Genomic DNA, 72089 nt, shown 5'->3' with positions numbered 1-72089 from the left:
CCGAATCTTATATACCCTCCACCATGGATCGCATTTGTCGAGTTCTTTTCCCGGCATCTCTTCTTAGGCAAAAAAAAAGGATATAAGAAAAGATTTGCTTTGCTATTAGAGCGAGACCTGGAGACCTGTGTAAAATGTCAGCCAATTCGAACAAGAATTGCGCTCTTTGTGAGCTCAAAAAGTAAAATAGAGAGATCGATTTATATGGGAGCTGTATCGGGCTATGGACCGATTCAGACCATAATAAACACGAATGTTGATGGTCATGAGAGGATCCGTCGTACAAAATTTCAGGCAAATCGGATAATAATTGTGACCTCTAGAGGTTCAAGAAGTCAAGACCCCAGATCGGTTTATATGGCAGCTATATCAGATTATGAACCGACTTGTACTTTATTTGACACAGTTGTTGAAAGTAACAATAAAAACCGTCTTGCGAAATTTCTGCCAAATCGGATAAGAATTGCGCCCTCTAGAGGTTCAAGAAGACAAGACCCCAGATCGGTTTATATGACAGCTATATCAGGTTATGAACCGATTTAAACCATATTTGGCACAGTTGTTGGATATCATAACAAAATACTACGTGCCAAATTTCATTCCAATCGGATAAGAATTGCGCCCTCTAGAGGTTCAAGAAGTCAAGACCCAAGATAGGTTTATATGACAGCTATATCAGGTTATGAACCGATTTGAACCATACTTGGCACAGTTGTTGGATATCATAACAAAACACGTCGTACAAAATTTCATCATAATTGGATAAGAATTGCGCACTCTAGAGGCTCAAGAAGTCAAGACCCCAGATCGGTTTATATGACAGCTATATCAGGTTATGAACCGATTTGAACCATACTTGGCACAGTTGTTGGATATCATAACAAAACACGTCGTACAAAATTTCATCCCAATCGGATAAGAATTGCGCATTCTAGAGGCTCAAGAAGTCAAGACCCAAGATCGGTTTATATGGCAGCTATATCAAAACATGGACTGATATGGCCCATTTACAATACCAAACGACCTACACTAATAAAAAGTATTTGTGCAAAATTTCAAGCGGCTAGCTTTACTCCTTCGGAAGTTAGCCTTCTTTCGACAGACAGACAGACAGACGGACGGACAGACTGGCGGACATGGCTAGATCGACATAAAATTTCACGACGATCAAGAATATATATACTTTATGGGGTCTCAGACGAATATTTCGAGTAGTTACAATCAGAATGACGAAATTAGTATACCCCCCATCTTATGGTGGAGGGTATAAAAATAAAATAAAATGGACTTACCGGTAGGCTCAAAATGGGGCCTGAATCCGAAGACTGTCCATTGGCTCTATAGGAGCGTTATTAGACCAATACTTACTTACGCCTCAGTAGTTTGGGGGACTGCTATGGAGAACAAGTGCAACATAAGGACCTTACAACAGGTTCAGAGAACATGTTGTCTTGCTATAGGCATGGCGCCCACTAGGGCACTGGAGGCTGTTCCAGATATCCGACTCATTGACATACAGATTAAGTTTGAGGCATCCACTGCGGCTATGAGACTTAAGGCGATGGGAGAATGGATTGAGAATGGGAACAGTTCATACCATCGCGGTATAATCGAGGCGACGATGGGAAACCCGGAAGGAAGGGAAGAGGTTTCCCATCGGATACCTGAGATGAACCTTGAAGTCGAGTGCGAGGCACTGCTGCCATCGGCACAGTCTTGGATTGACGGAACCCTAGTATTGCCATCTGGAAGATCATGTTACACGGATGGATCAAAGCTAGAGGATAGAATGGGCCTGGGTGTCTACATTGAGAACCCAGGAACTGAGATCTGTTTTAGACTGCAAATGCAAATTTTGCCCATGAACATTCCACTAAGGAACAGGGGCAAACTTCTCACATATCAATGAGTGCAGTCCGATTCCAGTTTTAAGCTCAATGATAGGGGCCCTCCTTTTTAAAGCCGAGTCCGAACGGAGTGCCGCAGTGCGACACCTCTTTGGAGAGAAGTTTTACATGGCATTGTACCTCACAAATGTTGCCAGCATAAGGAGGGGAAAACCACCGCTGAAAATTTTTTCTGATGGCCTCGCCAGGATTCGAACCCAGGAGAGAAGTTTTACAGCATAAGGAGGGGAAAACCACCGCTGAAAATTTTTTCTGATGGTCTCGCCAGGATTCGAACCCAGGGTTCGCTTAACGCCTGGGTTCGAATCCGGGCGAGACCATCAGAAAAAAATTTTCAGCGGTGGTTTTCCCCTCCTTATGCTGGTAACATTTGTGAGGTACAATGCCATGTAAAACTTCTCTCCAAAGAGGTGTCACACTGCGGCACGCCTCGGACTCGGCTTTAAATAGGAAGCGGACATGCTAACCTCTGCGCTACGGTGGCCTCTATTTATACAGTTTTAGACTGCCTGACCATAATACGTTCCTGCAGGCGGAGATCCGGGCTATCACGGAATGCGTGAGGTGGTGTGGTGCTAACGCAAGGACGTCGAGTGTGAACATCTTAACGGAAAGTAAAATGGCCATAAGGGCAATAACAATCAGGATGGTGAGGTCACAACAAGTCTTGCAGGAGATTAACGCCTTCTCTGAGGATGGCGCATCATTTTGATGCCTAGTCATAACGGAGTAACTGGGAATGAAAGGGCAGATCATCTGGCGGTGAATGCCAGAGGACTGCCGTCTATAAACTTGGTTAACGCGAAGCCTTTCGAGTCGACGCAGTCCGAGTTAAGGGCGTAGGCGACATATGCTCATGCAACCCGAAGCCATTCTCGAACCCCAGAAAAAGGCATGGCGATGTAACTGTGACTGACTCGAAGACATGCGTCAGGTTATGCAACCGCCAATTTATTGAGCATCTCGAGAGTGACAAGGCTAGGAGGAGAGCCATACGTCGTATTTGTGGTCTCCGAGCCTAAAGAATGTCATCACAATTTAAAGTGAACAAAGTTACGAATGTCATCCGTGGCGCCAAGGACGTGATTTTCCACTCACGCACCCATGAGAAAAAATTGTAACTCACGAACGCTCACGCTCGATATTTTTAAATCGATTCAGGGGCAATTTCCACTCACGCTCCCACGAAAAAAAATTGTAACTCACGAACGCTCACGCTCGATATTTTTAAGTCGATTCATGTTCATGCACGCTTACGCAAGCTCAGGAGATGAAAATATTACTCACGCACGCTTACGTACGACTCGCGAGATACTCACGACTCGCGAGAAAATCACGACTCGTGAGTCTCTCGGGAGTGGTGATTAGTGTCGTGAGCATGATTTCGCTCGCTCGAAGAAGATATGAAGATATCTGCCCCGTTGCACAGTGGGAGAAAATGGAAAATAGTAGCAGAAGAGATATCTCTTTAAAAAATGCAAGGCCCTAGGTGATCCGTGCGTCTCTTGACAGGCCCCTAAACATGGCCACCTGCCAAATCTTCATTTGTGGCTCGATCTTCAAAATTTTTGGATAGGGCTCAAAAATCCCTAAAAAAAAGTCCGCTTGAGGTATAGAATATCTTTTGGCCGAGATTGGATTCGTATTTTGCAATTTGCGAAGGCATTTGTGGGGCGACTTTAATTTTTATTATTTGAATTTGTGACAAAATTTACAACGACTTTGCTGCCACAAATGGCCACATTTGATTATTTAGTTAAAATGTATACAGTTTGCAATTCGTGTGGAATTTTGCACACGATCTCGTTTACACCTCAGCTCTAACCATTCCGTTCTCACACAGCATATTTTTACTATTTTTTCGATTTTCTCCCACTGTGCGTTGTTCATGGAGTAATGGAGTAACGATTGCGACCATAAAGTGTCCGAAAAATCTTGGTGCCACATTTGGCAGTTATTATATTGGGTTGCCCAAAAAGTAATTGCGGATTTTTTAAAAGAAAATAAATGCATTTTTAATAAAAATTAGAATGAACTTTAATCAAATATATTGGGTTGCCCAAAAAGTAATTGCGGATTTTTCATATAGTCGGCGTTGACAAATTTTTTCACAGCTTGTGACTCTGTAATTGCATTCTTTCTTCTGTCAGTTATCAGCTGTTACTTTTAGCTTGCTTTAGAAAAAAAGTGTAAAAAAAGTATTGGGTTGCCCAAAAATATACTTTTTATACACTTTTTTTCTAAAGCAAGCTAAAAGTAACAGCTGATAACTGACAGAACAAAGAATGCAATTACAGAGTCACAAGCTGTGAAAAAATTTGTCAACGCCGACTATATGAAAATTCCGCAATTACTTTTTGGGCAACCCAATATATTCTTCGCACATGCTACTGCAATTTGCGAAAGGTCAGAATTAGAAACAAAATCCCCAAATCACTTGCCGGCAGCACTTGGGGTGCTGAGAAAGAGACTTTGTTGACCACTTAATAAGCAATTGGCAGGTCAGTGGTAGTGTGGTCTTTGTGACATGCAGTGAAATAATATTCAGACATGTCAGAATTCCGCTCTTCGAACCGTCTACTCAGTGCTCATGTGAACCCTCCACCAGGAGACAAAGATTTAACCAGTGCGAAGACTTAACTATGGGGTTGCCCAAAAAGTAATTGCGGATTTTTCATGTAGCCGGCGTTGACAAATTTTTTCACACCTTGTGACTCTGTAATTGCATTCTTTCTTCTGTCAGTTATCAGCTGTTACTTTTAGCTTGCTTTAGAAAAAAAGTGTTAAAAAAGTGTATTTGATTAAAGTTCATTTTAAGTTTTATTAAAAATGCATTTACTTTCTTTTAAAAAATCCGCAATTACTTTTTGGGCAACCCAATATATGCTGTCTACGCCCAGAAACCTAAAGGTGGACCTACATAATATAGAACAAGCGGCATATCGAGCGGATCTAGACAACATGCATGCAGACACGGTAGCAGATGCAGTAAATAGCGACAGGGTGAATGTCGTCCTTCGAGAACGACCGCCACCCATTGCTACTAAGAAAATTGACCTCCCCCGGCAAACCAGAATGGTTTTAGCTCAAATATTGGTTTGCCCAAAAAGTAATTGCGGATTAAAAGAAAGTAAATGCATTTTTAATAAAACTTAGAATGAACTTTAATCAAATATACTTTTTTTACACTTTTTTTCTAAAGCAAGCTAAAAGTAACAGCTGATAGCTGACAGAAGAAAGAATGCAATTACAGAGTCACAAGCTGTGAAAAAATTTGTCAACGCCGACTATATGAAAAATCCGCAATTACTTTTTGGGCAACCCAATATGTTGTGACAGATGCAGACGCCTCAACTCCTACCGAGCTAGGATTGATGCCAATGTGCAGGATGTGTGTCCCGATTGTGACCAGATTACCTCACGGTACACAATACCTGTTTAACTGCTCAGCCAAATCTGCTTGCCTCAGACCTAGACCACTATGAATGCACCCCAACTTTGTCGCAGAGTTCCTGGATCTGTATATTCAACAGAATCAAGCAGACAAAACATAGAACCCAATAAACTGCTACAACAACAACCACCACCCAGTTGAACCACAATTGTGGTCCTGACACAATAGCTATCTTTGTTTCAATTGCATCAATGTGAATTTATGCATAAAAATGCACCCAAGAACTTGCCCAAAAATGCCGTTGACTAGTGAAAAAAACCAACACTGATACAATTATCGAGTTTTCCTTTCGCACTCTGCCCTTCAATGTTACCGAATAATTGGTTAAACTGAGTGAAAATGGCAAAGAAAGTTATTTTGACTTTGACGGTGCATTGGTGGCCCCATTTGGTTAAACAAGACTTCCCTGTAAATTGGGGGTGCGTCATTGCGAACTTTCATAAACGCTGCTTGTGGGCATAGTGACATTGATTGTCATTCAACAAGGAAACCGCTATCGAAAGATACCCCACCACAAATCCCAGAAAAGTTGCTTCCTAGCCGTCAAGACACTCGCACACACACACACACACACTCGCACACACACCACCCGCTGTCGGCTATGATATGATGGAATTCGCTGCAAACTCAGATACTGCCTTGAACATTTAAGACAGTCGACATTCGATTCGTAGCAATGTTTTCTGTGTCTTCTTCTTTGTGTCACCTCTACTGCCATGGATATGTGTCCCACTGCCTTCCTTTGGTTTTACTTACCATGTTTCCTTTTCGCAATTGTGCTGTGCCCTTGCAGCATCGGAAGTGAATGAATGACGCGATTAAGACATGTTGTGACAGCTGCTAAAGCGCTTAAAATTAATGGAAAAGGATACAAAGTGGGTTCTCGGCACACTGCATACATTTGTATGGTGGGCCAGCCACTTTGTTGGCTGCAAGATCTCAAGTGTGTGTATGAAGAGAAAACGCTTGTCAGCATTGGGGTTTTTGTGTTTTTTCTTCGTCTTCTTTTTGTCGAAAAGACCATTGCTGTGACTGTTTAATTGCAGTGACTGTTTGCCGTAATCCAACCCCAAAATTGTGTATTTTGTAAACGAAATTGCTTGCATTGCCTGCAATTGTTGATTGTTTTTGTAATTACGTTACATTTATACTCATGTCAACAATTAAATGCATTATGGTCGAGAAGAATATTCATTAAACAGAATTGACGTCATAAAAAATTAAATGAAATGGGGCTTTTTTCGAGGAAGAGAAAGGATACAGAAAACTCGTACAAACGTTTTGAGGGAAAAGCTACAAAACACCAAAAATAAGAATAAATTTTTGTGGCAAGAGAAAACTCTTGATTATTTTCCTAACCCTGCACCATGGAAAAGGGGTATGCTAATCTAGGTATTCTGTTGTAAACACCTCGAAAAGATGATCGAAGACTCAACAAAGTAAAGGGTGATTTTTTTGAGGTTAGGATTTTCATGCATTAGTATTTGACAGATCACGTGGGATTTCAGACATGGTGTCAAAGAGAAAGATGCTCAGTATGCTTTGACATTTCATCATGAATAGACTTACTAACGAGCAACGCTTGCAAATCATTGAATTTTATTACCAAAATCAGTGTTCGGTTCGAAATGTGTTCATTCACCGTAACGTTGCGTCCAACAGCATCTTTGAAAAAATACGGTCCAATGATTCCACCAGCGTACAAACCACACCAAACAGTGCATCTTTCGGGATGCAAGGGCAGTTCTTGAACGGCTTCTGGTTGCTCTTCACTCCAAATGCGGCAATTTTGCTTATTTACGTAGCCATTCAACCAGAAATGAGCCTCATCGCTGAACAAAATTTGTCAAAATTTGAACACATTTCGAACCGAACACTGATTTTGGTAATAAAATTCAATGATTTGCAAGCGTTGCTCGTTAGTAAGTCTATTCATGATGAAATGTCAAAGCATACTGAGCATCTTTCTCTTTGACACCATGTCTGAAATCCCACGTGATCTGTCAAATACTAATGCATGAAAATCCTAACCTCAAAAAAAATCACCCTTTATATATTGGGTTGCCCAAAAAGTAATTGCGGATTTTTTAAGAGAAAGTAAATGCATTTTTAATAAATCTTAAAATGAACTTTAATCACATATACTTTTTTTACACTTTTTTTCTAAAGCAAGCTAAAAGTAACAGCTGATAACTGACAGAAGAAAGAATGCAATTACAAAGTCACAAGCCGTTGAAAAAATTTGTCAACGCCGACTATATGAAAAATCCGCAATTACTTTTTGGGCAATCCTCGTAATATTCTAAGGTAATCTAGTCATGTCCTTGCGTCGCTCTGTCCATTTATCTGTGGTAATCACGCTACAGTCTAACAAACCAAAAACATTGAGGGGAGACATTGCACATTGCAAAGTTTTTCCATGAATATTCCACTAAGGAACAGGGGCAAACTTCTCACATATCAATGAGTGCAGTCCGATTCAAGTTTTAAGCTCTATGATAAGGGGCCTCCTTTTTATAGCCGAGTCCGAGCGGCGTGCAGCAATGCGACAACTCTTTGGAGAGAAGTTTTACATGACATAGTAGTTCATAAATGTTGCCAGCATTAGAAGGGGAAAACCACCGATGAACATTTTTTTTTGATGGTCTCACCAGGATTCGAACCCAGGCGTTCAGCGTCATAGGCAGACATGCTAACCTATGCGCTACGGTGGCCTTCATCTCTATCCGATTTGGCTGAAATTTTGCATGACGTGTTTTGTTATGATTTCCAACAACTGTGTTGAGTTTGGTTCAAATCGGTATATAACCTCATATAGCTGTCATAGAAACCGATCTGGGGTCTTGACTTCTTGAGCCTCTAGGGGGCGCAATTCCTATCCGATTTGGCTGAAATTTTGTATGACTTGTTTTGTTATGACTTCCAACAACTGTGTTGAGTATGGTTCAAATAGGTCTATGACCTGATATAGCTGTCATATAAACCGATCTGGGGTCTTGACTTCTTGAGCCTCTAGGGGGCTCAATTCCTATCCGATTTGGGTGAAATTTTGCATGACGTGTTTTGTTTGACTTCCAACAACTGTGTTGAGTTTGCTTCAAATCGGTTCATAACCTCATATAGCTGCCATATAAACCGATCTGGGATTTTGACTTCTTGAGCCTCTAGGGGGCGCAATTCCTATCCGATTTGGCTGAAATTTTGCATGACGTGTCTTGTTATGACTTCCAATAACTGTGCCAAATATGGTTCAAATAGGTCTATGACCTGATATAGCTGCCATATAAATCGATCTGGGATTTTGACTTCTTGAGCCTCAAGAAGGCCTAATAATTATCCGATTTGGCTGACATTTTGTACAACGGCCTCTTCCATGACCTCCAACATACGTGTCAAGTATGGTCTGAATAGGTCTTTAGCCTGAAACAGCTCCCCTATAAACCGATCTCCCTATTTTAGTTCTTGAGCCCCTAAAAGGCCTAATTCTTATTCGATTTGGCTGAAATTTCACACATATACTTCTACTGTGGTCTCCAACATTCAGTTCAATTAGCAAAGCAGTTCTTTTCTTGTATGCTTAGGTTATCTAAAAAGAGATACAGAGATAAAACTCGACAAATGCGATCCATTGTGGAGGGTATATAAGATTCGGCCCGGCCGAACTCAGCAAGCTTTTACTTGTTTAATTCCTCCGCGTTTCGTTTTTCTGGTGCTGTTGTTGTTTTTTTGGACCTTGGTGGTTTTTTTTTTTGACGTGTGGGGAAGGTACAGTTATCACTATAACGATTTATGGTGTGATACACAAACATTTGGTTCACTTTGAAGTGTCTGAGTTTGCCAACAATAGCCAGGCCGATTTTAGCTCTTTTTGCTGTGTTGATTTCTCTTTCAATATGAGCTTAATGATCGAAAATTTAATGCAATGGAAACATTAAAGCCACGAGAGATACAAAACGCCAACCATGATGTGACGCTTTTCGACCCCTTGGTAAAGAGGTCCTCATCAGAAATCTTCAGCTGTGGGGGACTTTAAAGGTCATACATTGGTAGATTGTATTTATCTCAAATAAATTGCGAGAATACCTCTATGAAATGCATATGGGAGTAACCAAGCTCTAACTTTCTTTTAAAAAATCCGCAATTACTTTTTGGGCAACCCAATAAGTCAAATCATGGTTGGTGTGGTGTATCCCCTGTGACTTTCACCTTTCCATTGCATAAAATGTTTAATAAGCTTATCTCAAAAGAGAAACTAACACCCTTACAGGCAAACACAATTAGAAATAATTAACACGTTTTTTTTTGTTATTAATTGTTTCGTCCGTTTTTCCGCCTTTAATATTTTAATTTTTCACATTTTAATCTCCTATGGCATATCTGGACAAAAAAAAGCCAACATGTGTGTGTGTAAGTTTAATTAGCTTCCCCTCTCCAATTACACTTTTTTTCCAACATAAATTTGTGTAGGCTTTTTGAAAGAAAACCAATTTTCACCTCATAAATAATATTCTTGCATAATTGCAGGATTTAATTGTCGCTATCGATTTATTGTTGACTGGCTTTTTCAATTGTTTGGGTACTTTAAATTAATAATAAAACAACAATAATAATGAAACCAATTATAAATGCAGGCATCAGGCAGAACAGTCTTAAGTACTTATATGGGGGTTTGTGTGTGCGTTTGCACTGCTTTGTATTGCAATGGTGTTTTTTCATTGTTATATTACAGCATGCCAATTATCTTGTTCCTACTTAATGTCCCTCATTCCCTTCAACGTTCTCTCTTCCTCTCTTTGTCAACCTCTGCATAATGTATTAATTGCAAATAAAAACCAAATTTACATTGCATGTTACTTTGTAAATTATTTTGTTTTAATTGAAAGGATTTACAAGCATTAAAAAATACTTGTGCTCCCTCCTTAACCCATGCATCCACCCTCTCCACCACAATCAATGTCGGAGGCCTTTTAAAACAATAACGGCATTTGCTAGTAAAGCTTACCTCGGGGCTTCTTTGTAAATCAAATGAAATGTATGCCTTTTAGACGTCGCTCTGTCTCTCTCTTTCTCTCTCTTACTCTCTTAATTAACTCTGATGGTTGGTGTTGTCGTTGATCTCAAGACACAAAGTGCCATATAGTCGTAATTTCTCTCTCTCTCTCTCTCTGTCTGTACCTTGGTTAGGTGAGTGTATGGGGGGTTTGATGTCTGTGTGTTTGGTGTGAGAAATGAAATTACAATTTTTATACCCTCCACCATAAGATGGGGGGTATACTAATTTCGTCATTCTGTTTGTAACTACTCGAAATATTCGTCTGAGACCCCATAAAGTATATATATTCTTAATCGTCGCGACATTTTATGTCGATCTAGCCATGTCCGTCCGTCTGTCCGTCCGTCCGTCCGTCCGTCCGTCCGTCCGTCCGTCCGTCTGTCTGTCGAAAGCACGCTAACTTCCGAAGGAGTAAAGCTAGCCGCTTGAAATTTTGCACAAATACTTCTTATTAGTGTAGGTCGGTTGGTATTGTAAATGGGCCATATCGGTCCATGTTTTGATATAGCTGCCATATAAACCGATCTTGGGTCTTGACTTCTTGAGCCTCTAGAGTGCGCAATTCTTATCCGATTGGAATGAAATTTTGCACGACGTGTTTTGCTATGATGTCCAATAACTGTGCCAAGTATAGTTCAAATCGGTCCATAACCTGATATAGCTGCCATATAAACCGATCTTGGGTCTTGACTTCTTGAGCCTCTAGAGTGCGCAATTCTTACCCGATCAGAATGAAATTTTGCACGACGTGTTTTGTTATGATATCCAACAACTGTGCCAAGTATGGTCCAAATCGGTCAATAACCTGATATAGCTGCCATATAAACCGATCTTGGGTCTTGACTTCTTGAGCCTCTAGAGGGCACAGTTCTTATCCAATTTGAATGAATTTTTGCACGAAGTATTTGGTTATGATATCCAACAAATGTGCCAAGTATGGTTGAAATCGGTCCATAACCTGATATAGCTGTCATATAAACAGATCTGGGGATTTGACTTCTTGAGCTTCTAGAGGGCGCAATTCTTATCCGATTTGGCTGAAATTTTGCATGACGTATTTTATTTTTACTTTCAACAACTGTGTCAAATAAGGTTCAAATCGGTTCATAACCTGATATAGCTGCCATATAAACCGATCTGGGATCTTGACTTCTTGACCCCTAGAGGTCGCAATTATTATCCGATATGCCTGAAATTTTGTACGACGGATCCTCTCATGACCATCAACAAACGTGTTTTTTATGGTCTGAATCGGTCTATAGCCCGATACAGATCCCATATAAATCGTTCTCTCTATTTTACTTCGTGTGCCCCAATGGGCGCAATTCTTATACGAATTGGCTGAAATTTTACACAGGTCTCCAACATATAATTTAATTGTGGTCCGAACCGGACCATATCTTGATATCGTTTTAATAGCAGAGTAACTCTTTTCTTATATCCTTTTTTGCCTAAGAAGAGATGCCGGAAAAAGGACTCGACAAATGCAATCCATGGTGGAGGGTATATAAGATTCGGCCCGGTCGAACTTAGCACGCTTTTACTTGTTTTATATCCCTTTGTAGCACATTAAAGTCGTGTATAATGGGGCCCATGCAAGCGTGGGTAATTTTAACAAATTTATAAACAATTTCACTAACCTACTTCTGAGGTTGTTGGGTTTCACACACACACACACACAACCACATAAAGAAAACAAAAACACAAGAGCTTGACTTTTGTCGAGGCCATGTCAAGGGCAAAACGAAAAAAGAAACACATTTGTGTTTTCCCCCCCACATGGAAGTGGCAAAATTCCAAATTCACCTTATAAGAAAGGCAGCACATCACTAAATGTACTTTGTAATGTACCTGGGAACACATTTAAATAAACAGAAACAAGAAATTTGCATAAAAAATTATGTTTTAAAAACAATCAAAGGACCTTAGTTCCTGCAAACCAAACACCCACACCCCATACATATAACAACTTGCTTTGCAAAAGCTCCCTCAAACTTGGTGCCATAGCTGGGAATAACTGAATTGCCTTCATTTGCATGTCTGAGATGTTGTGTTACAAAACAAAAATTGTTGCTAATATTAGTTCACCTTTTTTGTCCTCCGGTCCCCAAAACCCCCGAAAAATTCTTGGTCCTTGGTATTTATGAAGTTGTCAATATTATTTACTGGGTTTCTGGCTTATATTTTTTTCCTTAAACCAAGTCTCGCACCTGTTCTGACCATAAACCACAAAAAAGTAAATAAAGCCAAAAAATTTAAATTAACATATCAATTTCAACAACACGTAATATTCTCCCCTAGCCACCACTCTTTCCCAAAAAAAAAAAAAAAAAAAAAATCAAATCAAGAACAAAAGCAATTTAAGTCCCCATAATGTTTGGGTCAACAATAAGACTATGCTCGACCGAAAGCTTAAATTTATGCTGCAACATAATTTAACATCATGAAATGGAATAATTTTCACACAACAACTGTAAAGTGACCAACTCACGCAATAACGCACACAGCAAAGAGAGTGAGAGGGTCTGTGACACCACCATAGTAGAAATAGGCGTTGAGTTCTAAGGCAGTTTTTTTTGTTTCCTAATTTAAAGAGAAATGCAGAACATGCTACATGAAACGACAGAGTTGCCAAATGGCTAAACAAGAAAAGTATCCCACTACATGAACACATGAGAATTCATACCGTCATACCATCTTTGAGAAGAAGTTTTTACATGGCTTCTATGTATGGCATAGTGGAGAGAATAGGAAATTGGACTTAAAATCCAACATTTTGGAAAGGGCACGAAAGGAAACTCTTGCCCCATACACCTGCAAGAGAGCCATTGGCAAAAGTTTGGGGTTTAGACCGCGTGTCATGCATTGGGCATATACTGCAGTTGTCAGACCTATGATGCTATATGGTGTTGTGGTCTGGTGGATGGCGCTTCAAAAGTCCACCTACTGCTCAATACTTAACCGGATCCAAAGGATGGCTTGTTTGTGCATTTTATGCCTTTGAACATTGTGGCTACCCAAATAGCAGCGACCACTGCCGTGAGGTAAAGGGAGCTTTCTCATTGGTCATGTAGCGGCTACGGACACTACGGACATCCTTGATACAATATTCGATGTTCCAGATTAATTAATACCTGAGCCGCTTTTTGATAGAAAGTACTGTTCCATTTTTCATGTTAGGACCGAATGAATTTCATCCGTCTTCCAATCCTCTCATTTTGACCTTAGAATGAAATGTACCAGCAAGACTTAGGTGTTAGTTAGACTTATACCTTCCTATCTCTATATTCCGCATATGTGAACCTGTCTAGGTCATCACTATATTCGTGCAAGCTATCTGCCGCATTTTTTCCCTTTGCCGGTTTAAGCCTTCAATCTTCAATCAAATTCCATGGGGTCAAACTTCAAGCCCATAGGAATTTTTAGTCAAAAATCATATAAATTAGCATTTTTTTATGCCAAACGGCAACCCTCTTCTGATTTCCCCATTGGCTAAATTGTTTTTCTATGCAAATTTATTTTGCTTTCTCATTCTAAGGATAACAGTGGTCAATGCTTAAGACAGTTTAGCCTATGTTGGCATTCGAAATTGTTTGCTCCCAGCAAACAGACACAGTAAAAAGCCAAAGAAGAGGCAATAAGCAAAAGAGCCCGCATTTATTGAGGCTACAGTTCTTAACTTTAGCGAAAGTTGTTTGACAAACGATTAAAGCCAAAGGAATATTTTAAACAAGGACCAACAACAGGACGATTTTTCACGAATATCCCAAAAAAAAAAATGAAATGAAATTTTGTCAATTGCTTATCAAATTTAATGGTTAAGACAATGTCACTAAACTCAAATCTTGGGAAATATAATTTTCCATTTTTAGGCAAATTTCTAAGAAAAATTAAAAACTTCAAAGCTTTAAAATGGAATGCAAATACTTAGAGATTTAAGAAATAATTTTTGTTATTATCAAAGTTGTCTATGAACATTCCATTAAGGAACAGGGACAATGGCTGATTCAAGTTTAAGCTCAATGATATGGGGCCTCCTTATTATAGCCGAGCCCGAATGGCGTGCCGCAGTGCGACACCTCTTGGAGACCAGTTTTTACATGGCTAGTACCTTTTAAATGTTGCCAGCATAAGGTGGGGAAAACCACCGCTGCAATTTTTTTCTGATAGTCTCGCCAGGATAAGAACCCAAGCGTTCAGGATCATAGGCGGACGTGCTTACCTCTGCGCTACAATGGTCTCCAACCAAATTTCATTTATGTTACTTTTATTTTCTAAGAAAATTCCCCAATTTCCAAGCTTTGCCAAATTGCCAACATCAACAGCGGCAGCAGCAGCAGCTTTTGGCCTTCAAATTAACACATCGCAATATCCTCTTTAATTTATCCAATTGCCTACTAATTATGCTTAAGTGAACATTAATCCTTGAATAATGAAAATCATTAAGAGGCAATTTTATGGCCCACATATGTGTGCATCTCTTCGACAGGACCACGCAACTACTCGCAACAACAGTTAATGGGCCTTTATGATGATTTCTTTATGTCTATTCGAAAACGTGTGTGAATGTGTGTGCGTGTGCGTGTGTGAACCACAGCATTATGTGGCTGTCATTAAATTTGGAATTTAATGACAGTCTTGAGCAGTGACATAGAGTGTTATGTCATTTTCGTAGGTTGGCAGTAACACCCTCGCGGTTATGATGATTAAGAGTGGTGAGATGAGTTCTAAGGAGGCCAAAGGCATATGCCTGATATGCAAAATAAAGGAAATATGGTTTTGCTTATAAGCATCATTAAATTTGGTTGGTCGTAACTTATGGTTGTTGGAGGCAAAAATTATTGACCATATTTAACTAACTGCCAAAAATAAACGAAAGTTTGCCAAAGTGAGCTATTTTCAGCTAAATTAAAGGGAAAGGTTAGTTTATGTCGATTTTCCCTTGGGAGTGAACTATTCAAGTGCCTCTACCTGTAAGAGGGGGCAGTTGTGGTATATTTTCTTTTGTAAACGCCTACTTTTACTACCATTTTCTTCGGAATGGAAAACCCTTCTACCCTTACATTGGAAAAACATTTTCCCTAAGAAAAAAATAGTTTACCCCTTTCTTTGGGATAGGGTTGTTTTAGGAAGGGGTAGTTGTAGTAACGTTTTCTTAAGGAAGCGATAGTTTTTGTACTTTTTCCTTTAGACGGGGAAGTTAAAGTACACTTTTCCTTAGGAAAGCTAAGTTTTAGTACCCTCTCCCTTAGGAAAGGTAGTCAAAGATTCTTTTCCTTTGTAGTTTTAGTACTCTTTCCTTTGGCCCAGGGTTGTTTTAGTAAAATTTTCTTTGCTAAGGGAAGTTTACTTCCCTTTTGTAGCCTTATCTTTGAGAAAATTTGGCTTTAGTATCCTTTCCTTTGATCAAGTGAAGTTTAGGTGTTCTTTTCTTTGGGAAAAGGCAGCTCTAGTACCCTTTTCTTTGAGCAATGATAGTTTATGTACCCTTTGCTTTGGGAAAGGGTAGTTTAAGTGTCATTTTCTTTAAGAAAGGGTAGTTTTAGTACCCTTTAATTTGGGCAAGGGTAGTTTTAGTACCCTTTCTTTTGGGAAAAGGTAGTTTAAGTACCCTTTACTTTGGGAAAATATAGTTTTAGTACCCTTTGCTTTGGGAAAGGTTAGTTTTAGTACCCTTTACTTAAGGGTAGTTTTAGTACCCTATCCTTTGGAAAGGGTAGTTTTAGTACCCTTTCTTTTGGGAAAGGGTATTTATAGTAACCTTATATTTGGGAAAGGGTATTTATAGTACCCCTTTATTTGGGAAAGGGTAGTTTAATTACCCTATCCTTTGAGAAAGGGTAGTTTTATTACCCTTTCCCTCGGGAAATGGTAGTTTTAGTACCCCATAATTTGGGAAAGGGTAGTTTTAGAACCCTTTCCTTTAGGAGGGGGTAGTTTTAGAACCCTTTCCTTTGCGAAAGGGTAGTTTAAGTACCCTTTCCGTTAGGAGAAGATGGTTTTAGTACCCTCTCCTTTTGGACAGGGTAGTTTATTATCCTTTCCTTAGGGGAATGGTAGTTTTAGTACCCTTTAATTTTGGAAAAGGTAGTTTTAGTACCCTTTCCTTAAGCAGAGGGTAGTTTTAGTACCCTTTTCTTTAAGAAAGGGTAGTTTTAGTACCCTTTAATTTCGGCAAGGTTAGGTTTAGTATCCTTTTCTTTGTGAAAGGGTGGTTTTAGTACCCTGTCCTTTTGGAAAGGGTAGTTTTAGTACCCTTTCTTTCGGGAAAAGGTAGTTTTAGTACCCTTTCTTTTGGGAAAAGGTAGTTTTAGTACCCTTTCCTTTGGGAAAGGGTAGTTTTAGTAACCTTTTCTTTAGGAGAGGATAGTTTTAGTACCCTTTCCTTTGGGAAAGGGTAGTTTTAGTACCCTATCCTTTGGAAAGGGTAGTTTTAGTACCCTTTCCTTTGGGAAAGGGTATTTATAGTACCCTTATATTTGGGAAAGGGTAGTCTAATTACCCTATCCTTTGAGAAAGGGTAGTTTTATTACCCTATCCTTTGAGAAAGGGTAGTTTTAGTACCCTTTCCTTTTGGAAAACATAGTCTTAGTACCCTTTCCTTCGGGAAATGGTAGTTTTAGTACCCCATAATTTTGGAAAGGGTAGTTTTAGAACCCTTTCCTTTAGGAGGGGGTAGTTTTAGAACCCTTTCCTTTGCGAAAGGGTAGTACCCTTTCCTTTTGGACAGGGTAGTTTTTATCCTTTCCTTTGAGGAATGGTAGTTTTAGTACTCTTTAATTTTGGAAAGGGTAGTTTTAGTACCCTTTCCTTAAGCAGAGGGTAGTTTTAGTACCCTTTTCTTTAAGAAAGGGTAGTTTTAGTACCCTTTAATTTGGGCAAGGTTAGGTTTAGTATCCTTGTCTTTGTGAAAGGGTGGTTTTAGTACCCTTCCCATGGGAAAAGATAGTTTTAGTACCCTTTCCTTTTGGAAAGGGTAGTTTTAGTACCCTTTCTTTTGGGAAAAGGTAGTTTTAGTACCCTTTCTTTTGGGAAAAGGTAGTTTTAGTACCCTTTCCTTTGGGAAAGGGTAGTTTTAGTACCCTATCCTTTGAGAAAGGGTAGTTTTAGTACCCTTTCATTTTGGAAAACATAGTCTTAGTACACTTTCCTTCGGGAAATGGTAGTTTTAGTACCCCATAATTTGGGAAAGGATAGTTTTAGAACCCTTTCGTTTAGAAGGGGGTAGTTTTAGAACCATTTCCTTTGCGAAAGGGTAGTTTAAGTACCCTTTCCTTTAGGAGAAGATGGTTTTAGTACCCTCTCCTTTTGGACAGGGTAGTTTTTTATCCTTTCCTTTGGGGTATGGTAGTTTTAGTACTCTTTAATTTTGGAAAGGGTAGTTTTAGTACCCTGTCCTTAAGCAGAAGGTAGTTTTAGTACCCTTTTCTTTAAGAAAGGGTAGTTTTAGTACCCTTTAATTTGGGTAAGGTTAGTTTTAGTACCATTTTCTTTGTGAAATTGTGGTTTTAGTACCCTTTCCCATGGGGAAATATAGTTTTAGTATCCTTTAATTTGGGCAAGGTTAGTTTTAGTATCCTTTAATTTGAGCAAGGTTAGTTTTAGTACCCTTTCCTTTATGAAAGGGTAGTTTTAGTACCCTTTCCTTTAGGAGAGGATAGTTTTAGTACCCTTTCCATTGGAAAAGGGTAGTTTTAGTCCCCTTTCCTTTTGGAAAGGGTAGTTTTGGTACCCTTTCCTTTGGGAAAGGGTATTTTTAGTGCCCTTTCCTTTGGGAAAGGGTATTTATAGTACCCTTATATTTGGGAGAGAGTAGTTTAATTGCCCTATCCTTAGGGAAAGGATAGCTTTATTACCCTTTCCTTTTGGAAAACATAGTATTATTACCCTTTAATTTGGGAAAGGTTCGTTTAAGAACCCTTTGCTTTAGGAGGGGGTAGTTTTAGAACCCTTTCTTTTGCGAAAGGATAGTTTAAGTACCCTTTCCTTTAGGAGAAGATAGTTTTAGTACCCTCTCCTTTTGGACATCGTAGTTTTTTACCCTTTCCTTTGGGGAATGGTAGTTTTAGTACCCTTTCATTTTGGAAAGGGTAGTTTTAGTACCCTTTCCTTAAGGAGAGGGTAGTTTTAGTACCCTTTTTTTTAGGAGAGGATAATTTTAGTGCCCTATCCATTAGGAAAAGTTAGTTTTAGTAGCCTTTCTTTTGGCATAAGGTAGACTTAGTACCCTTTCCTTTGAGAAAAGCTAGTTTTAGTATCTATTCCTTTGGAAAAGGGTTGTTTCAGGAAACGTTTCTTTGCGGAAGGGTAGTTTTTGTAACATTTTCTTTGAATGGTAGTTTTAGTACCCTTTCCTGTGGGAAAGGGTAGTTTTTTACCCTTTCCCTTGGTAAATGGTAGTTTTAGTACCCTTTCCTAAGGGAAAGGGTTGTTTTAGACCCTTTTCTTCGGGAAAGGGTAGTTTTAGTGACCTTTCTTTTGGGAAAGTGTAGTTTACCCTTTTCCTTGAGAAAGGTTTGTTGTATACCCTTTCCTTTGAGAAAGACCCATAGAAAATTGGTCCCGAAATTAGGTATCAATTGCGTACTCTCCTCCCCAATACCTTTCATTTGAGCCCCACATTGACGTGGTCGATAAACATGCCCGATTTTTGGGGTGTTTTGGGGAGTAGGGTTGTCCCCCAAACATTTAGCCCTGAGAATATATCATAATTGTGCCCAACTGTTAAATATTATTTGTTTGAACCCCATATTGGCATTTGCATCAATAATGGATATCAAATTCGTTTTTTGATCTTAAATACCTTTCATTGAAATCCCTTATTGCAAGAGGCACCAAAAATGTCCGGTTTGGGTTATGGGTCCTAAACACGATCAATATGGAGCTATACTCTCTTTAAGACCCAAGTTGTCATGGTGAGCAAATATGTCATTTTTTTTGTTGTTATGAGGGAGGGACGTGCCTTGGGCAGTTTATCTTGAATGTTGATATCAGATTTGTGGTTTACTCCCAAATACCTTTCATATGAGCCCCACATTTCTATAGTCGGCAAGCATGACCGGTTTGGGGGTGGTTTGAGGTATGGCACGGCCGTTCAGTGATTTGACCCTGAAAATATATATCAGATTCGTGTTCTACTCTAAAATACCTCTTATTACTGCCCCATATTGGAATGGTTTGCAAATACGTCCTATGGCGGTGGTGTTATGAGGGTGGGTTGACCCCATAGACCGTTTTTCCCAAATGTTGATATCAACTTCGTACTTCACACCCAAGGACCTTTTATTTGAGTCCCATATTGCTAAGGTCGTAAATTTGTGCTTTTTGGGGGTAGTTTTTGGGAGGGGCGGGCCCCCAAAACCTTTAGCTCCACATTTGGATATCAGATTCGTATACTTCATGGTCATTAAATAATTCCTGTTTGGAGGGTGTTTTGGGGAAGGGGTGCATCTCCAGAAACTTGGTCCCACATTTGGATTCGAATTAAGATTCGAATTCTACTCGCAAATACCTTTCATTTGAGTCCCATATTGCCATGGTCGGTTTTAGGATTGTTTTGGGGTTTGGGGTGGTCCCCCTAACACTTGATCGGACAATTGGATATCAGATACGTTTTCTTATTCAAAATTCTATTCGTTTGAGTTCCATGTTATCATGAGTGGTCATAATATATATTTGGTAGGTTTTGGGGGTGTGGCGGCCCACCTAGGTACCCCATTGCTAAGGTCGTACATTTTTCCTTTTTGGGGGTTGTTTTTGGGAGACCCCATAACTTTTGGCCTCACATTTGGATATCAGATTCATATACTTCAACCAAGTGCCTCTTATTTAAGCCGCATATTCCCATGGTCATTAAAAAATTTCGGTTTGGGGGTGTTTTGGTTAAGGGGTGCACCCCCAGAAACTTGGTCCCACATTTGGATATCAGATTCGAATTCTACTCGCAAATACCTTTGATTTGAGTCCCATATTGCCATGGTCGGTTTTAGAGTTGTTTTGGGGTTTGGGATGGTCCCCCTAACACTTGATCCGGCAATTGGATATCAGATACGTTTTCTTATTCCAAATTCCTTTCGTTTTAGGTCCATGTTATCGTGATTGTTCATAATAGATATTTGGTAGGTTTTGGGGTGGGGCGGTCCCCCTAGGTACCCCATCCGAAATTTCGATACCAAATTTTTAATTTTTAGTTTACTATAAGAGAGCACACAAAATTTCGTTTAAATCGCACTACCCATCACCGAGATCTGTAGATGTTTAGGGTAAGGGGGAGGGTACGCCCCATGGGTTTTTCAGACGTCCCCTCCTTCGCTGTCCTTGTGGCTTCCAGTCTGGGGCATTTCTCGCTATATCGTAGTGAGGTCGGCATAGGTTATGTTCCAACCGATTTCGTTTTCTCTTCCGGATTTCAACATCGACAGGGGAAATGTTTTTTCTTATTTGCAATTCTTCATTTGAAATACGGTTGGCTAGAAAATTCAAAGTATTTGTCGTAGGCAGCGATGTATAAAACTTGGACTTTACGAATAGTCGCTTATGTCAAACTCCAAGTTGTACAGCCATATAATAAAATAGATTTCAAACTACTATTGAAGATTCTGAAATTTGTATTATGTGAGATGTCACTGCAATTGTTGGTGATTCTGACTTTTGTTGAAGATTCAGATTTTTGTATTATGTGAGATGTCACTGCATCTTCAAACTTAGTTGAGTTTAAGAAAGGCGCGCTGGCCTTGTTTATTCATACGCGTATGTCTGCCTCTGATCCTCCGTCCTTTGTTATTTTTCCAGCCAAGATAGGAAAAGTTGTCGACGTCCTTATTTGCCTTATTTGCCAGCCATGTAAATTCTTCAAAGTTACTCACCAACAAAATATTGCCTTGACTTCTATTGCGTGCCTCCTTTCCCAGCCTTCGGACACGAAAGAGGGTTGCCTCTTTAATGTCAACTAATTGCTTGGAAATATTTTAAGTCTTAAACATGACATCGAAGAAAATATTGATGTGTAAACACTAAAGGATAATCATAATAATTACACTTGAATTGCTTTATTATAAATTGCCGCTGTTATAATTCACCATTTTACAGTTTGCCTTGCATGTCCTGCAACAGTGCCACATATCACATGAGATTGCGTGACATGTAATGAGCTTTCTTTTTTACTACCCTCTGTAAGCAGACAAGAAACAACGTTTAACATATTTTAGCAATGGGCTCAACAAAAACCGGTAACCATTTTTAATAAATTTCTGCTAAAAGTATAACAATGTAGCAATAAATCACTTTTGTGTGTGTTTTTTTTTTTAACAAACAATGCAGTTTGTTCAGGGGAGGGTTGAACAAATGACATGTTTCGTATAAAAGAATTTTAAGAATTTTAGCTTTGATTTTTTTTTTTAAATAAAAATATTTAATTTTTTCTATGCAATTTTTGTTCGAAAACTTTAAAGCAACCCTCAGATACGAAGCAACACATTCAGTTTTTTTTCTCATATTCTCATGAATGCATAGTTTTTCTTTCACTTTACCATCATGTTAGTTGGTAATTGCTGATATCAAGCTTCATTTTGAAATGATGACAATTAAAAGTGCATTTATCATAGTCAGCATTGTGCATCGGAGCAAACGCATTTCTATTTTACTACAAAAGTGGGCCAAAGTGAATTGCAATGTCACATCATCGGATAGATAGAAAGTTTTGCTGGCGTTGTTCGAAATGCAAAGCAATTAAGGTCGATGTCACACATCAACCGGAAGAATCCTTTTGGCAATAAGAAAGTTTTTTTTTTTTTTGTCAAGTAAAAATGGAAAGATATATCATATCACATCATGCATGACCTTGTTTAAGAAATGCTTTTAACGTAAGACCTTGATTAAGTTAATGTAGTGTGTGTACTTGTATGTATATGCGTATACATAATGCAAATTGATGTTAGTCATACGCCTGCATATGCCATTGATTAATATCACTAATACGCTAAGGTGAACTGATTTTAGTTTTAGAAATAAAACCTGAAATTTGGGAAATTAAATTAATTTAGATTGGAAAAAAGGAACAAAATATCTCCAAAAAGTTTTAAATGATTTAATTTATATTTCAAAGGGTAAGGAAAGTAATAAGGTCCAAATCTATCTTCACATGCAGCGCTTTGTAAGCTTACTAGTGGATTCGACTAGTAAGCTTAAAGAATATTTTCCGACAATATTCTTTTTTTTTTCAAATATTTGCTCTACTAACGAACATAATAGAAAGCCAAGCAAGCCTACCGATCCGTTAAAGTATGTGTTTGCTTTGGAAATTGAAGACATTTCTTTGGTATTCGCCTCTGGCTGATGTCTGTAGAGGCAATGAAACATTGCAAAATTTCGAAATGACTCCTCAAGTATTGGCAGTGTGTGCAAACAAATATGCGCGCATACACACACACTCACACGTTCATACTATGAAGTACTTTGGCAATGCGTCTGTGCATTATAGTTCATCACTATGAAGGAAAGATATTTGCGATGGCCAAAAAAGAATTTGTTCAAATGCGATGTGTGGAAGACGGCAGTGAAATATGTACAGCATCTAAAGGTGAACTACTAGAGGTACATTCGCATGTTCAACCCAGATCACCGAAGAATAGGCTCCCTAGAAAGGAGAGCCTACATCCCTGCAAAATCCGGACATGAACACAGCTCATCTTCATCGAGGCAACTCCGACAGAAGTCATTGTGCGGTATTCCCATTCGGGCAGTCATGCGACCTATAGTGCAGTACCTGGTTATGACCGCAGTTAGGGTACTCATCGACCTTTTATCGATCGACCAGCAACTCCCTCGTCCTCCTTAGGTCGATGACAAGCCAGAGCTATTTTACAGTCCGGCAACGATCCACTGGGGCTCACCGACGCCGCTCCGGCCATCCCCCTCCTGGAATCCCCTCATGTCCAGGAACCAATGTCAGCGGCACATCGTAGATCTGGATCCTATCCCGGGATTCCAAACAATCCGCCGCTCATTTCGACCTCACCATCCTCGACCTCACCATCCTCGACCTCACCATCCTCGAATTCACCATCCTCAACCTCACCATCCTCGAACTCACCATCCTTGACCTCACCATCCTCAACGTCACCATTCTTGACCTCACCACCCTCGACCTTAACATCCTTGACCTCACCATCCTCGACCTCACCATCCTCGACGCCAAGGCCTTGAGCTCCTTTGCAGTCCGGCAACGATCCATCTTGCAACCGAAGTCGCTCTAGCCATCCCCCCTCCTGGAATCCCCTCATGTCCAGGAACCCATGTCAGAGCCTCATCGTGGAACTGGATCCTATCTCGGGATTCCAAACAATCCGCCGCTCATTTCGACCTCTTCACCCTCGACCTCACCATCCACGACCTAACCATCCTCGAATTCACCATCCTCGACCTCAACATCCTCGACCTCACCATCCTCGACCTCACACCACCTTCGACCTTACCATCCTTGACCTCACCATCCTCGACCTCACCATCCTCGACCTCACCATCCTCGACTTCACCATCCTCGACGCCAAGGCCTTGAGCTCCTTTGCAATCTGGCAACGATCTACCGAGGCGCATCTTGCCACCGAAGCCGTTCTGGCCATCCCCCCTCCTGGAATCCCCTCATGTCCAGGAACCGATGTCAGAGCCTCATCGTGGAACTGGATCCTATCTCGGGATTCCAAATAATCCGCCGCTCATTTCGACCTCTTCACCCTCGACCTCACCATCTTTGACATCACCATCCTCGACCTCACCATCCTCGACCTCACCATCCTCGACCTCACCATCCTCGACCTCACCATCCTCGACCTCACCATCCTTGACCTCACCATCCGCGATCTCGCCATCCTTGACCTCACCATCCTCGACCATATCATCCTCGACCTCACCATCCTCGATGCCAAGTCCTTGAGCTCCTTTGCAGTCCGGCAACGATCCACCGATGCCCATCTTGCCACCGAGGCCGCTCTGGCCATCCCCCCTCCTGGAATCCCCTCATGTCCAGGAACCCATGTCAGCACCACATCGTGGATCTGGATCCTATCCCGGGATCCCAAACAATCCGCCATCCTCGACCTCGCTATCCTCGACCTCGCTATCCTCGACCTCGCTATCCTCGACCTCGCTATCCTCGACAGCACCATCCTCGACCTCACCATCCTTGACCTCACCCTCCTCGACCTCACCATTCTCGACCTCACCATCCTCGACCTCACCATCCTCGACCTCACCATCCTCGAACTCACCATCCTCGACCTCACCATCCTCTACCTCACAATCCTTGACCTCACAATCCCCGCCTCACATCCTTGACCTCACCATCCTCGACCTCACCATCCCCGACGTCACCATACTCGACCTCACCATCCTCGACCTCACCATCGTCGAACTCACCATCCTCGACCTCACCATCCTCGACTTCACCATTCTCGATGTCACCATCCTTGAACTCACCATCCTCGACCTCACCATCCTCTACCTCACAATCCTTGACCTCACTATCCTCGACCTTACCATCCTTAACCTCACCGTCCTTGACCTCACCCTCCTCGACCTCACCATCCTCGACCTCACCATCCTTGACCTCACCATCCTCGACCTCACCATACTCAACGTCACCATCCTTAACCTCACCATCCTCGACCACACCATCCGCGTCGTCACCATCATCGACCTCACCATTGTCGACTTCACCATCCTCGACGCCAAGGCCTTGAGCTCCTTTGCAGTCCGGCAACGATCCACCGAAGCCCATCTTGCCACCAAAGCCGCCTTGGCAATCCCCCTCCTGGAATCCCCTCATGTCCAGGAACCCATGTCAGAGCCTCATCGTGGAACTGGATCCTATCTCGGGATTCCAAACAATCCGCAGCTCATTTCGACCTATTCACCCTCGACCTCACCATCCTTGACCCCACCATCCTTGACCTCACCATCATCGACGTCACCTTCCTCGACGTCACCATCCTCGACCTCACCATCCTCGACCTCACCATCCTCGAACTCACCAGCCTCGACCTCACCATCCTTGACCTCACCATCCTCAAACTCACCATCCTCGAACTCACCATCCTCGACCTTACCATCATCGACCTCACCATCCCTGATCTCACCATCCTTGACCTCACCATCCTCAACGTCACCATGCTTGACCTCACCCTCCTCGACCTCACCATCCTCGACCTCACCATCCTCGACCACATCATCCTCGACCACATCATCCTCGATCTCACCATCCTCGACCTCACCATCCTCGACCTCACCATCCTCGAACTCACCATCCTCGACCTTACAATCCTTAACCTTACCATCCTCGACCACACCATCCTCGACCCCATCATCCTCGACGTCACCATCCTCGACCTCACTATCCTCGATCTCACCATCCTCGACCTCACCATCCTCGACCTCACCATCCTCGACCTCACCATCCTCGAACTCACCATCCTCGACCTCACCATCCTCGATCTCACCATCCTCGACCTCACCATCCTCGACCTCACCATCCTCGAACTCACCATCCTCGATCTCACCATCTTCGACCTCACCATCCTCGATCTCACCGTCTTCGATCTCACAATCCTAGACCTCACCATCCTCGACGCCAAGGCCTTGAGCGCCGCATACTGCCTAGATAAATCCAGAGTTTTGAGAGCGGTAAATCCCTTACCAGGATTTGTCTTGCGGCTACTGTAATGGCACAGACCTCTGTTTGAAAGACCGTACTCTTGTCCGACAGTTTCAGAAATATATCAATATTGATGGCGTCAGAGTAGACCCCTAAACCAGTCGCTGACTCCATCTTGGAGCCATCGGTGTAGATCGAGGTCTTATCCTCGCGAATCTCCCCACCCCAGTCGGCACTTGTGCCAGGTAGTCGGAGATCCTCCTTAGTCTACCCGCCGTATCCATAACACTCAAAATCGAACTGTGGCCACAACCATCCTCCTTCAGCATGCCGCGCTCCCTCAGCCTAAGCGCCACCTTATCGGCGGAGTTCCGAATCTAGGCCTTAATAGGCTGCATATCCAGCATGGCTTCCAGGTCTGCCTGCGGTGCTAATCTCAGTGCCCCTATGACCCCGACGCAGCCCAGGTTTTGGACCTTCTCGAAGTCCCTCGTACGTGTCCTTTTCTCCACAACCTTCCTCTGAACCAGTGCTCCAGGAGTAAAAAGCGCACAGTGCCTTACGGCTTCTTTCCTCAATATTCCTCTTCCAGGACAGTTTCGAATTGAGAACTATGCCAAGGTACTTCGCCTGCTTCAATAGCACCAGGGTGATTCCATCCAAGGACGGGCCACAGTTTGATTTTCAAAAACTTGACTTTTGTAAGATTTTTAAGAAAATCTCGTGCAAAAAACAAAGAATTCTCACTCTTACTAATTTAAAGAATTACCCACAATTGTCCCAAAATATGTTGTAGTCATGCTGATAAATTTTCATTACTTTTGTTGTCTGGCTATTGCCTTTAGTTTACAATACCACCAATACCAATACCAAGACAATGATAGTCGCCTTGTTTCACTTCGTTAGCAAACAATCACGTCCCGGCCACATGGTCAATGGGATTCCATCTCCTCCATGGGGTAGTGACATGTGGACATAGCAAACAAACGACACACATACTCTGGCGCACGTGTGTGTGTGTGTATTTGTGGAGGTGCACAAACATTATGAAATAGAATGTGAAAGATTGACATTGGCTGGATTGACGCAGGGCACTCTTTGTGCAACGCAAGGATGCCAGAACGGAACACATGTTTCTTAAACGGGCTAAGGCTAATGCCATGCACTCACAAAATTAACTACGTTCGCTTGGGCGAAAGGACAAAAACAAAGAACGAACGAGTCACACTAAATTCATAAGAACGCATGGCGTCATCGGAGGCAACAGTGTGGTACATCTCACACGTGACACGTCACTTATTTTCTGCGAACTATCCTTTCCTTATTCCACACTGAAGAACGAACAAAGAAGCTTTCGGAACATTGACACAATGATTGCTTCATTTTTAAGCTGTCGCAGCTATTTTCAGGCTATGATGCATCTTGGAAAACATTTCACTGCGAATGTCACGTGCAACTCAAACGAACACAATGGATAAGCTCAGTGGATGGCAAATTGGTAGAATGGAAAATGATAAAAAAAGAGAAGATCTAATGGTGCGCATATGGCTACTAAGAGCATTAAAAAACGTACATGGAATTTTGTGTGGCACACTTTTTTAATGCCCTCCAACTAAACAACTTCGTCATTCCGTTTGCAATACCTTGAACATTTGGAAAAGTGTCCTACAAGTGTGAATCACATTCAACACTGTAAAATTTAACTACACCTTATATACCTGGTCGTCATAAAAATCTAAGACGATCTGACCATGTTCGTCCGCCTATCTGTTAAAATTACGCTACAATTTGGAAATGGCCTATTCAAACTGTACTAATTTGGACTATATCTTGATATAGCTCCCATATAGACCGATCTCTTTATCTAAGGTCTAAGGCCCAAAACATTGTGGTCAAGTTCTTGGCCTACAAAAGGCCAAGAAGGGCCTTTTTGCCCTTTGTACCCTGTTATAACTGCTTTATTATACCCTCTGTCCGTCCAACCGTCCGTCCGTCCGTCCGTCTGTCGAAAGCACGCTAACTTTAGAAGGAGTAAAGCTAGCCGCTTGAAATTTTGCACAAATACTTCTTATTAGTGTAGGTCGGTTGGTATTGTAAATGGGCCATATCGGTCCATGTTTTGATGTAGCTGCCATATAAACCGATCTTGGGTCTTGACTTCTTGAGCCTCTAGAGTGCGCAATTCTTATCCGATTGGAATGAAATTTTGCACGACGTGTTTTGTTATTGTATCCAACAACTGTGCCAAATATGGTTCAAATCGGTTCATAACCTGATATAGCTGCCATAAAAACCGATCTTGGGTCTTGACTTCTTGAGCCTCTAGAGTGCGCAATTCTTATCCGATTGGAATGAAATTTTGCACGACGTGTTTCGTTATTATATCCAACAACTGTGCCAAGTATGGTTCAAATCGGTTTATAACCTGATATAGCTCCCATATAAACAGATCTTGGGTCTTGACTTCTTGAGCCTCTAGAGTGCGCAATTCTCATCCGATTGAAATGAAATTTTGCACGACGTGTTTTGTTATGATATCCAACAACTGTGCCAAGTATGGTTCAAATCGGTTTATAACCTGATATAGCTCCCATATAAACAGATCTTGGGTCTTGACTTCTTGAGCCTCTAGAGTGCGCAATTCTTATCCGAATGAAATGAAATTTTGCACGACGTGTTTTGTTACGATATCCAACAACTGTGCCAAGTATGGTTCAAAGCGGTCCATAACCTTATATAGCTGTCAAATAAACCGATCTTGGGTCTTGACTTCTTGAGCCTCTAGAGGGCGCAATTCTTATCCAATTTGAATGAATTTTGGCACGTAGTATTTTGTTATGATATCCAACAACTATGCCAAATATGGTTCAAATCGGTTTATAACCTGATATAGCTGTCATATAAACAGATCTGGGGACTTGACTTCTTGAGCTTCTAGAGGGCGCAATTCTTATCCAATTTGAATGAATTGTGGCACGTAGTATTTTGTTATGATATCCAACAACTGTGCCAAGTATGGTTCAAATCGGTCCATAACCTTATATAGCTGTCATATAAACAGTTCTGGGGACTTGACTTCTTGAGCTTCTAGAGGGCTCAATTTCTATCCGATTTGGCTGAAATTTCGCAAGACGTTTTTTATTGTTACATTCAACAACTATGTCAAATAAAGTACAAGTCGGTTCATAACCTGATATAGCTGCCATATAAACCGATCTGGGGTCTTGACTTCTTGTTTCTGTCTAAGGCCATCACCCCATGATTTAATGCCGTATTCACGGTGTGACTATAAAACCAACATAGCCAGTACCTCGTCTTTGTCCTTCAGGTATAAGAGCTACTGAGACCGCTAATACTCCCACGTGGTCCCGGCCACGACCATCTCCAGGTAATTTAGTATCGTAATCACGCCGTTAGTGAACCACGTCTCCGAGACAAACGTGAACCACGTCTCCATTTCGCCTTTGTCCTTCAGATATAAGAGCCGCTGAGCCCGTGAATATACCCGAGTGTCAGATGTCCACGACCATAACGCCGTGATTCATTGCCGTATTCAGGCCACGTCTTTAGCCAGTACCACGTCTTTAGCCAGCACCACGTATTTAGCCAGCACCACGTCTTTAGCCAGCACCACGTCTTAGTCTTACGGACACTAAAGCCGCTGAGCCCGCGAACGTATACTTGCGCCGTCCGTCTACGACACCTCATACACGAGCACGGGGAGAATCACAACCCAACCGTGTATATAACCAGCCCACCGATCTCCGATTAGAACTTAAGCCTAATTCTGTAGAACCTAGTTTAAGTACCAATTCTCGAAAATAAAGTCTATCAAAGCGAATATAACTTGCATTTTCTCTCTCTCAATGTCACTGAAACAAATAAATTTCGGTGACTGACCCTGCCCCCGGTGAGCTGCACCCCACCAACCAGAGGTAAACTCGTCGTTACAGGGAAAGGGTAGTTTTAGTACCGATTCGTTTGGGAAAGGTTAGTTTTAGTACTTTTTCCTTTGGAAAATGGTAGTTTTAGTACCCTCTACTAAAAGGTGGGGTTATTTTAAGTACCCTTTGATAAAGGAAGGGGTATTTTTGGTACACTGTCCCAATGGGGTGTTTTTAGTACGCTCTTTAAAAAGTAGGGGTAGTTTTAGTACCCTTTTTTAATGAAAGATTAGTTTAAGTACCCTTTTTTTAATGAGGGGGTAGTGTTGGTACCCTTTGCTTTAAGAAAGGGTAGATTCAGTACCCTTTGCTTTATGAAAGGGTATATTAACTACCCTTTGCTTTAAGAAAGGGTCGATTTAGTACCCTTTGCTTTAAGACAGGGCAGATTTAGTACCCTTTGCTTTAATAAAGGGTAGATTTAGTACCATTTTCGTAAGAAAACGGTTATTCTAGTACCTTTTTCATTGGGAAAGGGTAAATTTAATACCCTTTCCCTAAAGAAAGGATATTTTTGTATTCTATGCGTAAAGAAGGGTAGTTTTGACATAATTTATTGTATTTAAAGAAAGTGTAGTTTAAATTTCCCTTCCTTTAATAAAGTGTGGTTTTAGTACCCATTTGTTAATGGAAGAGTAAGTTTAGTACTCTTTTCATTTGGAAAGGCTAGTTTTAGTACCTTTTCCTTTGGGAAAGCCCTGTTTTAGTATTTGTTTATATTAGTTATTAGCCGAACCAGGCCCGCTTCACTGCGCTTTCTCTAAAATTCTCTCTTTCTCTCTAAAATTCTCTTCTAACTCTCTAAATTTTTTTTAGGTTGGGGACTCTTCACCCATAATTTGTATATCGAATTCGTGCCACTTTAGCCTATGTCCGTCTATCTCGCTGAACGCCTGCGTTCGAATCCTGGCCAGAATATCGGAAAAAATTAAAAGCGATTATTATACCCTCTTAATGCTGGCAACATTAGCGAGCTACCATGCTATGCATAGTCATGCAAAAAATTCTCCCCCAAGAGTGCGGTACGCCATTCGGACTCGGCTATAATGAAAGTCCCTTATCATTGAGTATAAATCCGAAAGCTTCCCTTGATGTGTGAGAAGTTTGCCCCTGCTCGGATGCTGAGTAAATTTTTTACTCTACTTCCAAATGCCCTTCTTTTGGGTCCTGTATTATCGCATTGGTAAGTATTTTCTCTTTAGAGGGGATTTCGGGGGTGGGGCGACCTCCCATTTCTTCGACCAAATTTTTTATGTACTACTCCCGAATACCTTTCATTTGAGCCCCGATATTGACATGAGCGTCCAATATGTCTATTTGGGGGAATTTTTGGGTTGGGGCGGCTCGATGGGTACTTATACCCAAACTTTAATACCATATTCGTATTCTACTCTCAAATACCTTCCATTTGATACCCATATTGTCTCGATCGGTTCACTTTTGATTTTGGTTGGTTTTTTTGGGTAACGAGGGAGGGTACGCCCCCTTACGAAATCAGCAAATTATACAGCCCATTTCTCCTTCCTGACCATATTCGCAATCTACTCCGGAATATCTTTCGATTGAGTCCCATATTGTCACGATCGTCCAATAAACCTATTTTAGGGGATTTTTGGGGTTGGGGCGGCCCCCTAGTTATTCGGACCCAGTTTTTAATATTGGGTTGCCAAAAAAGTAATTGCGGATTTTTTTAAAAGAAAGTAAATGCATTTTTAATAAAACTTAGAATGAACTTTAATCAAATATACTTTTTTTACACTTTTTTTTCTAAAGCAAGCTTAAAGTAACAGCTGATAGCTGACAGAAGAAAGAATGCAATTACAGAGTCACAAGCTGTGAAAAAATTTGTCAACGCCGACTATATGAAAAATCCGCAATTACTTTTTGGGCAACGCAATATAAAATTCGTATTCTACTCCTGAAAATCCTTCATTTGAGTCCCATACTGTCGCTATCAGTCCACTTTTTTTTTTTTGGTTAGTACTTAAAGGGTAAGGGAGAGGGTCGGCGCCCCTTCCGATATCAAAATATTACATAACCTATGTTTCCTTCCAGACCAACCTACACAATTGGTGAACATTTCAAGGTAATCGGTTCAGCCTTTTTTGAGTCTATATGGAACAAACAAAATAACCGGCAAACAAACAAACACAAATTGATTTTTATACCCAGCCATTTCGTTTGTAACACCTTGAGATATTGATCTAGGACCCCATGATGTATATAAATTCTTGATACTCTCGAAATCCTGAGTCGATCTAGCCATGTCCGTCCGTCCGTCCGTCCATATGTCGAAATCGCGGTAAATGTCGAAATGTTGCATATGGTGTTCCATTATGACTTACAACAATTTTGACATGTACGGTCCAAATCGGTCTATAACCGGATATAGCTCCCATATTTTAGCTGAATCCATGGTGGTGGGTTCTCAAGATTAAGCCCGGTCGAACTTGGCACGCTTTTGCTTATTATATAAGAATATTGCTTATTTTCTTTTTAGTTTTATATTTAATTGGGATTATATTTATGATGTGTTAATTTTTTTTTTTTATTTTCAGGAGGATCTAAACGTCTAATGTAAGTAGTTTTTTTTTTTAATTTTAAATTAAGCATTTTAGAGGTAGATTTAGGGTTTATTTTCGTCATGTCTTTAAAGCTTAAATTCTTATGTACCTTAAATTTATTGATTTGGCAAGGCTCCAGTCACATTCAATGTTCTTTCTTTGGCCATCCAAAAAAACTTAACATTGGCTATAGGTTTCTTTTGCTCTATGTCCCTTTTGGGGAGTACCTTCATGATGTCTTCACTTACTGTCAACTAGCTAGTCAGCCAGCCAGCCAGCCATCTCTGGCATCCAATGAACCCAGCAAATAACTGCCACTCGTGACAACAATGCATAGGTGGCCGCTTAGGTCTATGGAAACATCTCTCGCTTTTCGTACCTTAGAAAATCAACTCAACCAGTGGGAAAAATGCCGAGGACAAGTGAAGAAAACCATGGACAATTGCAATACAATTCCTTATAATAGAGACATGAATGGGATATTTGGTGATTGTAGTGGTATTTCAAGAGAAGGAAGGAAGAGCAGGTTTTCAGTTGTGTGTGTTTTTCTAATTTCAAAAGCACACACATATAACTGATTTTTAAATTTCACATATTTGTGTTTGGGAAAAAATGGGAAAACATTTTATTTCTACAAGAATTGGCTTGTGGTGTCTGCTGCATGAGGTAAATCCTCACCATTTGTCAAAACTATAATCTGTTGAAAAAGAAAAACCTTGCAAAAGTTAGCCCTCCATTTGACCTTATATCCCGCTGGTTGATATTGGATATTTTTGTATTACATTTTTTTTAGGTTTTGTTAATTTTAAAGTTACTAAAATCCTTTGAATTTCTTCATATCAAAATATTTTGCTTTTTTGAAACCATACCTCAATATTCATAGTGTCACAGCTATTTGGGGTTTCTCTTTCCCTCAAAAAGCAATTTAACTTTTTTCTCTCTTTTTTTTTTGCCCACGAAAATAGAAAACCCCAGACTTATAATAGAAACTCGAATTGGCTGAACTGTTGTGCTCTTGGACATTTTGCCAATAAAACTTTTCAATTTATGTTGCCACAATGCCGCACAGTCACCGCAGCCCAAGTACTAGAAAGACAACAAATGCGACGACCGACAACTACAACATTGACAATTGTTCGAAAATAAAATTTATGATAACCTCAGCAAAAAAACAAGCAAGAGCTTGCTGAGTTCGGCCGGGCCGAATCTTATATACCCTCCACCATGGATTGCATTTGTCGAGTTTTAGGCAAACAACGAATATTGAATAGGAACTGTTTTGCTATTGGAGCTATATCAAGTTATAGTCCGATTCGGTTCATAAATGAATGCTGAACATTTTAGAAGTCATTGTGTAATATTTCAGTTCATTCCGAAAAGAATTGCGCCTTGTAGGGGCTCAAGAAGCAAAATCGGGCGATCGGTTTATATGGGAGCTGTATCAAGCTATTGATCGATTCAGACCATATTAGACACGCATGTTGAAGGTCATGAGAGAAGCCGTTGTACAAAATTTCTTCCAAATCGGATGAGAATTGCGCCCTCTAGAGGCTCAAGAAGTCAAGACCCAAGATCGGTTTATATGGCAGCAATACCAGATTATAAACCGATTTTAATCGTACTTAACACAGTTGTTCAAAGTGATAAAAATACACTACGTGCAAAATTTCAGCCAAATTTGGCGAGAATTGCGCCCTCTAGAGGCTCAAGAAGTCAAGACCCAAGATCGGTTTATAAGGCAGCTATATCAAAACATTAACCGATTTGAATCATACTTGGCACAGTTATTGGAAGTCATAACAAAACACCACGTGCAAAATTTCATTCAAATCGGACGATAATTGCGCCCTCTAGAGGCTCAAGAAGTCAAGACCCACGATCGGTTTATATGGCAGCTATATCGGTTTATGGACCGATTTAAACCATACTCAGCACAGTTATTGGAAGTCATAATAAAACACCTCATGCAAAATTTTTTGTTATTGGAAGTGACACCAAAACACTACTTGCAAAATTTCAGTCAAATCGAATGAGAATTGCGCCCTCTTGAGGCTCAAGAAGTCAAGACCCAAAATCGGTTTATATGGCAGCTGTATCAAAACATGAACCGATTTGAATCATACTCAGCACAGTTTTTGTGAGTGACACCAAAACACTACTTGCAAAATTTCAGTCAAATCGGACTACAATTGCGCCCTCTAGAGGCTAAAGAATTCAAGACCCAAAATCGGTTTATATGGCAGCTATATCAGGTTATGGACCGATTTAAACCATACTCAGCACAGTTATTGGAAGTTATAATAAAACACCTCAAGCAAAATTTCAATCAAATCGAATGAGAATTGCGCCCTCTAGAGGCTCAAAATGTCAAGACCCACGATCGGTTTATATGGCAGCTATATCAGGTTATGAACCGATTTAAACCATACTCAGCACAGTTATTGGAAGTCCTAATAAAACACCTCGCGCAAAATTTCAGCCAAATCGGACGAGAATTGCGCCCTCTAGAGGCTCACGAAGTCAAGACCCACGATCGGTTTATATGGCAGCAATTTCAAAACATGAACCGATTTGGCCCATTTACAATCCCAACCGACCTACACTAATATTAAGTATTTGTGCATTATTTTAAGCGGCCTGTTTTACACCTTCGAAAGTTAGCGTGCTTTCGACAGACAGACGGGCGGAAGGATGGACAGAAGGACGGACGGAAGGACGGACGGAAGGACGGACGGAAGGACGGACGGACGGAAGGACGGACGGAAGGACGGACGGAAGGACGGACGGAAGGACGGACGGACGGAAGGACGGACGGAAGGACGGACGGACGGAAGGACGGACGGAAGGACGGACGGAAGGACGGACGGAAGGACGGACGGAAGGACGGACGGAAGGACGGACGGAAGGACGGACGGAAGGACGGACGGAAGGACGGACGGAAGGACGGACGGAAGGACGGACGGAAGGACGGACGGAAGGACGGACGGAAGGACGGACGGAAGGACGGACGGAAGGACGGACGGGAGGACGGACGGAAGGACGGACGGAAGGACGGACGGAAGGACGGACGGAAGGACGGACGGAAGGACGGACGGAAGGACGGACGGACGGAAGGACGGACGGAAGGACGGACGGAAGGACGGACGGAAGGACGGACGGAAGGACGGACGGAAGGACGGACGGAAGGACGGACGGAAGGACGGACGGAAGGACGGACGGAAGGACGGACGGAAGGACGGACGGAAGGACGGAAGGACGGACGGAAGGACGGACGGACGGAAGGACGGACGGAAGGACGGACGGAAGGACGGACGGAAGGACGGAAGGACGGACGGAAGGACGGACGGAAGGACGGACGGAAGGACGGACGGAAGGACGGACGGACGGAAGGACGGACGGAAGGACGGACGGAAGGACGGACGGACGGAAGGACGGACGGACGGAAGGACGGACGGAAGGACGGACGGAAGGACGGACGGACGGAAGGACGGACGGAAGGACGGACGGAAGGACGGACGGAAGGACGGAAGGACGGACGGAAGGACGGACGGAAGGACGGACGGAAGGACGGACGGAAGGACGGACGGACGGAAGGACGGACGGAAGGACGGACGGAAGGACGGACGGAAGGACGGACGGACGGAAGGACGGACGGAAGGACGGACGGAAGGACGGACGGAAGGACGGACGGAAGGACGGACGGAAGGACGGACGGAAGGACGGACGGAAGGACGGACGGAAGGACGGACGGAAGGACGGACGGGAGGACGGACGGAAGGACGGACGGAAGGACGGACGGAAGGACGGACGGAAGGACGGACGGAAGGACGGACGGAAGGACGGACGGAAGGACGGACGGAAGGACGGACGGAAGGACGGACGGAAGGACGGACGGAAGGACGGACGGAAGGACGGACGGAAGGACGGACGGAAGGACGGACGGAAGGACGGACGGAAGGACGGACGGAAGGACGGACGGAAGGACGGACGGACGGAAGGATGGACGGAAGGACGGACGGAAGGACGGACGGAAGGACGGACGGAAGGACGGACGGAAGGACGGACGGAAGGACGGACGGAAGGACGGACGGAAGGACGGACGGACGGAAGGACGGACGGAAGGACGGACGGAAGGACGGACGGAAGGACGGACGGAAGGACGGACGGACGGAAGGATGGACGGAAGGACGGACGGAAGGACTGATGGACGTACGAACAGACGGACGGACGTTGCTAGATAGACTTAAAATAACATGACGATCAAGAATACATTTTCTTTATGGGGTCTCAGACGCATATTTCAAGGTGTTGCAAACAGAATGACGAAATTAGTATACCCCCATCCTATGGTGGAGAGTATAAAAAATTTTGTTTTGGCAGCGTGAGGAAAGTTCTTAGAATATAAAAAAAAAATGATCAAAAATTTAATGAGCTGAACATATTAATGAAATATTGAAAATGGGGTGAAAATGGAAGGACGGACGGAAGGACGGAAGGACGGACGAAAGGACGGACGGACGGAAGGACGGACGGAAGGACGGACGGAAGGACGGACGGAAGGACGGACGGAAGGACGGACGGAAGGACGGACGGAAGGACGGACGGAAGGACGGACGGAAGGACGGACGGAAGGACGGACGGAAGGACGGACGGAAGGACGGACGGAAGGACGGACGGAAGGACGGACGGACGGAAGGATGGACGGAAGGACGGACGGAAGGACTGATGGACGTACGAACAGACGGATAGACTTAAATAACTAGATAGACTTAAAATAACATGACGATCAAGAATACATTTTCTTTATGGGGACGGACGGAAGGACGGAAGGACGGAAGGACGGACGGAAGGACGGACGGAAGGACGGACGGAAGGACGGACGGAAGGACGGACGGAAGGACGGACGGAAGGACGGACGGACGGAAGGACGGACGGAAGGACGGACGGAAGGACGGACGGAAGGACGGACGGAAGGACGGACGGAAGGACGGAAGGACGGACGAAAGGACGGACGGAAGGACGGACGGAAGGACGGACGGAAGGACGGACGGAAGGACGGACGGAAGGACGGACGGAAGGACGGACGGAAGGACGGACGGAAGGACGGACGGAAGGACGGACGGAAGGACGGACGGAAGGACGGACGGAAGGACGGACGGAAGGACGGACGGAAGGACGGACGGAAGGACGGACGGAAGGACGGACGGAAGGACGGACGGAAGGACGGACGGAAGGACGGACGGAAGGACGGACGGAAGGACGGACGGAAGGACGGACGGACGGAAGGATGGACGGAAGGACGGACGGAAGGACGGACGGAAGGACGGACGGAAGGACGGACGGAAGGACGGACGGAAGGACGGACGGAAGGACGGACGGACGGAAGGACGGACGGAAGGACGGACGGAAGGACGGACGGAAGGACGGACGGAAGGACGGACGGACGGAAGGATGGACGGAAGGACGGACGGAAGGACTGATGGACGTACGAACAGACGGACGGACGTTGCTAGATAGACTTAAAATAACATGACGATCAAGAATACATTTTCTTTATGGGGTCTCAGACGCATATTTCAAGGTGTTGCAAACAGAATGACGAAATTAGTATACCCCCATCCTATGGTGGAGAGTATAAAAAATTTTGTTTTGGCAGCGTGAGGAAAGTTCTTAGAATATAAAAAAAAAATGATCAAAAATTTAATGAGCTGAACATATTAATGAAATATTGAAAATGGGGTGAAAATGGAAGGACGGACGGAAGGACGGAAGGACGGACGAAAGGACGGACGGAAGGACGGACGGAAGGACGGACGGAAGGACGGACGGAAGGACGGACGGAAGGACGGACGGAAGGACGGACGGAAGGACGGACGGAAGGACGGACGGAAGGACGGACGGAAGGACGGACGGAAGGACGGACGGAAGGACGGACGGAAGGACGGACGGAAGGACGGACGGAAGGACGGACGGAAGGACGGACGGAAGGACGGACGGACGGAAGGATGGACGGAAGGACGGACGGAAGGACTGATGGACGTACGAACAGACGGATAGACTTAAATAACTAGATAGACTTAAAATATCATGACGATCAAGAATACATTTTCTTTATGGGGTCTCAGACGCATATTTCAAGGTGTTGCAAACAGAATGACGAAATTAGTATACCCCCATCCTATGGTGGAGAGTATAAAAAATTTTGTTTTGGCAGCGTGAGGAAAGTTCTTAGAATATAAAAAAAAAATGATCAAAAATTTAATGAGCTGAACATATTAATGAAATATTGAAAATGGGGTGCCATAAGCATCATTTGTTTACCTAAGGTAAGGCTAAAGACAGGCCGTGTCCACACTTTAAGAGGAAAATGGTCAATACTCCTTTTGTGAGGACTTTATATCACATGCTGCACCTTCTTTGACCTTCGTACTGGCCATTCACCCTTAATTTCATTTTCCCTTCCCCTATATTTTAAGTGCTTCAATTCTGTCTGTTCTTTGCCTTGTTACCATTATCAAATTTCACTCTTTGGTTGCCTATAAATTTATGCCACATGATTATAACTCTACTGCCCCAGCCACATTTTTAGTTCACTACAACAACATTGCCCAGATGGTATACTCTGTCTTGGATTATGAATATTAATGTGGCAACAACACATTATGCCCAACTACTATTTGATGTTAGGTAGTTGCATAGTAGTGCCGCCGTCATCGATAAATGAGTGAAATACAATTTCACATCGAATAGTCATTTAAAGTCATGCAAAATTGCTGCGACACTGCCTTAGGTTGATGTTCGCGCTAAAGTGCGAAAATCACGTACATTAATCATAGATTCGTCACTTTTGACACAGTGCAACGTGATGCATTGCAGATGTTTGTCTAAAGGAAAATCATCCAAGGCAAGTCAACTGGAAGCGTGCCACACCATGCATCTATGCAACATCATCATAGGCGCCAGTTGTACACGTTAATCGTTGGCAGCGTCAGGCAAGGCAGACAAGCACACACCATCATTGGAAGCCTGGCAAAAACTCAACATACTCGAATGATTTTATTAGCACCGAATGTGTTGCACATTTAGTGCCTGGTTTGTCTGTCACAGCACACTATTAAGTTTTGTGGCATATACCATGAAGTCTAGCAATGGCATTGTTGTTTATGCGCCCCATTATGAGGAACGTGACAATATTGAATTGCTGTCGACAATGATCTATGAAATATTTTTCGGTTGTCATAAGTTCGGTGAGGAATAAAGAGTGAAGAGAAATGAAGTTTAAAATGTTGAGCAATTTTCCATAAAATAAAATTTAAAAAAAAAATTATTTTGGAAAGAAAGAATGGAAAAATATCTGAGGGGTTTTAAACAAAATTTTCTATAGGAAAAAAATTTGTAAAAAATTTTTACAAATTTTTACACTTGCGCTGGGCGCAAAAGGCTAAAGCTAGAATCATGAAATTTTTCACTAATGGTCTTGGGTCACAGGCACGAGATAAGGCTGGATTTGATGATATTCGTACGTTCAGGTACTAAAAAGTACCAAACAGTACAAAATGGTACATATTTGCCCAGCGCGAAAGGAAAGGGCGAGAATATGTTCTTGGGCTAAAATTAAAGAGCGTCCCGAAAAAATAAGGTTCGACAAAAAAATATTTTGAAAAATAGTACCGTAAGTAGGAGAAATAGTACGTTTAGTACCGCAATTGGTACCATTTGGTACTTTCTTTGTAAATTAACCAAAAGCTCTGAATTGTGGAACTTAGGTACACTTTGTCAATTTTTACATGTAGGTACTAAAAAAAGTACCAAAAATGTACGAACTAGGTGAACTTTGTACAGGGCAGAGGAATAGAAGTAGAATTTTGAAATTTTACTTAAAAGACATCTGGCGCAAAATGATGAGGGTGAAAAAAAATTTAAAAAAAATATAGAACTGGTAACGAAAGAAAACGTACGTTTAGTGCCACAATTGGAACCATTTGGTACTTTCTTCACAGATGGAGCTAGAGATGGCTAAATGATCCATCTTAAAACTGGTATATTTTGGTACCAAAATTGGTACCATTTGGTACTTTTTTTGTAAATTAAACTAAAGCTCTGAATTGTGGAACTAAGGTACACTTTGGCAATTTTTACATTTAGGTACTAAAAAAAGAACCAAAAATGTACGAACTAGGTGAACTTTGTACAGGGTAGATGAATAGAAGTAAAATTTTGAAATTTTACTTCAAAGAAATCTGGCGCAAAATGAAGAGAGTGAAAAGAAAAAATTGAAAAAATAGAACTGGTAACGAAAGAAAACGTACGTTTAGTCCCACAATTGGAACCATTTGGTACTTTCTTCACAGATGGAGCTAGGGATGACTAAATGATCCATCTTAAAACTGGTACATTTTGGTACCAAAATTGGTAACATTTGGTACTTTCTTCATAGATGAAGTTAGGGTTCTGAAATTTTGCATGTCCCTACAACTAGGAAATATATGATGGGTGACTAAATGATTTATTAAAAATTCGTATATTATCGTGGTACCAAAATTGGTACTTTCTTGAATTTACTTTCTGAAATTTGGCATGCAGTTACAAACTGGGAAAAATATTATTGGGTGATTGTGATCTTTTTACAATTCGTCCATTTTGGTAGCAATAATGGTACCATTTGGTACACTTTGTGCTGTAAGAGAGAAATTAAGCATGCAGGTACCAAGGTACAAAATATTTTGTGTGACTAAATCATGTATTTCAAATTCGTGCATTTTGGTACCATTTGGATTGGATATTGGACTAAATTTTAAATCAAATTTTGAAAATAATTTTTTATAACCCACACCATAAAAGAAAAGTATTAGGCAGTAGATTACGAATATGACATTAATATATCTAGGTGGCGCTTTTTCTCCTAAAGATACGTTAAATGGGTTATGTGACCCATTATGACAATATGGGACTCAAATGAAAGGTACTTGAGAGTAGAAAACGAATTTGATATTCAATTTTGGAGCCAAGTGTTTTAGGGTACGCCCTAAAGCACCCCCTAAACTGAACTTCAATTCCGTTGGGAATAAAGAACGAATTTGATATCTGTTTTCAGTGCAAAATGCCGGTGGCCGCCCCAACCCCAAAACACCCTCCAAACGGTTCATATTTACCGGCCAGGGCAATATGGGGCACAAATTAAAGGGATTTGGGAGTGCAGCAAGAAATTGATATCCATATTTGAGTCGAAATGTTTGAGGTGGAGGGATAGCACCTAATGAGAAAATTACCCTAAGAAAGGACATTACCATCAGGAACCGAGAAGGGGCAAATTCTCACACATCAATGAGAGTTTTTTTCTTGATTGGCTGAAATTTTGCACAATGAGTTCCACTTTGGTCTCCAGCAGCCAAACCAAATATAACCCCAATCGATTCATAATTTAGTATAGCTGAAATTTCATAGCAATTGTTTTCCATTATCCTTTGTTTGACTATAAAGAGATATCGGCCGAACAAAATTTTTTTTCCCCTGCCCTATACTAAAAACCAATCCTTAGGTTTGGTATTTGAGTATTCGTCCAGCGCATTCATTCAAGCACTCATTTGGAAAAACACTTCTACCTAATCCATCTGCCAGTTGAAAGCTTTGCCTAATCATCCCCTATCGATGTCTTTGGTTTTTACTGCAAAACCAGTAAAATAATTTCCTGTATTATCGAAATACAATTCATCTTAGACGCATTTACATCGACTTGACATAATAACACGAATTTGTCTTCCTAATACTGCTTTCAATTTCAATTCGAGAGCAATGCAAACAATCCCTCGGCTAAGAAGTCTTTTAAGAGGGTGTCTTAAGTGATTATAGAGAATTTTAATATCTTGTCTGCTTGTTCCTATGAAATTTGCTATTGCCAAAAAGACAAACATTGCATTGAAACACTGGCGGAAATTAAAGACATGCTTCATATGAAATCTCTTCAGCAGAGATTCATTCTGGTCTGCAAGTAATTAAAAATTCATTTTGGTTATGTTAAATTAGGTCATAAAATATTGGGTTGCCCAAAAAGTAATTGCGGATTTTTCATATAATCGGCGTTGACAAATTTTTTCACAGCTTTTGACTCTGTAATTGCATTCTTTCTTCTGTCAGTTGTCAGCTGTTACTTTTAGCTTGCTTTAGAAAAAAAGTATATTTGATTAAAGTTCATTCTAAGTTTAAAAATGCATTTACCTTTTTTAAAAAATCCGCAATTACTTTTTGGGCAACCCTATACATCCAACTATCGATAGTTTTTAAATGAATGGAAAATCTAAATCTAATTGGCAAAGACACTTATAATCTTTAACATGTATATATTGGCTAAGTATATTAAACTTTTCTTTTAAATCAAGCGACCCATGATGTACATATTGGATGGGTCGGACAAAGCCCTTTTGAAACCCTCCTTTTGATGCCCTGCTTTCTTGTGTACGGGATATGGTATGCTGAGGTTTCAACCAATGGGTATGCGTTCTTCTAGCCAGATCGCGCAGATAAGCTGAAGCATACTCCTTATAGTGTCGCCTCCGATCTTAAATAGTACAGCGGGTAACCCGTCGGCTCCTGCTGCCTTGTTATTCTTAAGTCGGGTCACTGCTACTTGGACCTCATTCTGACTAGGAGGTAAACATTCTATACCATCATCAGGAATTGGTTCTGGGATATCCTTTCCGCCGCCATCGTATGACACTAGCAGTAGGGCTAAAGAATCCAGTCTCCCGATTATGCATCTTTCAGGATGCATAATCGGGAGACCGGTTTAAGTGAGGGCTGTAAGAGGCCATAGATCGATTAAGACCAAATTGGCCACGTATGTTGAAGGACATGGAAAAAGCCGTTGTACAAAATTTCAGCAAAATCGAAGTGCGCCCTCTAGTAGCCCAAGAAGTCAAGATCCAAGATCGCTTTATATGGCAGCTATATCAGGTAATGGACCGATTCCAAACATACTTAACACAATTTTTGGAAGTAATAACAAGACACTTCATGCTAAATTTCAGGCTAAAAAGGATGAAAATTGGGACAAAATTCAAAATTTCAGCCAAATCCGAAGAGAGTTGCGCCCTCTAGTGGCTCAAGAAGTCAAGAGCCAAGATCGGTTTATATGGCAGCTATATCAGGTTATGGACCGATTCCAAATATACTTAGCACCGTTGTTAGAAGTCATTAAAAAACACTTCATGCTAAATTTCAGCCAATTCGGAGGAGAATTGCGCCCTCTAGTGGCTCAAGAAGTCAAGACCCAAGATCGGTTTATATGGCAACTATATCAGGTTATAGACCGATTTGAACCATACTTAGCTCCGTTGGTAGAAGTCATTAAAAAACACTTCATGCAAAATTTCAGCTAAATCGGATAGGAATTGCGCCCTCTAGTGGCTGAAGAAGTCAAGACCTAAGATCGGTTTATATGGCAACTATTGTATATCAGGTTATAGACCGATTTCAGCCATACCTAGCACAGATGTTGGAAGTCATCAAAAATCACTTCAAGCTAAATTTCAGCCAAATCCGAGGAGAGTTGCGCCCTCTAGTGGCTCAAGAAGTCAAGACCTAAGATCGGTTTATATGGCAGCTATATCAGGTTATGGACCGATTCCAAACATACTTAACACAATTTTTGGAAGTCATAACAAGACACTTCATGCTAAATCTCGGCCAAAAAGGATGAGAATTGCGCCCTCTAGTGGCTCAAGAAGTCAAGACCCATGATCGGTTTATATGGCAGCTATGTCAGGTTATGAACCGATTTGAACCATACTTGGTACAGTTGTTGAAAGTCATCAAAAATCACTTCAAGCTAAATTTCAGCCAAATCCGAGGAGAGTTGCGCCCTCTAGTGGTTCAAGAAGTCGAGACCCATGATCGGTTTATATGGCAGCTATATCAGGTTATAGACCGATTTCAGACATACCTAGCATAGTTGTTGGAAGTCATTAAAAAACACTTCATGCAAAATTTCAGTCAAATCGGAGGAGAGTTGCGCCTTCTAGTGGCTCAAGAAGTCAAGACCCATGATCGGTTTATATGGCAGCTATATCAGGTTACGAACCAATTCAAACCATACTTGGCACAGTGGTTGGAAGTCATTAAAAAACACTTCATGCTAAATTTCAGCCAATTCGGAGGAGAATTGCGCCCTCTAGTGGCTCGCTCAAGAAGTCAAGACCCATGATCGGTTCATATGGCAGCTGTATCAGGTTTTAGACCGATTTCAGCCATACCTATATCAGGTCATGAACCGATTTGAACCATACTTGGTACAGTTGTTGGAAGTCATTAAAAAAAACTTATGTAAAATTTCAGCCAAATCGGAGGGGAGTTGCGCCCTCTAGTGGCTCAAGAAGTCAAGACCCATGATCGGTTTATATGGTAGCTATATCAGGTTATTGCCCGATTTGAACCAAATCACAGTAGCGCAGTTGTTGGACTTAAACGATATGTGCAAAATTTCAGCTTAATGGAATAAAAATTGCGCCCACTAGAATCTCAAGAAGTCAAGACCCAAAATCGGTTTATATGGCAGCTATCTCACAACATGGACTGATTTGGGCCATTTACAATCCCAACCGACCTGCATGGTTAAGATATATTTGTGCAAAATTTCAAGCGCCTAGCCTTACAGTTAGGGTGCTTTCGACGGACGGACATGGCTAGATCGACTTAAAATATCATGAGGATCAGAAATACATATTGGGTTGCCCAAAAAGTAATTGCGGATTTTTTAAAAGAAAGTAAATGCATTTTTAATAAAACTTAGAATGAACTTTATTCAAATATACTTTTTTACACTTTTTTTGCTAAAGCGAGCTAAAAGTAACAGCTGATAACTGACAGAAGAAAGAATGCAATAACAGAGTCGCAAGCTGTAAAAAAATTTGTCAACGCAGACTATATGAAAAATCCGCAATTACTTTTTGGGCAACCATATACTTAATGGGGTCTAAGAGGAATGTCGAAATTAGTATACCTCCCATCCTATGGTGGAGGGTATAAAAAATAGATAATTTAAATTTCTACTAAAATCATACTACATGGCCAATTCCTACATTCCGTGGCAATATCTAAGGCAAATCAATTATGAGGCCGTTGACCTGTTATTTTAAATACCGATTTTCTAGGCAACATCAATGACCATTCAATGCTTTAGCTCTCTAAATTTAATTAAATGTTCTGGGAAAGACATGATCCAGCCAAAATGAACTAAAAACATGGAAAGGGCGTACAAAATGTTGTTTACTTGAATCCTCCAAATGGCCTAGAACTAAGGAATCTTTAATAAATTAAGACGATTTTTAAGTTTAAAAGCCAATCATTTGTAGCATTTTAAAGCACAACTTTGTTATTCCTAAGGGGACAAGGCATTCCACATTCTTTCTTCTTGGATAAAGTTTTCCTAATTTGTGTCTTATCCTTTTCGAGTACAGAACATGGCTTAAATTATCTTTAAAACAGTTTTGCTGTTCTTCTCACCCCACCCAGCCTGCACCACCTATAAAGGCTCATTAAACTCAATTTGGGCCAATCATTCTTGGAATTCTTGTATTGGATATAAATTTAAGCACAAAATTTAAATTGATTGATCTTTGGGGGATTTGCTCAAGGCTAAGTGCGGAAAAATCTAAAACTCCCTACAAAATCTTAAAATTGTAGATTTAGAGAAAAATAACAAAATTACACCTACCCAAGGGGAATGAATTTGAAAGAGAGCAAAAATACTGAAAAGGTATAGAGAAACTGTAAGAGAAAAACAGGACAATTTGGTATTTCAAAGAATTTGTAAAAGAACATTGTTGCTGGTAAAGAATGAATGAGAGACCAAAGGGAAGGATAGCCAAAAGACAGACTTGGATAGAATTAGAAAAAAGAATATAAGGAAAAGAAAAATTATTAATCAGCATTTAAAAAAACTTTTATGAGAAGTATTTTGAAGCTTTTAGGAAGAAAAAACAAAAAAAAAATTTAATCCTCAATGTTTGTTTGGCCTTCCACCTTCCCCTTTAAGTTTAGAACTTTTACCTTGCCAAAAAAGGGGTTAACAAAGCATTGAGATTACATCTGGGAATATCATCACTATGATGATGATGATAACGATTTCTTGGGGGAAATGTAAGAAAAGTGAAAGAAGTTCTTAATGTTAGGGGGGAACTACAATACACGAGAAAATAGCATACTAGTGTATGTATTAGGGCGGGTTGATTTTTTTTAAATCTTATAGTAAAAATGTCAACTAGATAATATTAAAAAAAAATCTAAAAAGAAACCATGTATTTAAAATTAAATCCTCATCCGTAACTCTCAACTTATATACCAGCCCTTGCCAAAAAAAATTATTAATTGACGCTAAAAAAAAAGTTTTTCCAATTCAAGAGACGCGGATTAGGTTGTGATTTTAGATTCAAGGCATCTTCGGAGAATTTTCTTGGAATTCCAATTGGATTAAGTGCTTGAAATACGATTCTTCATTTTGTTTTCGATCATACAAATCAACCCACCTTACTGTGTATGGCTTGTATAAAAATGGTGAATGAAGAATATTTAAAGATTCTTCCGTATCCGGTAGGGGAAAAGTTTTTCCGTAATGCTTAATAGTTTTCAAAGAAAATTATTTTTGTTAGAAAACTTTTCACATGGAAGATATGAACAAAAAGTAAAAAAAATTGAAAGATTAGTTCTTTGACAAATCTTAAATTTTAAAATTTAATTCCTTAATTCTCTGTTTTTCTTTAAAACAAATTGAAAAATTTTATCAAAAATGTCCTTAAAGCCAAACCTATCCTACGTTCTACAACAAAGACAACAACATGTTGTCTTTGTTGTGTGTTGTTATTTGACCTTTGTTTCTGGCAAAGAATAGAGTAAGTCGGATTTTGCTATATTTTAATAGGCATTTTCGGTGGGAATGAAGTCAGTACTAGGCTTAACTTACAACTGTCGTTTGCTCAACTCGGTTTAAAAGAAACATTTATTTTCTATGGTGGCAACAATGACCGCCATAATAAAATAATCAATAAATATAATTATAATAAAAAAAAATATAAGCCTTGCGAAAATCACATTCACCTACCTAATAATTGTGCGTATTTAAAAGAATGGCAACACTGTCCACCGCCACACAAACAACAATAAGGAGTTAATCGTCATTATCTTCGTTGATTGATGTCAATCCGCTTAACTCAGGGTTAACTGGCATTAAATAATCTCTCGCTATCGCTCTCCCTTACTCACAACTGTCTTTTGCTCTACTCGAATAGCATTAAAAGCAACAGTGTACGTACTCACCACATCTCCCCTGTTTGTTTACATTTCGGTTTTCACCATGATCAACCCGAACACCGCAACTACACCACACCAAACAAAACACACGTTAAGCCAACCAACAGACATTTTTAACACTTAATTAAATACAATAAAAATACATTTGAAAGAAAGTTATTTACGTTTTTTATAGTCTAAGCGATGCACTCACATTTAATGTACATTTCACAATGTTTGAAGCACTTTTAATTCTTATATGTTTAAACAGAATATTAGCATTTAACAATACCACCGAACCGAATGAAAAAATTCGGATGATTAAGAGAAAAGGAGCGAATGTTAGGGAGGTGAGTTACATGTTACATAGAACTATAGTGTGGAGAGTATGTGAGTAACATAAACATGGTGAGAAGGGAAAGTTTGTAAATAAAAGTCAGTGAAGGAATAATGATAAAACATAGTATTCTTTAAAATATCTATAGAAAGCACATTTAGGTTGTCAAACCAAACCAAGCTTTTGACGTTCTAGTGGGATTTGGATACAACTTTGGAATTGGACAATTCCATCAGCTGGGCAAGTGAGCCAGCCTTTTTAATTCAACCATGCACCTACCTAATCATCGTGCGTATTTGATAGGTTTTAAAGAATGGCAACACTGTTCACCGCCATACAAACATCAATTCATCATTATCTTCGTTCATTGATGTCAATCCCCTTAACTCTCAATCGCATAACTCAGGCTTGACCCACTGTAAGTACTCACCACATCTCCCTGTTTGTTTACATTCTTGTTTTCACCACGATTAACCCGAATGCCGCAATTACACCACACCAAACAATACACACGTAAAGTCAACCAAAATTTCAGCCAAATCGCACAAAAATTTTAGCTTCCACGTGCTCACGAAATCAAATCGGGAATCGGTTTATATGGCAGCTATATCAGGTTATAAACTGATTTGGACCGTACTCGGCACAATTGTTGGAAGTTATAAAAGAACACAATATGCAAAATTTCAGCCAAATCGGATGAAAATGTCAGCTTCCAGGGGCTCAAGAAATCAAATCGGCAGATCGGTTAAATGAGAGCTATATCAAAATCTGAACGGATATAGCCCATTTGTAATCATCAACGACCTACATCAATATTAAATATCTGTGCAATATTTCAAGCGAGCTTTGGCGCCTTCAAATAACCAATGGCCAACATCAGCGTCTGTTCCCAGGTTAGGGGCGGCTGGAGGCGAGCGTCGGATCTTGGAAGCAAGCCGCTCACACCAAACCCATGCGGTTGGGGCGCTGCGCCAGTAACCCGCCCCCGGAAAACTATGAGAACTACTATGAGAAACAAAGGAATAGTAAAAAACGGACCCCCAACGTTGACGGCCCACTAAAACGAAAAAAGGACCATGATTTGCGGATCTGCACCTGAAATGTCCGCACTCTTTATAAAAAAGGTGCAGTATACGCGCTGGCGGATGTCTTAGAGAAGTACAAGGCAGATATTACCACCTTATAGAAAGAAGTCGGAAAGTTATGCCTCCACGAGATAACGTCCAGTAAAGGCTTGAGGCTGATAGATTTCGCAGCGGCAAAACATGGTAGTTAGTAGCACCAGATTTCAACATAAAAATATTCACAAAGCCACATGGCTGACACCCGATCAAAACACGAGAAACCAAATTGATCACGTTGTGAAAGATTGAAGGCATTCATCCAGTGTGTTAGATGTACGATCGATCCGAGAAGCGAATATAGATTCGGATCATTACCTTGTTGCAGCAAAGCATCCGTTTGAACATGGAGAGAAAAGTACGATATGAAACTGCACGGAAGCTGGACATTGAAAAGCTGCAAACACAACATATGGCAGCGGCATACTCCTCTCGACGGACCCAACTGCTTGATGAAAGCACTCCTTGTTCCGATGATTTAATGGCACAGTGGCAATCCATTGCCCACCTATGGAAAATGCCGCGAAATCCGTTCTTGGGTACCGGAAGCCTTCTCCAAGAAACCTATGGTACGACCAAGAGTGTCGAGATACTACTGAACCCAAGAATACGGCATATAAAGCAACCCTGCAATCAGTTGCAACGCGCCAGATAAAGAAGAGGTATCGGAAGAAAAGTAGAGAAGAGAAACTTCTATTCCGCAGAAAGAAAAAGGAAATGGAAAGACGTGAGTGTAGCAGATATATCTAAATATAGTCTGATCTGGATCATATTCTGGTCGAATGACGGAAGGCTTAAAACAATTCACTGCTTCAAATTTCACCGAAATTGGATAATAATTGCGCCTTTAATGGGCTTAAGACCCTAAATCATCAGATCGGTCTACATGAAAGTTATACCTAAATATGGTCCGATCTGAATCATATTCGAGTCGGATGTCGGGAGGCTTAAAACACTGTTTCCAATTTCATCGAAATCGGATATTAAATGCTTTTGTTAAGGACTTAAGACCCTAAAGCGACATATCTGTCTATATGGCAGCTATATGTAAATGGGGTCCGATATGAGTCATATTTTGGTTTGAATATCGGGGGCTATAGTACAACTCACTGTTTCAAATTTCAGCGAAAACGTTTCAGTACAAATTTTCAGATTACGACATAACATTTTTTCACAAATTTTTCTTACCCATCTAAACCCCTACGCTGGAGTCCATCAAAATCAGCATCCATTAAATGAAATCCCCAAATTTACACTTATAAGTTATTTTTAGGGTAATTTATAGTCGACACTGGCCGACCTTTGCCTTTCCTTTCTTGTGTTAGAGAAAATTTGCTGCAAATCATGTTTCCATACTTAATTATAAATCGATTAACAACAATTTAATTTCGTTATCATGGCTCCTTAGTGATTTATTTATTATTTCCAATGAAATTTTTTTGGTGTTTGACTTCATTGAAGATTTAATTTAATTCACATACCGATACATGACTGCTCTAAATTAATGGTCGTTAATATATTTTCGAAAAAACAAAAAAACACATGGTTTTATATACAATTAACATTTTCATATAGATTAAGTTAAGTTTTTTCTTTTTTGGCTCAGTTATTTATGGAATAAGGTCCGCTGATATATATTGGGGTTGCCCAAAAAGTAATTGCGGATTTTTAAAAAAAAAATGTAAATGCATTTTTAATAAAACTTAGAATGAACTTTAATCAAATATAATTTTTTTACACTTTTTTTCTAAAGCAAGCTAAAAGTAACAGCTGATAACTGACAGAAAAAAGAATGCAATTACAGAGTCACAAGCTGTAAAAAAATTTGTCAACGCCGACTATATGAAAAATCCGCAATTACTTTTTGGGCAACCCCAATATAATTAGCCGTAGGGAACCAAAATATCATAATGTCTGTAATGGATAATTTATTCGCGTATTATAGCCATCATTTTAATGAGAGATTAATTAATGTATTAAAAAAAAAAATCATGGCGACATGAAAGTTAACTACAAATGGGTGTGTGTGTGTGTGTGGGTGTACCTGGCATTTCTTCAATTAACTCATTTAATGAAAAAAAGAGGGTTCTCCACCCTTTTTAATTTAAACAAAAAATGATTTCGATAATTAGTTTCATACTGTATTGGAATTATTTCAAATTGGCTGGAAGCCTTTACTCTGAAGCACATCAAGTGATTTTAATTAATAATCGATTGGTTGTTTAATCACAAAGAGAGAGGTTAATGGCATCAGAAGAGTACATTGGCCCGGAGTTTAGAGCTAAAACAAAATAAATTAGAAATTTTCCAAGGTGGGACAGATATGAAGAAACAAAAACTGTTCTGGGGTAGGGGTTTTCCTTTCCATCAACGGTTTATCAGAAAAAATTTAAAATTTTTATACTCACCAGCAAAGGATGGAAAACATCGAAATATCCAATTCAGACCCTACGATGTGTATAAATTCTGAATCATTGTAAAATTCTAAGACGATTTAAGGATTTCTGTATTACTGTCTGTCCTTCCGTCTGTTGTAACCACGTTACAAATGAAAATTTGCCCATTTTTTACTCTACTTTACTTTAATTGGCTATGACAGAATATTTGTTCCACTAGCCGAACGTAGGTGCCTCAATCTTCTGCCGTCATTCACTTCTACAGCCACTGCAAGTGCATTCATTGACCAATTTTCCCAAAACTTTGTACAACGCTTGCCCTGACGACTACCCCAATATCTATAAAGTTTGCTCGAAATCTGTTCAGATTTAGATATAGCTCCCATATATATGATCGTATCATGTTGAGAAATATTGCGATGAAGTGCTCATTTGTTAACCGATTCTCTCGGTTAACACCTCCACCATATGATGAAGGGGTATACTAATTTCGTCATTCTGTTTGTAACTACTCGAAATATTCGTCTGAGACCCCATAAAGTATATATATTCTTGATCGTCGTAACATTTTATATCCATCTAGCCATGTCCGTCCGTCTGTCCGTCCGTCTGTCTGTCGAAAGCACGCTAACTTCCGAAGGAGTTAAGATAGCCGCTTGAAATTTTGCACAAATACTTCATATTAGTGTAGCTCGGGTGGTATTGTAAATGGGCTATATCGGTCCATGTTTTGATATAGCTGCCATATAAACCGATCTTGGGTCTTGACTTCTTGGGCCTCTGGAGGGCGCAATTCTTATCCGATTGGAATGAAATTCTGCACGACGTGTTTTGTTATAATATAAAACAACTGTGCCAAGTATGGTTCAAATCGGTTCATAACCTGATATAGCTGCCATATAAACCGATCTTGGGTCTTGACTTTTTGAGCCTCTAGAGTGCGCAATTCTTATCCGATTTGAATGAATTTTTGCACGAAGTATTTCGTTATGATATCCAACAACTGTGACAAGTATGGTTGAAATCGGTTGATAACCTGATATAGCTGTCATATAAACCGATCTGGGATCTTGACTTCTTGAGCCTCTAGAGGTCGCAATTATTATCCGATTTGCCTGAAATTTTGCATGACGTATTTCATTCTTACTTTCAACAACTGTGTCAAATAAGGTTCAAATCGGTTCATAACCTGATATAGCTGTCATATTAACCGATCTGGGATCTTGACTTCTTGAGCCTCTAGAGGGCGCAATTCTTATCCGATTTGCCTGAAATTTTGTACGACGGATTCTCTCATGACCATCAACATACGTGTTTATTATGGTCTGAATCGATCTATAGCCCGATACAGCTCCCTTATAAATCGATCTCTCTATTTTACTTCTTCGTTCCCAAAGGGCGCAATTCTTATACGAATTGGCTGAAATTTTACACAGGTCTCCAACATATAATTTAATTGTGGTCCGAACCGGACCATATCTTGATATCGTTTTTATAGCATAGCAACTCTTTTCTTATATCCTCTTTTGCCTAAGAAGAGATGCCGGGAAAACAACTCGACAAATGCAATCCATGGTGGAGGGTATATAAGATTCGGCCCGGCCGATCTTAGCACGCTTTTACTTGTTTTTTTTTTTTTTGTCCTTGAACATTCCACTAAGGAACAGGGGCAAACTTCTCACATATCAATGGGTGCTGTCCGATTCAAATTTAAGCTCAATGATATGGGGCCTTCTTTTATAGCCGAGTCCGAACGGCGAGCCCCAGTGCGACACCTCTTTGGAGAGAAGTTTTACATGGCATAGAACCTCACAAATGTTGCCAGCATTAGGAGGGGAAAACCACCACTGAAAATTTTCATAGTCATGTCATAGGCGAACATGCTAACCTCTGCGCTACGGTGGCCTCCAATATAGTTTTAAGAGCGCTTAACAAGCCGATTACTGGCTTATGTGTATGTCCATAGTGGCATGGGGCGGATTAATATCTGCACCCTTTTTTCAATCTAACTTAACTTTGTAATGTCAGAAATGGATATATCGATGTGTTACAAATGGAATGGCCAAATGAATATACCCCCGTCATTCGGTGGTGGGTATGACAATTAAGTTTTATATCCATAAAGCTTTGAATATCAACAGGAAGCAAAATCACTTGGTTGTTTTGTTTGTTTGGGATTGGTTCCTAGTTCCGTTGTCTAGAACAAATGGCACACAAACTCTTATTGTACTCCTCAGTTTAAAATTATGCTGCACAATTTCTTTTCTAGTTTGTCTTTGTCTTTTTCGCCTTTGGCGGAAGTCAATGCATTAAATTTTACTTCACAGTTAGGACGGGCTGTGGCATTAGAAACACATCACAAATACACACACAAACACGCACAAAGGACAATGTTTCATGAAACTTAAAAGAAAACTTTTGTACACAACCAACAACATCTTAGAATCTTGTGTTTAAGTGCAGTTTTAATGCGAAATGCATTAAAACACTTTTAACTCAATTTGTCTTGTTTGCTTTGTTTTAAGAGAAAAAGAAGAAAAAACTAGAATAAAAAAAACAGAAAAATTGATTAAAGTGGTTTTTGGGAAATTTTCTAGTTTTTGTTTTATTCGAATGCCATATTTTTTGTATTTATTTAATTTATTGTTAGATGTCGGTTGTGCTTAATTATTAAAATTTAGGCTAAAAATAATTGCCTCGACAATTTAATATAAATAATTCAATTATATATTGAAAAGGGGTTTTGTGGTGTTCAAAGCCTTGCCTCTTGATCACATTCATGGTTGGGAGTTGCATTTGTCGCATTTTTCTAGACATTTTAAAATAATTGAGTTAGGGATTAAATATTAGCTATAGCACTAAATTATTTTTAATAATTGAAATGTACCGGGGGTGGTATGAGCGATTTAAATGTTGAATAATTATTGCTCATGCGTTAGGGTGGACAAGCATTTTGAATGCAAATTTAATAAACAAATTGAATATGTAGGCATGACTGTGAAATTAATAAATTAAATAAAACCAGCAAGGAAAGGCAAGAGTCGACTATATAATACCCTACAAAATTTTGGCAAGATTGGTCAATAAATGCTCGTGCAGTAGTTCTAGGAATGAAAATCGGGCGATATACATATATGGCAGCTATATCTAAATCTGAACCGATTCCTATGAAATTAATTAGTACTATTGGGAGTCAGAAAAAAATTCTCTCTGCCAAATTTCGAGAGAATCGGTTGACAAATGAGAATTTTATTGGAATCTTTCTCAAAATCGGACAAACATATACATGGCAGCTATATTTTAATCTGAACCGATTTCGACCAAACTCCATGGATATTGGGGAAGTCGTCAAGGAAGACATTGTGCAAAATTTTGGGAAAATTGGTCAATAAATGCGCTTGCAGCGGCTCTGGGAGTAACGATCGCGCGATATATATATATGAGAGCTGTATCTAAATCTGAACCGATCTCTATGAAATTCAACAGTAGTGTCGAGAGTTATAAGAAATTCTTTCCTGCCGATTTTCTAGAGAATCGGTTTACAAATGAGCACTTTATTGCATTATTACTGCAAATCGGAGTAACATATATATGGGAGCTATATCCAAATCTGAACCGATTTCTAAGAAATTCACCTGTAATGTCGGTAGTCATAAGAAAATCCCTCCTGCCAAATATCGAGAAAATCGGTTAACAAATGGTCATTTTATTCCATTATTACTGCAAATCGGACGAACATATATATGGGAGCTATATCCAAATCTGAACCGATTTCTATGAAATTCACCAGAAATGTTGAAAGTGTTAAAAAAATCCTTTTTGAAAAATTTCGAGAGAATCGGGTAACAAATGGCCATTTTATTGCATTATAACTGCAGATCGGACTAACATATATATGGGAGCTATATCCAAATATGAACCGATTTCTAAGAAATTCACTTGTAATGTTGGGAGTCATAAGAAAATCCCTCCTGCCAAATATCGAGAGAATAGGTTAACAAATGACCATTTTGTTGCATTATTACTGCAAATCGGACGAACATATATATGGGAGCTATATCCAAATCTGAACCGATTCTATGAAATTCGCCTGTAATGTCGGGAGTAATAACAAAATCCCTCCTGCCAAATTTTGAGAGAATCGTTTAACAAATGACCATTTTATTGCATTATAACTGCAAATCGGACGAACATATATATGGGAGCTATATCCAAATCTGATGCGATTTCTTTGAAATTCACCAGTATTGTCGAAAGTGATAAGAAAATCCTTCTTGACAAATTTCAAGAGAATCGATTAACAAATGAGCATTTTATTGTATTATTACGTCAAATCGGACGAACATATATATGGGAGCTATATCCAAATCTGAACCGATTTCTATGAAATTCACGTGTAATGTCGAGAGTCATAAGAAAATCCTTTTTGACAAATTTCGAGATATTTGGTTAACAAATGGCCATTTTATGGCATTATTACTGCAAATCGGACACACATATATATGGGAGCTATATCCAAATCTGAATCGATTTCCATGAAATTCACCAGAAATGTCGAGAGTCATAAGAAAATCCTTTTTGATAAATTTTGAGAGATTTGGTTAACAAATGGCCATTTTATGGCATTATTACTGCAAATCGGACACACATATATATGGAAGCTATATCCAAATCTGAACCGATTTCCATGAAATTTACCAGTAATGTCGATAGTCATAAGAAAATCCTTTTTGACAAATTTCGAGAGAATCGATTAACAAATGGTTATTTTATTGCATTATTACTGCAAATCGGACGAACATATATATGGGAGCTTTATCCAAATCTGAACCGATTTTTTTCAATAGGCTTCGTCTCTAGGCCGAATCGGACTGCACTCATTGACATGTGAAAAGTTTGCCCCTGTTCCTTAGTGGAATGTTCATGGGCAAAATTTCCAATTTGTATCAGGCTATAAACGATTCAGATCATATTTAACCCGTATGTTGAAGGTCATGAAAGAAGCCGCTGTACAAAATTTCAGCCAAATTGGAAAATTTTAAGCACCTAGCTTTACTCTTTCGAAAGTTAACGTGTTTTCGACAGACGGACGGACGGACAGGCGGACAGACGGACGGACAGACGGACAGACGGACAGACGGACGGACGGACGGACGGACGGACAGACAGACAGACAGACAGACAGACAGACAGACAGACAGACAGACAGACAGACGGACGGACAGACGGACGGACAGACGGACGGACAGACGGACGGACAGACGGACGGACAGACGGACGGACGGACAGACGGACGGACAGACGGACGGACAGACGAACGGACATGGCTAGATCGACTTAAAATGCCATGGCGATAAAGAATATATTGGGGTGCCCAAAAAGTAATTGCGGATTTTTCATATAGTCGGCGTTGACAAATTTTTTCACAGCTTGTGACTTTGTAATTGCATTCTTTCTTCTGTCAGTTATCAGCTGTTACTTTTAGCTTGCTTTAAAAAAAAAGTGTAAAGAAAGTATATTTGATTAAAGTTCATTCCAAGTTTTATTAAAAATGCATTTACTTTCTTTTAAAAAATCCGCAATTACTTTTTGGGCAACCCAGTATATACTTGATGGGGTCGTAGACCCATATTTCTAGGTGTTACAAACAAAATGACGCAATTAGTATGCCTTCCTTCTGTGGTGGAGGGTATAAAAATAAATAAAATATTCAAACATATTAAATTTTTCTCTATTATTTTCTATTTTTTTTTTTTTTTTTGATTGTACGTATATTTCCCATTGACTAAACAAAACTTCATCATCATTTCGTTGAATCCCCTGTAATTGGATACTTGAAGTAAAACATAACACACCACAGACGCCTTGAATAATGGAATTTTTTATCTCTCAGTTTTGGTTCACTAACTTCCGAAGCCTACGATGGCGGCGTCCATTCATCCATTCATTGATTGGTTTGTAAGGCTAGACACATGATTTACGTTACCTACGAAGGCCAATGAACTGTTATTGGCCAGCAGAAGTTCAATGACAGCTGCAACGTTTCCAAAATGTATCTTCGAAGCCTTTTTTTAAGGGATTGACTGATTCGTTAGAAAATTTCATGGGACACAGGTGAAGAAAAGGAAAAATAAATCAAAGCCAGGCATGGGTATAATTTAAATAAAAACCATTTAAAGTAACCTAACTCCCAAGCAGTTTAGTTAAAGGTTAACTTTAAGATGTTAATTTTATGAGCAAGAAAATATTTTAGTTTTTAATTTTCTTTTTTTAACTCTTATTTGTTTGATAAAAGAAGTTTTGCAAGAGAAATTTAATTGTACCCTTATGCCATCCACTTCATCTTAAAAGCGTTTTTCCTCAAAAAAAAGCTCAAAATTTTATTTATGGCTACTTCTATGCGTTTTAAATGCAGCTAAGTTACAGTTGCTGTTTGGCATGTAAATAAATCCATAGTTTACTTAACTTTAAGTAAATATGCGCATCACATCATCCTTATTTACTTTTGTAAGAACTCTGATTCTCTTGAAAAAGTTTTTCGTTCGTAGTGGTTATCTTCATATATGTGGTGTTTATGAAGTGTTTCAGATATTGCACAAGCAAAAGCAAAAGATATGAAGATTTGAATGGCGAACATAGGGTTGATCGAAATACTTTGAAAGTAAAATAAAGACAAAACGCATATAACCCCGTCCTTCGTATGGTGGGTATAATAATGCGTCTCATAGTTAACAAAAAATAGTTTATTTAATCTCCCTCTCTTCTCTCTTCCCTTTCCGGTCCACCCTTATGTACTTGCATTGAATTATGCGAATAAAACGAGTTTATGCATTTTCTTGTTAGCATCCCAGCAAGCCTTACAAATACAATTTTGCTCCCCCTTATGGCTGCTTGTGCCATTTGAGTACTACAATATCTTCGAAAACCACAGTAAAACTTTGATACTTTTTCCCCGAAATTTTGCATTTCTTTAAACCCAAAACTACCACACAAACAAATTTACACCAACAGTCGTATGTGTTTGTTTTGTGTTTTACTTTAGGGGTTTTTGGTTCCTTTGTTTTATGGCAGTTAGGATTTTTGTTTTGTTTTGAGGTTGCTGCGCTGCACAATTGTACGTGAAGTGGCATAACAATAGAGCCTGAAGGCAAGTGCAACGAGAGTAAATGGGGAAAAGACAGAACTTAAGAGGCAAAAAAGAAACCAAACACAAAACTTAAAAAAAAAACAAAAATAAAATAAAATAAAATGAAATGAAATAAACTAAAATAAAATAAAATAAAATAAAAAAATAATATAAAATAAAAAAATAAAATAAAAGAAAATAAAATAAAATAAAATAAAATAAAATAAAATAAAATAAAATAAAATAAAATAAAATAAAATAAAATAAAATAAAATAAAATAAAATAAAATAAAATAAAATAAAATAAAATAAAATAAAATAAAACAAAATAAAATAAAATAAAATAAAATAAAATAAAATAAAATAAAATAAAATAAAATAAAATAAAATAAAATAAAATAAAATAAAATAAAATAAAATAAAAAAAAAAAATAAAATAAAATAAAATAAAATAAAATGAAATGAAATGAAATGAAATGAAATGAAATGAAATGAAATGAAATGAAATGAAATGAAATGAAATGAAATGAAATGAAATGAAATGAAATGAAATGAAATGAAATGAAATGAAATGAAATGAAATGAAATGAAATGAAATGAAATGAAATGAAATGAAATGAAATGAAATGAAATGAAATGAAATGAAATAAAATAAAATAAAATAAAATAAAATAAAATAAAATAAAATAAAATAAAATAAAATAAAATAAAATAAAATGAAATAAAATAAAATAAAATAAAATAAAATAAAATAAAATAAAATAAAATAAAATAAAATAAAATAAAATAAAATAAAATAAAATAAAATAAAATAAAATAAAATAGAATAAAATAAATAAAATAAAATAAAATGAAATGAAATGAAATGAAATGAAATGAAATGAAATGAAATGAAATGAAATGAAATGAAATGAAATGAAATGAAATGAAATGAAATGAAATGAAATGAAATAAAATGAAATGAAATGAAATGAAATGAAATGAAATGAAATGAAATAAAATGAAATGAAATGAAATGAAATGAAATGAAATGAAATGAAATGAAATGAAATGAAATAAAATGAAATGAAATGAAATGAAATGAAATGAAATGAAATGAAATGATATGAAATGAAATGAAATGAAATGATATGAAATGAAATGAAATTAAATGAAATTAAATGAAATTAAATGAAATTAAATGAAATGAAATGAAATGAAATGAAACGAAATGAAATGAAATGAAATGTAATGAAATTAAATGAAATGTAATGAAATGAAATGAAATGAAATGAAATGAAATGAAATGAAATGAAATGAAATGAAATGAAATGAAATGAAATGAAATGAAATGAAATGATATGAAATGAAATGGAATGAAGTGAAATGAAATGAAATGGAATGAAGGGAAATGAAGTGAAATGAAACGAAATGAAATTAAATTAAAATTAAAGATGTACAAGAGTGCCAAGTTCGGCTGGGCTGAATCTTAAATACCTTCCACTATAGATCCTATTTGTCGAGTTCTTTTCCCGATTCGGATCATAACTGAACTGAATGTTGAAGACCTTATAAGAAGTCTTTGTGTAAAATTTCAGCCAATTCGAGTAAGAATTGCTGCCTTTAGGGTCTCAAGAAGCAATATAGAGTGATCGGTTTATATGGGAGCTGTATCAGGCTATAGACCGAGACGGACCATATTTGATACGTATGTTGTAGGTCATGGGAGAAGCCGTTGTGAAAAAGTTCAGCCAAATTGGAAAAGAATTGCGCCCTCTGGAGGCTAATGATGTCAAGATCCCAGATCGGTTTAAAAGGCAGCTATACCAGATTATATACCGATTTGAACCATATTTGACACAATTGTTAGAAGTTATAACAAAACACGTCATGCCAAATTTTAGCCAAATCGGATGAGAATTACGCCCTCTAGAGGCTCAAGATGTCAAGATCCCAGATCGGTTAAAATGGCAGCTATATCAGGTTATATACCTCTTTGAACCATATTTGACACAGTTGTTAGAAGTTATAACAAAACACGTCATGGCAAATTTCAGCCAAATCGGAGGAGAATTGCGCCCTCTATAGGCTCGAGAAGTCAAGATCCCAGATCCGTTTATATAACAGCTATATAAGGTTATGCACCTACTCGCACCATACTAAACACAGTTGCTGGAAGTCATAACAAAACACCTCATTAAAAATCTCATCCAAATCCGAGGAGAATTGCGCCCTCTAACGGCTCAAGTAATCAAGATCCAAGCTCGGTTTATATGGCAACTATACCAGGTTATGGATCGATTTGAACCATATTTAGCACAGTTGATGGAAGTGAAACCAAAACACTTGCAAAATTGCAGCCAAATCGGATAAGAAGTGCGTCCTGTAAAAGGTGAAGAAGTCAAAACACCATGTGCAAAGTTTCTGCCAAATCGGATAGGAATTGCGCCCTCTAGAGGAGAAAGATGTTAAGACCCCAGATCGGTTAATAATTGTGCCCTCTAGTGGCTCGAGAAGTCATGATCCAAGCGTCAAAATCTAAGACGATCTAGCTATGTTCGTCCGTCTGTCACACTACAGTCTTTAAAAATAGAGATACTGAGCTGAAACTTTGCACAGATTCTTTTTTTTGTCCATAAACAAGTTAAGTTCGAAGATGGACAATATCGGCCTTTATCTTGCTATAGCCCTCATATAGACCGATCCTCCGATTTAGGGTCTTAGGCCCATAAAAGCCACAAATATTATCCGATTTAGCTGAAATTTGGTACGGTGAGTTGTGTTAGGCACCTCGACATCCTCCCTCAATTCGGCTCAGATTTGTCCAGATTTGTCCGATCCGCCGATTTAGCGTCTCAGGCCCAAAAAGGCCACATTTATTAACCGATTTTGCTAAAGTTTGGGACAGTGAGTTGTGTTAGGCCCTTCGGCATCTTTCTCGAACTTGGCTCAGATCGGTCTAGATTTGGATATAGCTGTCATTTAGACTGATCTCTCGATTTAAGGTCTTGCGGCCATAAAAAGCGCATTTATTGTCCGATTTCGCCAAAATTTAGTTCAGTGAGTAGTGTTAGGCCCTTCGACATCTATCTTGAATTTGGCTCAGATCGGCTCAGATTTGGATATAGCTGCCATATAGACCGATCTCTCGATTTAAGGTCTTGCGGCCATAAAAAGCGCATTTATTGTCCGATTTCGCCAAAATTTGGGTCAGTGGGTTGTGTTAGGCCCTTCGACATATTTTTTCAATTTGGCCCAGATCGGTCTAGATATGGATATAGCTGCCATATAGACCGATCTCTTGATTTAAGGTTTTGGGAGTAAAAAATTACCCAAGAACTAAGCAGGGGCAAACTTCTCACACATCAATGAGTGCTTTCCTATTCAAGATGAGTTTATCAATGACAAGGGACAATGACAGGGCCGAGTCCGAACGGTGTGCCGCAATGCAACCACCTCTTTGGGAAGAATTTTTTACATGACCATGTATAGCATGGTACCTTGCAAATGTCGAATTAAACATAGCTCCCTATTGAAAGTTAGTCGTAGGGAATTATAAAGTCGGCATCGCTCGGCATTTGCCTTTCCTTATTTGTTATTTATTTTCACTGAAAATAAATTAATATAAAATAATTTTATTTTGCACAACATAGTTTTAGCCATTGCGGTTGTAGTTTATTAAAATTGAATTTCCAACCATTGGCCACAGTTACTTAACTCGTTCGAATGAGTCCTTTAACATTATTTATAAGTTTTTGGTTGGATTTTCTACTTCCTTTGTATGAAGTACTAGCCAACAGAGAAATATTTCTATAAAAATAAAAGCCTCTGGGGTGTCATTACTTGTTTCGGTATTTACACAACCCCATCTCATCCCACAAAACTTCAATCTCTCCCCCTCCCGCTGCACAATTCTCTCAGCTCTTATTTAGTAGAACATAATTCAAGAAATTTTGGCTAGAGAAAGGACGAACGTTAGCATTGCCACCAACACCAGCACTGCCGCAACACAAAGAATAGTGAGCCATAAATTGTTTTACAATTCAATAAACCCGAGGGCCAAGAACAAAAGGTTTTATCACGAAAAACAAAAAAAAAACAAAAGAAAAGAAAAAAACACAACCCAAGTAGAACAAGCCATAACAAAAGGGAACAAATAATAACAGCAACAACAACAACAGCAATAGCAACAGCTTCCAAAACCACAAACTAAACGAAAAACAAGCAAAAACATCAGAAATCATCGTAAAAATATCTTAAACAGCACTTTGGAGGTTTCTTTATATTGTATAAAGCAGACACACACACACACACATACTTACGAATATACAATTCTGTTGTTGTTGTTGTGTTGTGCTGCCACTACAAGGGTTTACTCTAGCTGTGTTCTTTTACTCCAATATTCATGCAAACACAAGAATTTTATGGCTTTGAGTTATATTCCACTACAAGGGCACACATTTATTTGCTTGAAAGTTATGACCAGGGTTGCCATATTTCAATGAAATGGCTTATAACAGAACATATATGAACCATATGATCCTGGTCTAGATCAATCTCCCGATTTCAGGTCTTGGACCCATAAAAGGCGTATTTATAACCCCATTTCGTTGAAATTTGGTTGGGTGAGTTGCAATGGACCCCTAAACATATCGTATGAATACGGTCTGAAAATTCCGTTAAGGAACAGGGGAATACTTCTAACATATAAATGGGTGCTTTACCCTAATCAATTTTAAGCTCAATGATAAGGGGACTCGTTTGGGGAAAAGTTTTTACATAGCAAAAGACCTCACAAATGTCGCCAGGTTTGGGAGGGGACAGCCACCGCTGAATATTTTTTCTGATGATCTCGCCATATTTTCTCGAATTTGGTCTAGATTGAATTATATATGTAAACTAGCTGAACTGGGTCCGCTCCGTTGCGCCTCCTCTCACTCTCTAATATATGGGGACACTAGGCCCTTAAAGTAAAAAAAAGGTATTTTGGGGTGGTCGAGACGATCAAGAATATATACACTTTATGGGGTCCTAGACGAATTTGTCGAGGTGTTATAAACGAAATAACTTCATTAGTATACCCCCATCCTATGGTGGTGAGTATAAAGACTTCAAACGAATCGAATTACCAATCTCCGATAGTTGGTGTTTTAAAAAATTAGGGTAATGAGAAATGCTTTTTAGGGGAGGGATGGCACCTTAGACAATTTGACTGAAATATGGATATGAAATTCATGCTCTACTCCCAAATCCCTTTAATTTGAGTCCCATATAGCCAATGTCGCTAAATATGAGCCGTTTGGAGCGTGTTTTGTGACTGGGGCGGCCACCGGCACTTTGCTCTGAAAATGGATATCAAATTCGTTTTTTACTCCCAAATACCGTTGATTTGAGCTCCATATTGCCATAGACGGAAATGAAGTTCAGTTTAGGTGTTTTAGGGCGGACCCCCAAACACTTGGCTCCAAAATTTGGGTATCAAATTCCTTTTCTACTCTCAAATACCTTTCCCATATTGCCATAAGGGGTCAATTATTCTATTTGATATATTTTTAGGAAGAAAAGCGCCATCTAGACTTAAACGGATTATATGCCCTTTTGGGGGCATTTGGGGGTGTAGGGACCTCCCATTACTTGGACAAAATTTTGTATGCTATATTTGAAATCTACTGCCGAATACTTTTCATTTCAGACCCATATTGACATGGTCCTCGAGTATATCTTTTTACAGGATTTTTATTGTTGGGGCGGCCCGCTGGGTGCTTGGACCCAAATTATATACCCTTTTGGGGGCATTTGGGGGTGGGGGGACCTCCCATTACTTGGACAAAATTTTGTATGCCATATTTGAAATCTACTGTCGAATACTTTTCATTTAAGACCCATATCGACATAAACTTTAAATATATCTTTTTACAGGAGTTCTGGAGTTGGGGCGGTCCGCTGGGTTCTAGGACCCAAATTTTAATAGGATATTCGTTTTCTAGTCTCAAATACCTTTCATTTGATTCACATATTGTGCCTGTCAATTTACTTTTGGTTTTGGGTGGCGTTTTTGGGGTAAAGGGGAGCGTCCGCCCCCATCCGATATCAAAAACTTATATAGCCTTTGTTTCCTTTTATACCAATCCCATATAGTCATGATTGGTTCATATGCCCATTTAAGGCGTTTTCAGGAGGTGGGGTGACCCCCTATACTTCGATCAGATTTTGTGCGCCAGATTCGTAATCTTCTCCCGAATACCTTTTATTTGAGCCCCATATTGACATGAAAGTTCAATATGTCTGATTGGAGGAGTTTTTAGGGGTTGGGGCGGCCCTATGGATACTTAGACTCCAACTTCAATAACATATTCGAATTCCACACTTCAATTACTTTCATTTGATACCCATATTGGTCCACTTTTTCCCTGATTGGTCCACTTTTGATTTAGGGTGGTGTTTTTGGCACAAGGGGGAGGGTCCGCCCCTATTCGGATATCAAAAAATCATAAAGCCTATACCTCCTTCCTTACCATATTCGTAGTCTACTTCCGAATGCCTTTCGTTACAGTGCCATATTGTCATGATAGTTCAATAAACCTATTTTAGGCGGTTTTGGGTTTGGGGCGACCCCCATTAACTTTGACCCAATCTTTAATATGAAATTCGTATTCTATACCTTCGGTGCTTTGAATTTTGGGTAGTACTTTAGTGGTAAGGGGAAGCGTCCGCCCCTTCCGATATCAAAAAATGTTTTTTTCCTTTCAGATCAACCTACACAATCTCAAGGTTATCGGTTCAGCCGTTTTTGAGTCTATACGGAACAAACAAACAAACACAAATTGATTTTTATATATTGGGTTGCCCAAAAAGTAATTGCGGATTTTTTAAAAGAAAGTACATGCATTTTAAATAAAACTTAGAATGAACTTTAATCAAATATGATTTTTTTTTACACTTTTTTTCTAAAGCTAGCTAAAAGTAACAGCTGATAACTGACAGAAGAAAGAATGCAATTACAGAGTCACAAGCTGTGAAAAAAATTTTCAACGCCGACTATATGAAAAATCCGCAATTACTTTTTGGGCAACCCAATATAAGAAGATATGGCTGTATAAAGACCTATCTTTCTAATGGGTAGCCATGGTTTGGACAAACCAAAACGATTGCATTTATAATTAATTTTTGCAAAATTTTCTAAAAATTTTCCTTTTTTCAAAAATTTTGATCATGTTTACCACAAGACCTGGCGAAGCGGCAACCCTGTTGACATTTCCCTTATATAAATCTTTCTCGTTGCATGTCTTTGTTTTCTTGTACACCGCAGATTTGTGGTTGCTTTTCGCAAATATGTAATTGAATGAATATTTCGTCGTTGATGGTTTTGTACTTGCAATTTGCTCTACATTTAAGATCCTCAAGCCCGGATATAGAGTTAAGCAGAAGTTTGTCTAAAATCAAATATAAGTTATGGGAAAACAGCATGGCATAAAGGACCAGAATAAAGTTGATTTTCTATTGAATGAGAAATATTTGCAGTTAGTTGAGTGTAATGCGACGATTAACAAGAAAGCCAAGACCTGTAGTTATTTGAGGAAAGTTCTCTTATACAGGCAAACCTTAGAGATCTGTGGGCTGCGGGCTATGTTAAGGAGGGTTTGTCTCATTGTAGCCTAAAATGAATTTTTTTGTAATCATGTTGGGCAAGAAAGGAATCATTTATGTAGGCAAATCTTAGAGATCTCTGGCCAAAGACCGCTGACTGTGTTAGGGAGGGTAAGTGTCATTGTGGCCTAAAAGGACTTTTGGAAATCGCTAAAGCTTTTCTTGAGATTTTCAAAGATCAAATACATTAAATCGATTAATTTTGTTTATATAATTCTTAGATTTATATACGAAAACCTAATTTGAAGTCCATACTATCTAGAATGAAACACTAATCTGTCTAACACCAGCGGTTTGTGAGACTGATGGCATCTGGAATATGTAGCCATGCTTACAAACCCTTTATGTTAGACAGACGAGTGTTTCATACCAGGAAATATCATATTTGGCAAAAAGGCATTAAAGTTAATTTATAAAAAGAAAACTCATGTTTTGTTATAAAAAAGGCTTTTTCACTCATATTTAACTAGATTTTGCAACTTTTTTTCACTTTTTCAATTTTTTTTTTAAATTTCATGTCATATCGTTTTATCCCTCCTTGAACTTTTGCAAGCATATTTTTCCACTCATATTTTTTTTCTTTTATTTTTTACTTTCTTTGCAGCCAGGTGAGAATATATCAGTGATAGAGTTTCACATGTGCTGTTGTACAGATCATGTTTTGTTGCAATAAGCCATGATGCTGATGATGTTGATAGCCATCATTGTGGCAGTGTCATCATCTTGGCCATAATATGAACGCAATTTTCGTAAGTAGTTTTTACTTTGTCTCTTCTTACTCTTGGAACTAAAGAACAAAAGTAAAATATAAATCTCTAATGCGATTTTATATGATACGAATGAAATGTCATATTATTTGACATTGGCATTATTTCGTATCGTGCGAAAGGATTATAAGGAGAAGTGTAAGGAAAACAAGTAAAAGCGTCGCGCCGAATGTTATAAACTCTCTCCCATGGATTGCATTTGTCAAGTTATTTGCCCGTTATCTCTTTACAGGCAAACAAAAGATAATGGCTATGAATTGCTATGCTATTTGGCAGCTATACCAAGTTAGGAACCGATTGCAGCCATATTTGGTTTAGCTGTTAGAGACCAAAGTTAAAGTCATTGTGCAAAATTTCAGCCAAACTGAAAAAGAATTGCGCCCCTTAGTGGCTCAGGTAGTAAAATCGGGAGATTTGTTTTTATAGGAGCTATCTCAGTTTGTGGAAGTCGTTGTAAAAATTTCATCCAAATCGGATATGAATTGCGCCCTCTAGAGGCTCAAAAATTATAATCGAGAGACTGGTTTATATGGCAGCTATATCAGGTTATGAAACGATTTGAACCATACTTGACACAGTTGTTGAAAATCATAACAAATCACCTCATGCAAAATTTAATCCAATCAGATAATAATTGCTCCCTCTAACAGCTTTCAAGAAGTCAAGATCCAGGATCGGTGTATAGGGCAGCTATAACAGGCTATGAAACGGTTTTGTCCGTAGTCTGTGCAAAGTTTCAGCTAAATCGAATAATATTGGGTTGCCCAAAAAGTAATTGCGGATTTTTCATATAGTCGGCGTTGACAAATTTTTTCACAGCTTGTGGCTCTGTAATTGCATTCTTTCTTCTGTCAGTTATCAGCTGTTACTTTTAGCTTGCTTTAGAAAAAAGTGTAAAAAAAGTATATTTAATTAAAGTTCATTCTAAGTTTTATTAAAAATGCATTTACTTTCTTTTAAAAAATCCGCAATTACTTTTTGGGCAAACCAATAATTGCGCCCCCTAGTGTCTCAAGAAATCAAGATCCGAGTACGTTTTATATGGGAGCTATATTAGGTTATGAACCGAATTTGACCATACTCAACACAGTTGCTGGAAGTCTGAACACAACACGTTATGCAAAATTTCAAACTAATCGAGTAGTGAATTGCTTTTGTCACCATATGTATGCTATCAAAAATTTCGCTCGAGGTGCATACTGGGCCAAAGAAGTTAATTCTCAGTCCCCACCATTAATTTCAAAACAACAACATTCCTTTCAAGCAATGCCCTCGCTTGAGGTGCATACTGGGCCAAAGAAGTTAATTTTCAGTCCCCACCATTAATTTAAAAACAACAACATTCCTTTCAAGCAATGCCCTCAGACATACCATTTCACTCTCTCTCTCTCTTCTTCTCTCATTCTATTAGTTTTCGTAGTTTTTTCGTTCGGTTCGGTTGTGTTGACAAGTGCTTATGTTTGCAATTAAAATAAATATATCGAAAGTGCTTAAAAAAATATAAAAATCGCATAAAACTATTAGCCTACCAGTTAACTATTAAAAAAAATAATAGTTGTGGTGTAAATTGTTCACTATACTCATAAAAAAAGTCTTTAAAGTGCTTAAATTTGCTAAGCTTTTGTTTGCTTTGTGTAGTTTTTGCAGTGGTGTAATTATTAGACACCAAGATTGGCATCGTGGTGAAATTAGAAGTGTGGGCAAAGAAGTGTTGATGAGGTGAGTAATGACAATGTTCGTTTGTTGAGAGTAAAATGGTTTTGTTATGTTGTTGTGAGAGCATGAAAGGAGAATAGTGCTGATAGTATTTTTCCCCACCCAATTGAGGTATGTTGGCAAAGGGGAGGGGGGTATTCGACATAAGCGAGCACAGTAGGAACATAATTTAAATTTGTGGGGATAAATGAAACAAGAGTAGATCGAACAAAGAGCCAAGAGAGTGTGGGGATAAATGCAATGTAAACAAAAGGCCTAAAAGGCAGCATACTCATAATAATGTAACGTGTCATACAAAAACACTTAATCATTATGAAGTTACAATAAATAGCAAAAGAGAAAACTATAAAGGACTATCAATTTATATAATTATATTATATAATTTTATAAATCTATATAAATTTATCCAATTTTATAAAATTTGTGTTTTAAGTGCAAAAATTTCAAAAGAAACTATTGAATAATGACAAAGAAAAATTCGAAATAAGGTATCTTGCTTAAGCAAAGAGGCCACCGTAGCCAGTGATGCCAACAATTTACCAGCAAAAAAAAAAAAAAATAAAAAAAAATGTAAAAAGGGTAAAAGAGTAAAAAGTTGTGTACTACGAGGCGTTAAGTTCGGCCGGGCTGGACATTGGATACCCACTACTTCGGGTATATATGAACACCACCTTTCGTCAAATTCCATAGGAAAATGCATACCATATGCCCCATAGCAGCTATATCGAAATATGTTCCGATTTGGACCAAAAAAAAGTCATTGTTCAATTGTGTATAACAAAATATTGGTCTTTTTAGTAGTTTTATCTAAAAATAAACCGTTATGAACAATATACGACACGGATGTTGAAAAGCCTAACATAAGTCACTGTGTCAAATTTCAGTTAAATCGGATTATATATGTGCCTTTTATGGGGCCAAGACCTTAAATCGAGATATTGGTCTATATGGTAGCTGTATGTACATCTTGATCGATCAAGACCAAACTGTAGAAACAACTCACTGTACTAAATTTCAGCAAAATCGGATAAAAAATGTGGCTTTTAAGGGCCTAAGACCCTAAATCGAGAGATCGGTCTATATGGCAGCTATATCCAAATCTGAACCGATCTGTGGCATATTGCAGTAATATTTCGAGGGGCCTAACATAACTCACTGTCCCAAATTTCAGCGACATCGGACAATAAATCCGCCTTTTATGGGCCCAAAACCTTAAATCGAGAGATCGGTCTATATGGCACCTATATCCAAATCTAGGCCGATCTGGGACAAATTGAAGAAAGACGTCGAAGGGCCTAACACAACTCATTGTACAAAATATCGGCGAAATCGGAAAATAAATGTGGGTTTTATTGGCCTAAGGCCCAAATTCGTCGGATCGGTCTATATGGCAGCTATATCCAAATCTGAACCGATCTGGGCCAGATTGTAGGAAGATGTTGAAGGGCATAACACAACTCACTGTCTGAATTTACAGCGAAATCGGAAAATAAATGTGGCTTTTATGGGCCTAAGACCCTAAATCGGCGGATCGGTCTATATGGCAGCTATATTCAAATCTGAACCGATCTGTGCCATATTGCAGAAGTATGTCAAGGGGCTTAACTTAACTCACTGTCCCAAATTTCGGCGACATCGGATAATAAATGTGGCTTTTATGGGCCTAAGACCCTAAATCGGCGGATCGGTCTATATGGCAGCTATATTTAAATCTGAACCGATCTGGGCCAGATTGAAGAAATATGTCGAGGGGCTTTACTTGACTCACTGTCCTAAATTTCGGCGACATCGGACAATAAATGCGCCTTTTATGGGCCCAAGACCTTAAATCGGCGGATTGGTCTATATGGCAGCTATATCCAAATCTGGACCGATCTGCGCCAAATTGCAGAAGTATGTCGAGGGGCTTAACTTAACTCACTGTCCCAAATTTCGGCGACATCGGATAATAAATGTGGCTTTATGGGCCTAAGACCCTAAATCGGCGGATCGGTCTATATGGCAGCTATATCCAAATCTTGATCGAATTGCAGAATTATGTCGAGGGGCTTTACTTGACTCACTGTCCTAAATTTCGGCGACATCGGACAATAAATGCGCCTTTTATGGGCCCAAGACCTTAAATCGGCGGATTGGTCTATATGGCAGCTATATCCAAATCTGGACCGATCTGCGCCAAATTGCAGAAGTATGTCGAGGGGCTTAACTTAACTCACTGTCCCAAATTTCGGCGACATCGGATAATAAATGTGGCTTTTATGGGCCTAAGACCCTAAATCGGCGGATCGGTCTATATGGCAGCTATATTTAAATCTGAACCGATCTGGGCCAGATTGAAGAAATATGTCGAGGGGCTTAACTTAACTCACTGTCCCAAATTTCGGCGTCATCTGATAATAAATGTGGCTTTTATGGGCCTAAGACCTTAAATCGGCGGATTGGTCTATATGGCAGCTATATCCGAATCTGAACCGATCTGGGCCAGATTGAAGAAATATGTCGAGGGGCTTAACTTAACTCACTGTCCCAAATTTCGGCGTCATCTGATAATAAATGTGGCTTTTATGGGCCTAAGACCTTAAATCGGCGGATTGGTCTATATGGCAGCTATATCCAAATCTGGACCGATCTGCGCCAAATTGCAGAAGTATGTCGAGGGGCTTAACTTAACTCACTGTCCCAAATTTCAGCTAAATCGGATAATAAATGCGTATTTTATGGGCCTAAGACCCTAAATCGAAGGATCGGTCTATATGGCAACAATATCCAAATCAGGACCGATCTGGGCCAAATTGACGAAAAATGTCGAGGTAGCTCGACACCAATATTCAGCTTAAAATCTAAATTTTTAAAGACTGTAGAATGATTTCTACAGACGGACGGACGTGGCTATTTCGTCTTAGATTTTTACGCTGATCACCATCATCCTTCGGTGGTGGGTTTGAAAATATCGTTGGATTTCTTTGTCCAGCTAAAACCTATAGGATTTGATTTTGCTTCTATTCAGAATAGAAAAAATGTGGTTTAGTTAAATGCATTGGCTAGGCATCGGAATTTTTTTCTTATTTTCTTAGTTTGCAAATTTTATTCAAGTTTTGTGTTTTTTTTAAACTTTTCACTTAATCCCAGCAGTTCCTTTATTCCCCATTTACA

This window comes from Stomoxys calcitrans, chromosome 5, assembly GCF_963082655.1.
Source record: "Stomoxys calcitrans chromosome 5, idStoCalc2.1, whole genome shotgun sequence".
In the NCBI taxonomy this organism is placed as follows: Eukaryota; Metazoa; Arthropoda; class Insecta; order Diptera; family Muscidae; genus Stomoxys; species Stomoxys calcitrans.
Note: the sequence above shows the minus strand (reverse complement) of the source record.